Raw genomic sequence first — 70,683 nt, 5'->3', positions numbered from 1 at the left:
ATAGGCTTGCGGCACGTGGCACAAGCCTTGAAGCCTTGGGCGTGTGGCATGCCCCGCTGCCCAGGGCCGGTGCCGGGGTTGACCAAACACCTAACACAAAGAAGTTTAAGTATTTCTAAAGAACTGATAACTGCTAAGCTTAACACTAGCTACTAAAGAACTGATACTGTAAAGATAACACTAACTACTACGCTAAGGGACACTCTCAGACAAGAGAGAGTTGTTCCAACGCCGCCATGGACGGTAAGAAGGAACTGTGGGAGGGTCGGGCCCGCAGGGATATATATATGCTAGAGCGGGGCGCCGCTCTGGCGGGAGGGGGGACCCTGCCGGCCTGACGGGAGCCACTGAGGGAAAAAGTTTCCGACGTCCGTGCACGCAGCGTGCGCACACCTAATGTGTAATGGACGTGAACAATCACTCGAAGAAGGGACTTTCTTCCCGGACCAGAAAATAACCATTGGGGATGTTGAAATGCCTATCATTATCCTTGGGGACCCAGCCTAACCCTTAATGCCATGGCTCATGAAGCCGTACACAGGCAGCCTGGACAGTAGTCAGGACCTGTTCAACTATAGGCTGAGCAAGTGCCGAATGGTGGTGGAATGTGCATTTGGACATTTAAAAGCGCGCTGGCGCAGTTTACTGACTCGGATAGACCTCAGCGAAGCCAATATTCCAATTGTTATTGCTGCTTGCTGTGCGCTCCACAATATCTGTGAGAGTAAGGGGGAGACATTTATGGCGGGGTGGGAGGTTGAGGCAAATCGCCTGGCTGCTGATTACTCGCAGCCAGACACCAGGGCGGTTAGAAGAGTACAGGAGGGCGCGGTGCGCATCAGAGAAGCTTTGAAAACCAGTTTTGTGACTGGCCAGGCTACGGTGTGAAACTTCTGTCTGTTTCTCCTTGATGAACCCTCTGCCCCCCCACCCCCCGGTTCACTCTACTTCCCTGTAAACTAACCACCCTCCCCTCCCCCCCTCGAGCACCGCTTGCAGAGGCAATAAAGTCATTGTTACTTCACATTCATGCATTCTTTATTAATTCATCACACAACTAGGGGGATAACTGCCAAGGTAGCCCGGGAGGGGTGGGGGAGGAGGGAAGGAAAAGGACACACTACACTTTAAAACTTTAACACTTATTGAAGGCCAGCCTTCTGATGCTCGGGCAATCATCTGGGGTGGAGTGACTGGGTGGCCGGAGGCCCTCCCACCGCGTTCTTGGGCATCTGGGTGAGGAGGCTATGGAACTTGGGGAGGAGGGCTGTTGGTTACACAGGGGCTGTAGCAGCGGTCTCTGCTCCTGCTGCCTTTCCTGCAGCTCAACCATATGCTGGAGCATATCAGTTTGATGCTCCAGCAGCCGGAGCATCGACTCTTGCCTTTTGTCAGCAAGCTGACGCCACCTATCCTCTTCAGCCCGCCACTTGCTCTCTTCAGCCCGCGATTCAGCCCACCACCTCTCCTCTCGTTCATATTGTGCTTTTTTGCACTCTGACATTCACTGCCTCCACGCATTCTGCTGTGCTCTGTCAGCGTGGGAGGACATCTGGAGCTCCGAGAACATATCATCCCGAGTCCACCGTTTTCTCCTTCTAATCTTCACTAGCCTCTGTGAAGGAGAAACATTTGCAGCTGGTGGAGGAGAAGGGAGAGGTGGTTAAAAAAGACACATTTTAGAGAACAATGGGTACACTCTTTCACGTTAAATTTTGCTGTTCACATTACACAGCACATGTGCTTTCGTTACAAGGTCGCATTTTTCCTCTTATATTGAGGGCCTGCCAGTTTGGTGTGAGAGATCACTCACGCGGTGCCAGGCAACAGAATTCGGCTTGCAGGCAGCCATGGTAAGCCACAGTCTTTTGGCTTTTTTAACCTTCATAACATGTGGGAATGGTTTCAAACAGCAGCGCCCTCATTTCCCATACCAAGCACCCATTGGGTTGGCCATTTAAAATGGGTTTGCAATGTAAAAGGAGGGGCTGCGGTTTCCGGGTTAACATGCAGCACAAACCCAACTACCCCCCCCCACACACACACACACCCAATTCTCTGGGATGATCACTTCACCCCTCCCCCCCCACCGCGTGGCTAACAGCGGGGAACATTTCTGTTCAGCCGAGCAGGAACGGGCACCTCTGAATGTCCCCTTAATAAAATCACCCCATTTCAACCAGGTGACCGTGAATGATATCACTCTCCTGAGGATAACAAAGAGCGATAAGGAATGGATGTTGTCTGCATGCCAGCAAACACCGGGACCATATGCTGCCATGCTTTGTTATGCAATGATTCCAGACTACGTGCTACTGGCCTGGCGTGGTAAAGTGTCCTACCATGGTGGACGGGATAAGGCAGCCCTCCCCAGAAAGCTTTTGCAAAGGCTTTGGGAGTACATGAAGGAGAGCTTTCTGGAGATGTCCCTGGAGGATTTCCGCTCCATCCCATACACGTTAACAGACTTTTCCAGTAGCTGTACTGGCCGCGATTGCCAGGGCAAATTAATCATTAAACATGCTTGCTTTTAAACCATGTGTAATATTTACAAAGGTACACTCACCAGAGGTCCCTTGTGTGCCCTCAGGGTCTGGGAGCACGCCTTGGGTGAGTTCGGGGGTTACTGGTTCCAGGTCCAGGGTGATAAACATATCCTGGCTGTTGGGGAAACCGGTTTCTCCGCTTCCTTGCTGCTGTGAGCTATCTACATTATCTCCATCCTCATCTTCCTCGTACCCCGAACCCACTTCCCTGTGTGTTTCTCCAGTGAGGGAGTCATAGCACACGGTTGGGGGTAGTGGTGGCTGCACCCCCTAGCATGGCATGCAGCTCTGCGTAGAAGCGGCATGTTTACGGCTCTGCCCTGGACCTTCCGTTTGCCTCTCTGGCTTTGTGGTAGGCTTGCCTTAGCTCCTTAATTTTCACGCGGCACTGCTGTGAGTCCCTGTTATGGCCTCTGCCCTTCATGGCCTTTAAGACTTTTTCTAATATTTTGCCATTTCGTTTACTGCTACGGAGTTCAGCTAGCACTGATTAGTCTCGCCATATGGCGAGCAGATCCCGTACCTCCCGTTCGGTCCGTGCTGGAGCTCTTTTGTGATCCTGGGACTCCATCATAGTTACCTGTGCTGATGAGCTCTGCGTGGTCACCTGTGCTCTCCACGCTGGGCAAACAGGAAATGAAATTCAAAAGTTCGCGGGGCTTTTCCTGTCTACCTGGTCAGTGCATTTGAGTTGAGAGTGCTGTCCAGAGCGGTCACAATGAAGCACTGTGGGATAGCTCCCGGAGGCCAATAACGTCGAATTCCGTCCACACTACCCCAATTCCGACCCACAAAGGCCGATTTTAGCGCTAATCCCCTCGTCGGAGGTGGAGTAAAGAAATCAGTTTAAAGGGCCCTTTAAGTCGAAAAAAAGGGCTTCGTCGTGTGGACGTGTCCAGGCTTAATTCGATTTAACGCTGCTAAATTCGACCTAAACTCGTAGTGTACACCAGGCCTCAGCCATGAAGACTGAAGCAAAGAATTCATTTAGTTTCTCCGCAATTACTTTATCGTCTTTAAGTGCTCCTTTTGTATCTTGATCGTCCAGGGGCCCCACTGGTTGTTTAGCAGGCTTCCTGCTTCTGATGTACTTAAAAAACATTGTTATTACCTTTTGAGTTTTTGGCTAGCCGTTCTTCAAACTCCTCTTTGGCTTTTCTTATTACATTTTTACACTTAATTTGGCAGTGTTTAGGCTCCTTTCTATTTACCTCACTAGGATTTGACTTCCACTTTTTAAAAGATGCCTTTTTATCTCTCACTGCTTCTTTTACATGGTTGTTAAGCCACGGTGGCTCTTTTTTAGTTTTTATTGTGTTTTTTAATTTGGGGTATACATTTAAGTTGGGCCTCTATTATGGTGTCTTTGAAGAGTGTCCATGCAGCTTGCAGGGATTTCACTCTAGACACTGTACCTTTTAATTTCTGTTTAACTAGCCTCCTCATTTTTGCATAGTTCCCCTTTCTGAAATAAAATGCCACAGTATTGGGCTGTTGAGGTGTTCTTCCCACCACAGGAATGTTAAATGTTAATAGATTATGGTCACTATTTCCAAGCGGTCCTGTTATAGTTACCGCTTGGACCAGATCCTGCACTCCACTCAGGAGTGAATTGAGAATTGCCTCCCCCATTGTGTGTTCCTGTACCAGCTGCTCCAAGAAGCAGTCATTTAAAGTATCGAGAAATTTTGTCTCTGCATTTCGTCCTGAGGTGACATGTACCCAGTCAATATGGGGATAATTGAAATCCCCCACTATTATTGAGTTCTTTATTTTGATAGCCTCTCTAATCTCCCTTAGCATTTCATCGTCACTATCACTGTCCTGGTCAAGTGGTCGATAATAGATCCCTACTGTTATATTCTTATTAGAGCACGGAATTACTATCCATAGAGATTCTATGGAACATGTGGATTCATTTAAGATTTTTACTTCATTTGATTCTACATTTTCTTTCACATATAGTGCCACTCCCCCCGGCACGACCTGTTCTGTCCTTCTGATATATTTTGTACCCCGGAATGATTGTGTCCCATTGATTGTCCCCACCCCACCAGGTTTCTGTGATGCCTATTATATCAATATCCTCCTTTAACACGAGGCACTCTGGTTCACCCATCTTATTATTTAGACTTCTAGCATTTGTGTACAAGCACTTTAAAAGCTTGTCACTGTTTATGTCTGCTCTTTTCTGATGTGTCAGATTCTTTTTTATGTGAATGTATCTCGTCTGGTCAGGCCCATATTTTATCCTCTTCCATCCTCTCCTCCTGACTAAAACCTAGAGAATCTCTATCAATATGCTCTCCTTTAGGGGACGAGAAAGGAACCAACATCCCCTTGGTACAGGCCTGCCCTCAGATTGGAAATTACCTGGCCTCAACTCCAGAAGAGTTTGCCACCATGGATCTCAAGCAGATGGAAGAGTTTTCAAGGAGATTCTTCTGAGATGTTTCATGTGCACGTACCTGCACTCTACGCACTGCTTGTTCAGATGACAATCCCGAAATCAAGGTCTTCTTTCACTTATTGCTACCAGACTTTGTTTCACGGGGCTACAAGTACTACGGTGAGGAGCGTAGTCTAAGAACCTACATAGAATAGAATGTAGAATAGCCATGGGAGCAAATAGCAATGAAAGTGTAGCAGAATCAGCAATTCACTTCTGAGTTTGTGTGAGATCAGCAGCATTATAGCCCTACCAAGCTGAAACGCACAAAGACAATGTTGTAAAACAGATTTACGCTTCACAATTAGAAGGACCTTTTGCATTCTGAAGGCAACTCCCGCTGCTTGGGTCTTGGCTGGAGCCCCAATCGTTCACACAGTGGGATCTGTGACCATCACAAACAGGCCATTGAATTCCTTTTCCTACCAGACTCGGATACTGTCATTTGGTCAGTCATTGGAAGGACAGTTCGTTCACCTCTACCTAAAATGATATGGAGTTGGAAAGAGAAGTGTTTTCTGAAGCAGGAATAATTTTAGTGCTGTGTCTTTTGAGTATGACATCAGGCCAAATTCAGCCCTGGCACAAGCAGCTGCAGCTCCCATTAACTACAGTGCGTGCTGAACTCCTGCCAACACTTGGTGTAGACTTTAGCTGAAGCAAAGCAGCATGGGACCCTGGGATCCTGGCTGAGTCACTTAAACACTATGGGCTAAATTCATGTTAATGGGGCTCCTGAGTCCCAGTCCAGTACTCTCTCCATTAGGCCACACTGCCTCCCTGATGTTACAGGAGTGACACCTGCACTTACGGGGATGACTTTAAATACAGGGAGGGTCTCAGTTGAATGTTGCAGTTTATTAATTCAGGGCATCAGCTGCTTTTGGAAACAAGACCATCCAACTGCTTGGCCTTTAAGGAAGCCACTTAAGTTATCCACGTCTTGGTTTCTCCATCCTGAAATGGAACTGCTGCTGCTATTTGCCCTTCTTTGTACAGGGCTGTGTGATGCTCAGACGGATACACTGATGAAGTGCTCAGGATCGTTTAACAACGAGGGTTGCAAATCTTCCATTGCTCAGCAGAGTTCCGTTTGTGCTCTTCAGTAGCCAGAGAACGTCTGGAAAGGCCCATCTCTAACTGAACTGTGACATTGCTCAAGGGCAGAAATGGGAGCAGGTTGGAAGCTTACCTGGCAAAGGTGCCAGCACCTGGCATTTACAGCTCAGAAGGGAAATGTAGAGCCTTCCAGGGCTTCCTGCCCACAGCCGCCTCCCACACTGAACCAACACAGCTCATTGTATTGGCATTAGAAGCACTGCCAAACATGGGCCAGATACATCCCTGCTGCAAAAACAGTGAAGTCAATAGATTTACCCTGGGGTGAACCTACTGTAACCGCTCTGTCTTAGGCAAACACATTACGCCATGGCCACGGGGCAGCGTCTTGCTGCCACCCTGTTGGTATGGTTGTTGCTCACTGACAATGCACCTGGCAATGTCACTTCCTCAGTGCAGCGCCTTACTATATATTTGCACGGATTAGGGCTGTTTGCTTTGCTGCCGGCTGGAAAATGCCACCCTGGAAGGGTTAATAGATTTTACACTTGACTTTCCAGCAGCCATCCATGCCCATTTCCACATCCCAGCCAGCACACTTGGCTGAGTGGGAGGAAGTCACCTGATTTCATCTCATGGCAGAAGCTGAGTTGAGCCCAGGTGTCTTGGACACTCCCCTTCCCTCCCCCCCAGCCATCTGCTGCCTTCTGCAGAGGCACAGTCCCAGGGCCAGGCAGCCGGCAGAGCGATTCATTCCTTTGGCCCACAAACTCATCCCAGATCCTGGCTGCATCAAAGGGCTGGCAGGAAGCTGGATTGCGGAGAGCCAGTCGGAGCTGGGGAGACTCACTTCCACAAACTCCGCATCTCATTCTCGCTGTCCACAGCTTGGTTATCAGTAGCTGGAAAAGACATTATCCCATTAACTCTGCTTCCAGCTGAGGCAGTGTGCTCCTGCCTGCAAGTCTCACACATCAAGTGGCTGCTGTGTAGAATGGCAGATACGTTTATTGGTTCCATATTAAGTGCCCTGCAAGTTTATACCACCTCTTGCTCCTGTGTTATAGACCAAGATGCAGAATCAGGGACTGCTGAACTTCTGCTATTTGCTTTAGAGTGTAAAAAACAATCTCACACTCAAACCCACTCCACTTTGTGTCACCACCACAAGCGGTGCTGCACTTTACAGACTGCCTTTCCCCAGAGGACCTCAGTGATGCAAAGGGGAGCATTAGGCTAAGGCTACACTAGAGTTTACAGCTGCGCCATTGTAAGCTCTCTAGTGTAGCTGCTCTAAGCTGACAGGAGAGAGCTCTCCCATCAACTTAATTAATCCACGCCCAATGAGTGGCTGTAGCTATGTCGGTGGGAGAAGCTCTCTCACCACCATAGCACCGTCCACACTGGCGCATCGGTTAATGTAACTTACGTCGCTCAGGGGGGTGGCTTATTCACACCCTTGAGTGACAAATTATTCTGATCTAAGTGGTAGTGTAGACACAGCCTTAGCCCCATTTTAGAGGCACAGAGAGAGACTAAGGCCAACATTTTCCAGACTTGGGTTCTTAAAGGTGGGCACCTATCTAGAAGACACCAGACTCCCCAGAGGTGCTAAACAGTCCAGTTTCACTGGGTTCTGCAGGTGCTCTGAGATGGGTGCTGTTTATTTCATTTGACCATTCGGTGCCCAAACTGGCCTACAGTGACTGGCCTCAGTTCCCCAGCCTCTCTTACCACTTCTCCAGCCTCCCTCTCTACCCCAGCTTCTCCTCAGGCTCCCACCCTTTCCTGTCTCCCCCACATCCCCTCCAGGAGGTCCTACCTCTTCCTCCAACACCACACAGCTAGAACAGAGCTCCTGATTGCTCCTAAGCCCTCTGCATTCTCAATCCACCAGCCTCCTTGCTTGCCAGGCTCACGTTCCAGGGGTTATTTTTTCTCCTCTCTGTGCACAGATCCAGGCTGTTGTCAAATCTCCCCACTACATCTCATTAACACAACCCTGCCGCACTGATCTTTAATGAACAGTCACCTGAGTTATTTACCACCTAGACTAGGGTACCCCTCCTCCTTCTCCCATCCATCCAACTGCAGCCGTTGAAATCAGCTTCATTGCCTGCTGCTCGGACCATGCTGCTCTCCTTCACTGCCCCCTCATCACCTACTAAATCAGCTGCAACATCCCTGACCTCTAAGACACTGCACAATGCTGCCCAGCTTTCATATTGTTCTCACTGAGCAACACATGCTCCCTTCTCACTACTACTGCCCACCACCGAGCTCCTCTTTTTCATTCTCCCTCTCTGATCTTCATGATCTCTTCCAGGCTGTCCTCTATGGCCAGACTGTCCCCCCTTGCCCAGTGCTCCAGGCCTCCACACTTCCTCCTTTAAATCTTCCATCTCCCCCCCACACCATCCTCTGGGTCACTCAGGGCATTCTTATTCATCTTTCAACTTTTGGGTGGTAAGCTTCTTGGGGAAGGCTTCTCCATCTTTACACCCTGAACTGCACCAAAAATCAGCTTTTAATAATCAAGAGCTGGCAATACGACATAGCATGTCTGCCTTCTAGCTCTAACCATTGGAAAACACTGCACCAAGACAGAGTGCAGCTACTGTCCCCAAGCATCTCCCCCTTCCTGAAAGGAATAACCCTATCAATACATTTCAGTCCACTGGGATTTGAACACTCGGGACTGTATCTGTCTCAGTCATGATTGTATTTTTGCACATCACGTTTCTGTATCTATTTCACTTTGAAAAGTCAAACCAGAAGGCTTCATAAAAATCCCTTCCTATGTTTACCTCACTTTTACCATGAGCATTCACTAGCCAATTCTTGGGTGTTCCAAAGTCAGTTGCCATGATGGCTAGTCAGATTCACTCACAAGTTAAATCCAATGGCATCCCACGCAAAGGGCCAGTTGTAATTACAACTTCAGTAACTGGAGCCTTTTTACCTGCATTTTCAGATGCCCTCCAAGCCAGGAGCCAGAAACGTCTTTTACAGTAAGACCAGCCTGTTTTATTACCTCCATGAAGTCCTAACCCACCGCTGCAGTGGCCTGTTGGCCCTTCCATAGGGCAATTCAACCCAGTTTTAGCCACCAAGAGAGATTAAAACAAAGAAATGCCACAGAGCTGAAAACAGTACATTTTTTAAATGGAGAAACAGTGGTCAGGATGGGCCAGTGGTTAGGGATAGCATAGGAGACCCAGGCTCAATTCCCTACTCTGCCACAGACTTCTGTGTGACCTTGGGCAAGTCACTTAGCATCTCTGTGCTCAGTACCCATCTGTAGGATAGGGATAATAGCACTGCTCTACCTCACAGGGGTGCTGTGAGGATACTTACACTAAAGACTGGGAGGTCATCTGGCCCCCATCACTGTGGTACCAGAGCAAGTACTTTAGATCTCACTCAGTCCAACAGCAAGGTAAGGAGATGGGCAGAGTCATTCTCTCCAGCTCCTATCTTCTCCACTCAGGATGATAAAAAGGGACAGTTCATAGGGTCAAGGATAGCTATGCACCAATTTACACTACGCAAGTTTTATAGTGGTGCACAGAGTCACAAACATATTGCACAAACCTGGGGCAAACTTACAGAGAACCTAGTCTGTATGGCTCCCACAGCGCTTCTGTGCCCAGCTCCAAAGTGCCACCACAGCTTGCCAACCACAGCGCAAGAACCAGTGTGATACAGGGACACAAGGCTTGCAGTGAGGGAAATGGTCAGTTCTCGTTTCGTTACCAGCGAAGATGAGGCTTTAAATCCCAGCGGCTGCCTTGCCCCTCTGGAGGGTATATGTCAACCCTGTGACACAGATCCAAGAGACAAAATTATACACGATGGGCTCCAGATCAAGATTAGTGGTCACAAATAAGGGTATTAAAAAAGCCCCATGCTCTCAACATTCTATAATACTCAGAAGACAGAGGATAGAAGCCACACAAGTGGTTAGTCAGGTGACATTATTTAATAGATTGCTTTCAAGTATACAATGGTTTATTTTATTGATGGGTGGGGATAATTAAGGAAACGCACAAACTTATGATGATAGCAAAGAATAACTTAAAACTAGTGAACAGGGCATTTCTCAAAGGAAATTAATGCTTACAGCTGAGGAGTAGAAAATCATAGCTGGGTTTAAATCTAACACACACACGAGAGCAGCACATTTAGGAGTCTGCGTGAGATCATTCACTTTTTAAACTGGCAACTCAGACTGCAATAGCAGCAAGCCTCAGCTCCTCTTTTTCCACAGCTCACCAGGAAAAGTAGTTAACCATCTTTCCCTTCCCAAAGTAGATATCCTCCCTATTAAAGTTTGAGGGGAAATGAATGGGAAACTTTCCTACTTTCAGCACTGAAAACAGTTATTTAGGTGCCTAAACTTTATATGCAAACATATGAATTCTGGGCTCTTCAGCTTTCAGAAGAGAGGGACAAGGAAACAATGTAGGATTTCAACAAGAGAATATTAAAAGTAGGTCGAGTTCTCACCATAAGGCAATCTTGGTACAAACCTTCCCCCAGTTTATCTGAACGATAGGTTAGAACAGTAGGGACTATTCTACAACCAAACCACACAGTGGCACTGCTTCCTGAAGAGAACTGCGTAGGCAGAACTGTGCATGATACTGCTGTCAATACAAGTTGTGAAAAGAGAGATAATTAAGCATTTTAGAGAAGTAAACAGCCCCCAGCTTACCTCTGTGGCAACACCCAGGAGCAGCTCAAAACTGGCAGGATAGCTCAGCAATGTCCGGTTTAGATGGTGCTTTGCTCAGTATCATGAAGAGACCAACTCTGAAATCTGGAGGCCATCTGCTCCTGGGAAAATGCCTCTTTTAAAAGAGTTAGAAATTCTGCATCCTGACATTAGCTGCCTCAATTGTACTTATTTTAGTCTCCTGCATTTGTCAATGAAGAGAATTTGAATCCCGTTAACTAATATATACACACACTATAAAAAAAAAATTAAGATTTTAAGCAGATAAATTCAGACATTTAAAAGTATGCCTCTGGAATTATTTTGTCCATCTAGACTACTGAACTCTGAGGTAGGCTCCGGGAACTGAGTTAGTAGCCCTCTGGGCTAGCAGAAACATGATGGAGGTCCTAAGCATGATGAACACTGTTTACAAGTTAAACATTCCCAAAGCAGATCACTAACTCTCCCCAGCAAAATTATTTAAAAATCCATGTCTTTAGTCAAGAGCATTTGAAAATTCTGGTGATCAAACGATCCTTAATTAAAAAAAAAATATGGTAACAATAGTCATTTTACTCAAATAAATCACATCTTTAATTATCTTCAAAGAAGCCAAGGGCAACCATTGAACTCCATGTACTACTTGAATGCTGCAGTGTTCTCCACTGAAAGTAACTTAAAGTGACTGCTGTTTTAAAACTGTATGTCTGAAGGACAACAATGGAAGACAAGTCACAATTTAATGACAGATTTCATCCAGAGGGTGAGGTAACTTACACAAATTAAATTAACAGATTCACCCTTTAGCACACAGGAGGTTGTTACAGTTATTGAATACAGTCATGGAAAAAGTTCAAAAGTTGAATAGTCTTGAACTGCTTTCAAAAATTGTGATGGCTTTTAAAAAAGTTCCAATAAGCAACACTTGTATAAAATCAAGACGGACTGGCTTCTCTGTTAGGGGAACTGGGGCTGTTCCAGGCTCCTCGGACCACTGGTACAAAAAGGTGGCTGATTTTCATCTCCCACCAGTCCATTACAGGCTCTGATTTATTAAAATGTTTTTGGATTTATTGAAGACCGGAATGGGAGGCGAAGGGCTGCAGACTGTCAGTCGTAGTGGATGGCAGTGTAAAAGATTATCCAAACAACCTGAAGAGGGGACAAACAAGGAGAGAAAGTGAAGGTTAATCAAGCCCCTGTGGAAAGGTTTCAAACATTTATCGCCCTCCCCCTTATCACAAAAAAGAATGAATTTTTCAATAAGCCGTGCTAGTGCTGTGAGTGGTGCTAGAGCACAACCACAAACAGAATCCAAGGTGCAACTCCATGGGGTAAGTCATTTTTACCATCAGAAATCCATCACTGTTTTCAGTAAGGGGCCACTCTACTGGACAGGAAACTAAATTTCAACTTTGGGGCCACTGCGGACAGCTATAAGGAATGTGACATACCACAGACTGGTGCAGTCTGCCATCTGATTGGCTTGGAGTCCTATCATGCCCCACACTGAAGTGCCACCAAAGAATCTATGCCCGCTTCAAAACAGCCCCAAATGGGATCACAGGTTTTTGTTTTTTTGTTTGGGGGGGGGGGGAGGGGAGGGAGGGAATGCATAAAAGAAAAATATTTTAAAGGTGCAGTATTACTGACTCATAGCAGAGATCCTGAAAGATAAGAGCAGTGAATTCAAAATAACAAATGCCACGGCTCTAGATTACACCCTGATGGAGATGGGGAGCAGATTTTAAAAACAAAGTTGCACTGCCATCATCATAGAACCATAGGGTTAGAAGAGTCTAGTCAACCCCCCTGCCAAGATGCAGGATTTGTTGTGTCTACACCATCCAAGACAGATGGCTACCCAGCCTCCTTTTGAAAACCTCCAGTGAAAGAGCTTCCACAACCTCCCTAGGCCGTCTGTTCCATTGTCCCACTGTTCTTACAGTTAGGAAATGTTTCTTGAGATTTAATCTAACCCTGCAGTGGTTTGAACCCATTGCCTCTTGCCCTGCCCTCTGTTGCAAGAACAACTTTTCTCCATGTTTTTTATGGCAGCCTTTCAAGTATTTGAAGACTGCTACCATGTCCCCCCTTAATCTCCTTTTCCAAACTAAAGATACCCAGTTCCTACAGCCTTTGCTCATATGGCTTGCATTCCATCCCTTTGATCTTTGCTGCTCACCTCTGGATCCTTTCCAGTTTCTCTACATCCTTTCTATACGCTGGTGACCAAAACTGGACACAGTACTCCAGCCGAGGCCTAACCAGCACTGAGTAGAGCAGTATCATCACCTCCTGTGACTTGCAACCAAAAATCGCATTTGCTTTTTTTGCAACAGCATCACATTGCTGACTCATGTTGAGGTTATGATCCACCACAATCCCCAGATCCTTCTCAGCAGTGCTGCTGCCAAGCCAGTTATCCTTCTCTATTTGTGCATTTGGCTTTTCTTTCTTAAGTGTAACATCTTATATTTGTCTTTGTTGGATTCATTTTGTTGTCTACAGTCCAGTTTTCCAATTTATCAAGATCCCTCTGAATTTTAACTCGATCCTTCAAAGTGTTGGCAACCTCCCCTAGCTGTCTCATCTGTATGCTGGAGAGAGGGGGGGAACACTAAGAATTAACTGACCTTACAACTGCTAAAGTACAGCCTTTCCCCTTGCTGTGAAGTTTCTGCCCCTTAGCCCTCCCTTACCTAGGATTCCATGGCACGTTCCTACTCACTCACATCTCATCACTACTACTCCACAGGCAGTAACTGGAGCAACTGGAAAGGAAGCGAGGAGGAGGGGAGGGAATTACCAAAAACAGTGCAAACGATGTCATGAATCCTTCTTTCGTTAGCTCCCATGTGCCTCCATACTCCTCCTCGTCTATCTGCTGAAAGCTACTAAAATAGAGGTACAGGACGCCAGCATTGATCAGGCAGAATCTGGGGACAAAGATATTAGGAGCCATCATTTCCAAATTACAGGATAAAACCGTCTAATGATCTAATCAACATTACAGCCAAGGAGTAGGATGTTCTCCTCCTGTCCCCAGCTTGCTAGAGGCTCCAGTTCAAACTCTTCTGCCTTCTGGAAAGAAAGCATGTAAGAGCAGATTCTCTCCAGTGCAGGGAATGTTAACTCTACCCACTTTTTTCCCAGCCTGTCAAGTGCTGGATCTACAAGTGCATCTATAGTCTGGCTTCATATAGTTGTAGCAGGGAATGAGTTCTTAGCCAAACCTAAGATTACCGCCATCACACTCTGCCAGTAGAGCACAGATTTGTGGCCCTATAGGCAGGGATTAGTAGTTAAATGCTCAGGAGATCACCAGCACAAAAGCTAAAACCCAAGGACTTAAATACAGTATCAGTCTCTCGGTCTCAGCACCAGTTAACTAAATCCAAGTCTAACAGAGCTCATCTCACCCTAAAAGACCCAGGGCCCAATCTGCTGTTTCCCTGTGACCGCACTTTATTGCCTGCTAGGCTAGTGTGCAGGTGATCCTTACAATCAGGTGCAGCATGGAGACAGGCCTGGACAGGCCAGAGGGGGGATCTAATGTGGCCTGGGCAGATCTGTACCCTGGACATTCTGTGCTCCTGGCAAGTGCTAAGGGCCCCTGCAGCTAGGGTGTAACTTTGGGCAACCATCAGCCTGTCCCAGAGATCACACAAGCTCCAGTGCAGAGTTAAATCTGGCCTCAAGAGACTCAGGATTGGGACAACCCGGGAAGTGAAAACTTGCCTTCAAACAGTGCACTTCTTGCAAGGAGAGTTATGTGGGATGAGAGGAGGGTGGGAAAAGACTGGAGCTCTGTGCCAGATGGAAGGCAGGACTCCTGCCTTCCATGTTGCTCTTAAAAGAGAACATGCACAACATTTACCAGAGAACCTACAATAGTCGTAGTTGCATTAAATGTATCTGGCACATTAGGAAACTGTTAAACACAAGCTCTCCAGTGTGGAAGATTCCACTGTTTGCCAAATGTCAGCTTCAGTTACTTTGATAACCTTCCACACAGGAACTCATTTGCTCAAACAGCTGGGAGACACACTGAACTAGTAAGTGAACACAAGCAAGAACACAGTATTTCTCATCTGTTGTTACTGTCGTTTAGTTTTAACTATTTATAACAGGGCCTGAAAAACAAGCTCTCCAGTGGTTAATATAAAGCTTTCCCTGGGGCTCTTACTCCTCAATTGCTGCAGAATTTAAGGTTTCAGTAACACAAAAAGTGTCTCTAGCCCTACGAGTTGTGAAGATAATCTTCAAGATGCAAAATGATACAGCGTTTTCTTCCAGAGTCTGCAACCAGCCTCAATGTCTCTGCTGCTCAGAGCTTTCCCAGGCGGTTTCACAATGGTATTAACAAGACTAGTCAGGTTCAGTGCTACTATTATGAACCATGTGAGCAACAATGCAACTCTCCAGAATTGTATCAACGTCACACTGCTGCTGCTGGGAAAAATATGAGCACCAGCAGAAACAGGCACTGGAGAAGACACCCCCCGTGGTCAAAAACAGTCTGAAAGTGTAGAGAATCAGAGACTACCTTCTTTCCCCTTGCTTTCTTGCAGCAGCTAAGATGTCTGAGAGAAGGAAGGAGACAGAAAACTTCCCTTCCAGCACTTGGAGGGCTGTAAAGGTTTATGTTTTTAAAGACACCAACTAGCCACAGGCAGATAGAAATATGGAGTCCCCCATCGGAACTGAGGGACAGCACCCCGTATGAAATCCCAGTACTATTCCTCTTCAACACCTAGAGCACCGCTTCTGGTGCCCCTCCCATTTTCTGTATTTACTTCTGTCTAGCAGGCTTGGTCCTTTAACTCATAGGTGGCTGGTAAACTTTCCAAACCCTGTTATAACATTTTTAATTAATTAGTTTGCTCACTATAACACTGTGATGTCTTTACTAAGAAGGGAACAAGGATCCCATACATCTAGGCAGATTAGAGGTTTTATTATACATATGCATGGATATAAATTTAAAAAAAAAAAGTTAATTTTGGATGCCCCTTCCCCTTACAAGGATATTGAAGGTACAGATTTTGGTAAAATAGTATCTCTCATGAGAGGGACAAGAGAACAGCAGAAGACCCCCAAGAATGATGTTTTGCTTGTTACAGTTTACATTTTCTACTGTTTTGGAGATACCTTTTTGATTTCAGAAGGAACAAACATCCCTAGTGGGACTGTACAGAACACATTCTGCAACAAGGGTACTCAACTTGGAAGCTGCAAACAATTATCGGGGTCGTAACCGCCCTGCCTTTCCCATACGGATCCCAGTTACATGGGATGGGGGTCCAAGTATGGGGAAAAGGCATCATGGTATGGAAAATATTCAGAATCACTGCTCTAAAAGACAGAAATTGGACATTTCTCCAGTAAGTTCGAGATGTTTTTAAAGTAAAAAAAAAGAACTATTCAGAATGGGGGGGGTGGAGGGAAGAGTTACAGGTGCCAATTGGCTCATGAGGTCACATGATTTAGCCTTTTAACTATGATACAGTATTTAGAGGAAATATCAGACTTTAATGCATTTCCAGCACCCTGCTGCTTTAAAATAGACTAGAGATATTGTGACCTCCACATCTGAAAAAAAGAAAAATACATGTCAGATAAGAGGAAAGAAACCTTACATTGCTATTCCCACAAATCCCTTCAGTGGAACTACGCCCCAGATGACTCCCAAAATAACTGCAATGATCTGTCGGAACCAGTAGATCACGTCTAAAAACTCATCCTGAGGAGAGAAAAAAAACAGCAAAGTTTGATATCTCACATATAATATCTAGTTTAGATAAAACATTTATAAGAACCCCTCATGCAACTAACTTGGGGGAAAAAATCAAGGCTCTGAACACAGATTGCTTTTCAAAAGAAAAAATATTTTAAGAAACTATATATAAAGTATTTGAAAGTAGCTAATGGCAATAGATGGATCCCACCCCTCTTTCCTTTTCTAAGTTCTGGCTTCAGTTTACAGTTCTCCCACTGGTGGGACACACAGAGAACAGATCTTTAGTCCATTTGTTTTAGAATTAGATATTAAAAATGTTCATAGCTCCAACTTTTCAGCTATTTATATTCTTTACCAGTTTTAAAAGCCTACATCATTCTTGAGTTCTTTCCCATCACCCACAAACAAATGTTGCCAGAAAATCAGCACTCTCAAGCAACCACAAATGACAGAAACAGGTGTGTATGAATCATGGAGATAAAAAACCATCATCAGCAAGGAAAGATTTTGATTTTGAGTCTCCATGGGACTGTTAAAAAAAGGAGGGGGAGAATCAGTTATGAAAAAAGTTTTAAAATTCAATTCTATTCCAAAGAGACTAAAAATGGCACCTACTTAAACTGTATCCAATGTCTGTATTCAGAGTCATACCTGAATAGCTGAGTGACAGTAATGTATAACTTTCTATTCCTGTTCTCCTTGCAGAGATCATGAAGCTATGAACGCTTGTATTCTATTCTGCCACATACTTCAAATCAAAATTCAATTCTGCTCTCAAATACACCTTTGCAACTTCACTAAAGACAGGGAGCACTGGCATAACTTAGGACAGAATTTGGCCTACAGGATTTTTATTATGGGGTTGTAAAAGGTAGGTTGGGTTTCCACACTTCCCAGCATCTCAGCTTGTTTGAAGCCAATCAGGTAAAATAATGCATTAACATCCTCTCTCCATGCACTGATATTATACAGAAGTCAATTTCTCCAAAAAGCTCAATATTTCTTATTTGAATGATGCAATCTTCATCATCAATTCCCCTTCTATCATGTTCAGAGTCTATATTTTTTTTTAAAAGAAACATTTGCACACAGAAGAAAGATGCTCAAGTGACTCAACTGTGGCAGCATCCGCAGGAGCTCTAATGACTCCTTTGCAGTGTTGGCAGTGGCACCTCAGAGAAGTCCTTTTATTTGCACAATAACTGACAAACAGCACTGAAAACTCAAGCCATTGCCCTGCTGATTGCGTTGTTACAACAAAAAGGTCGGAGTCACAGCTCGCTTGTAGCAAGAAATGCAAAAATGTCACAATTTCAGCTAAAAATCACAGCCCACATTCTTCCAAATGTATTGTTATTTTTTTAATTGCTAAAATAAGTATCTGATTCAAATAGAAAAAATACTAATATTGATTTTTTTTTTAATACACAATTATACTAAGACTTATTTTAATAGGAATGTGTAACATGCCTCAATTACATGGTTTGACAGGTTTTCTGTCATTTCCAAATACAACTTTATAAAACCAGAAAATAACTGCTCTCGGAGTTACGAAAGCAGCCCTGCATTATTTACACTCTGCTCCCATTTGGAAAATCACAGCTCTGACTCTGCAAACACATATGCGGGAACTTAATTTACACATGCAAGTAGTTCCAGTGACTTCAGAGGAACAATTTATGTGCTTAAAGTCAGGTATATGCATCCATTTTGCAGAATCCAGGCCTTATGTGTTGTTTTAATGAAAGCTGAAAGAAAACCACAATGAATTATTGAGTAGCCATGACATTTATAATTGAAAAAAATTGCAGAAGAGTTAAGCCATGACAGCATGACAGACACTCAGGGCTTGTCTTCACTATGGAGCGCTGCTGCAATCGATGCAGCGGCATCAATTTAGCGGGTCTAGTGAAGACACGTTCAATTGACGGGAGAACGCTCTCCCATCAATTTCTGTACTCCGCCTCAACGAGAGGCGGAAGCAATGTCGGCGGGAAAGCATCTCCCGTCGACATAGCGTAGTGTGAACCCTGCGGTAAGTGGATCTAAGCTACGTCGACTTGAGTTATGCTACTAACAACACGAATTGCATAGCTTAGATCGACCGGCAGCAGTAGCGTTGACCTGTCCTCAGACTCACCAGTTACGCTGTGCTACTCCCCAAATAGCCCAGCTGGATGACCATCATCTTACAAGAGATAACTAACATTTGGATGTTTCCTTTGGCTTATTCCTAGTTTTGATTTTTGGATTGTGCAGGTAGAAATTTGATTTAACTCTAAAACCGAGTCAAAGAGCTGAATCCTGCTCTTAGTTACCTTTGTATAAATCCAGAGTCCACTGTGGTCAGTGCAGTTACTCAGGATTTATACTGGTGTAACAGAGTAGACTTTGGTCCTCTAAATACGTAAGTTGTAGAACTCACACTGAACATTTGTAACCAGTTACATTCTAAGATCTGTACAACAGGAGCAAATAACCCTTTTAAACCAGTAGTCTAAACAAATGATTTACATAAAAGGGGCAACTGCACTGAGAATATGGAGTTGTATTCACTTGGGACACTCACAAGGTGACAGTAAGACTAGCCTGATGTACAGAGCGCAAAGCAAAAGGAAGCTGGAGATCTACTTATATCACCGCCACAGTATCTGAGCACCTCACAGATAATAAGTTCATCCTCACAGCACTCCTATGAGGTAGGAAGGTATTACTCTCATTTACTACAGATAGGGAATTAAGGCAGAGAAAGATTAAATGATTTGTTTTACAAAAATTACAGGGGAACTGTCTATTTTTGCAGTAGAGGTGGTACATGTGACCAAATGAAACTCACCTAGACTAAGGTCTGGTCTACAGTTTAAAAATTTGCCAGTACAGTTATGCCAGTCAGGAGTGCAATTTTCCCCCACTTCAACTGATATAGCTATGTCCTAAGGTAGACACAATCATACCAGCAAAGAAGGCCTTCTGCCAGTACAGACTACCCTGTTCAGGTACCTGGTTTAAGCTATACTGACAAAGTAACTTTTGCTAGTACAAGCCGTCTCTCCACTAGGAGGGTTTGCCAATATACCACTACTGCCAGCAAGCATTTTTAAGCCTAGACAAATCTACAGCAAGCACTAGAGCAGAGGTGGGCAAACTATGGCCCGCGTGCCACATCCGGCCCACGGGACCGTCCTGCCCGGCCCCCGAGCTCCTGGTCCGGGAGACTAGCCTCTGGCCGCTCCCCCGCTGCTCCCCCTCCCTCGCAGCCTCAGCTCGCCCTGCCGCCAGTGCAATGCTCTGGGCGGCAGGGCTGTGAGCTCCTGGGGCAGCGCAGCTGCAGAGCCCAGTCTGACCCCGGTCTCTGTGCTGCGGCGTGGCGGCGGCGGCGTGGCCCGGCTCCAGCCGGGCGGCGTGGCTGTAGCGCTGCCAGCCACTGGTGCTCCGGGCAGCGCAGTAAGGGGGCAGGGAGCAGAGGGGGTTGGATAGAGGGCAGGGGAGTTCGGACGGTGGGCAGGGGTGTGGATAGGGGTCCAGGCGGTCGGGGGGGGGAACAGGGGGTTGAATGGGGGCAGTGAGGAAGGAGGGGGGTGGCTGGGGCAGCAGGGGGCAGTCAGGGGACAGGGAGAAAGGGCGGTTGAATGGGGCGGGGTCCCGGGGGGGCCGTCAGGAATGAGAGGAGGGGTTGGATGGGGTGGCAGAGGTCCGGAGGCGGTCGGGGGACAGGGAGCTGGGGTGTGTGGATGGGGCAGGGGTCCCGGGGGGGGGGAACAGATAGGAGGTGGGGGCTGGGCTACGACCCCCTCCCCTAACCGGCCCTCCATACAATTTACGAAACCTGATGCAGCCCTCAGGCCAAAAAGTTTGCCCACCCTTGCACTAGAGGCTACATTTATGCCAGAAGTTTTCTGAAATCTTCCCACTGTTCTTCTAGCACTGCTGTAGCATTATCAGCACCAGTAGGAGGGCCAGTGTAGACTAGCTACTGACATTTTTTACTAGCATTGCATGCTTCAGAAGTAGTCTAAACCACCATGCAATACTAATCACCTTTCACAATGACAGGCATATGTGGGAACGTGTTATCTTTTATTGAACCAACTTCTGTTGGTGAGAGAGACAAACTTTCAAGCCTCACAGAGTTCTTCTTCATGTCTGTGTGGCTCAAATGCTTGTCTCTCTTACCAACAGAAGTTGGTTCAATAAAAGATATTACCTCACCCACCTTCTCTCTCTAATATCGTAGGACTGACATAGCTACAACTACATCTCATTGCAATAGACGTGTACGGAGAGATTTTCTTTTAACAATTTCCTTCCTTCCTTCCCTTTTTATGCATGCAAAACATGAGATTGCTTGTTTGTGTGTGATGTTAGGTGCCCTATTCAGTAGGAATCCACTACCTGCTTCTATATCATTCCAAAATCTCAGCTTCCTTCCAGCTCACACCATTCATCAGACATGGCTCACTGATAGAGTCAGGACAGGTCTACACTTAAAATGCTGCAGAGGCAATGGTGCAGCTATGCCACTGAAGCGATTCAGTAAAGATGCTACTATGCCAATGGCAGACTTCTCCCATCAATAGTTAATTCACCTCTATGAGAGGCGGTAGCTATGTTGACATAAACCCTCCAGGCAACAGCATTGGTTAGGTTGGTATAACTGCATCGTTCAGGGCTGTGGACTTTTCACACCACTGAGCAACGTAGTTATACCAATATAAGCTCATAGCATAGACCTGGCCTAAATTAGCACAAATTAATGCACAGTATCCTAAAGAGCAGCGCAGGTTGGAAAATGCCTTTAGCTGTTTGCATGGGAAGTTTTATAGCTCCAATTATTAAAGAAAAGTTACGAAATCAGCACGTAGACTGTCTCCAACACAAAGCACTGCAATTTCACCCCAAGTCTCTGTGCCTTAGTCTCACAGGAAAGAAACGACTAGTCTGATTTCTGAAAAATACTCAAATAGGGTTTCTGAGGATGTGCCAAAAAAACTGCCTGAGAAAAACACTTTTAAAAGGTGTCGAGTATCAAAGGGGTAGCCGTCTTAGTCTGGATCTGTAAAAGCATCCGAAGAAGTGGGTATTCACCCACGAAAGCTAATGCTCCAATACGTCTGTTAGTCTATAAGGTGCCACAGGACTCTCTGCTACTTTTAAAAGGGCTTTCCCAGATCATGGGGCTACAAGTATCCTCAACCCTCCCACTGCCCATGGGTGACCTCATGAGGTGGGCAGCAGCAGCACCTCCCAACCCTCCCAGCACCCACAGGTGACCCCCAGCGGGCAGCAGTAGCCCCCCAAGCCTCATGGGTGACCCACAGCAAGTGGCAGCAGCCCCGCCCCAACCCTCCCAGCGCCCACGGGTGACCCCCAGCGGGCAGCAGCCACCCCCCCAACCCTCCCAGCGCCTACGGGTGACCCCAGCGGGCGGCAGCAGCAGCCCCCCAACCCTCCCAGCGCCCACAGGTGACCCCAGCAGGCAGCAGCAGCAGCCCCCCCAACCCTCATGGGTGACTCCCAGCGGGCAGCAGCAGCCCCCCCAACCCTCCCAGCGCCCACGGGTGACCCCAGCGGGCGGTGGCAGCAGCCCCCCAACCCTCCCAGCGCCCACGGGTGACCCCACCGGGCGGCAGCCACCCCCCCCAAACCTCATGGGTGACCCCCAGCAGGCAGCAGCCGCCCCCCCAACCCTCCCAGCGCCCACAGGTGACCCCAGCGGGCGGCAGCCGCCCCCCCCAAACCCCATGGGTGACCCCCAGCAGGCAGCAGCAGTCCCCCAACCCTCCCAGCGCCCACGGGTGACCCCAGTGGGCAGCAGCCGCCCCCCCCAAACCTCATGGGTGACCCCCAGCAGGCGGCAGCCGCCCCCCCAACCCTCCCAGCGCCCACGGGTGACCCCAGCGGGCGGCAGCCGCCCCCCCAAACCTCATGGGTGACCCCCAGCAGGCAGCAGCAGTCCCCCCAACCCTCCCAGCGCCCACGTGTGACCCCCAGCGGGCGGCAGCCGCCCCCCCAACCCTCCCAGCGCCCACGTGTGACCCCAGCGGGCGGCAGCCGCCCCCCCCAAACCTCATGGGTGACCCCCAGCAGGCAGCAGCAGTCCCCCAACCCTCCCAGCGCCCACGGGTGACCCCAGCGGGCGGCAGCCGCCCCCCCAAACCTCATGGGTGACCCCCAGCGGGCGGCAGCCGCCCCCCCAACCCTCCCAGCGCCCACGGGTGACCCCAGCGGGCGGCCCCAGCGGGCGGCAGCCGCCCCCCCCCAACCTCATGGGTGACCCCCAGCAGGCAGCAGCAGTCCCCCCAACCCTCCCAGCGCCCACGGGTGACCCCCAGCGGGCGGCAGCCGCCCCCCCAACCCTCCCAGCGCCCACGGGTGACCCCAGCGGGCGGCCCCAGCGGGCGGCAGCCGCCCCCCCCAAACCTCATGGGTGATCCCCAGCAGGCAGCAGCAGTCCCCCAACCCTCCCAGCGCCCACGGGTGACCCCGAGCGGGCGGCAGCAGCCCTCCCACCCCCCAACGCCCGTGGGGAGACGAGCACCACCCCCCGCCCAGCCGGGCCGGGCCAGGCCACCCCGCGCGGGCCCCGGCCGCACCTTGTCCTCCCAGGCGGAGTCGCTCCGCAGCGCCTTGCCCCACACCGAGCCGCGCAGCGCGCCGCCGCCGTTAGCCACCAGGTGCTGCTGCGGGTGAGACAACGGCGGCTCCTCCTTCCGCCGGGCGCCGCTCATCTTCCCCAGGCCCCACCACAGGCCGCCCCGCTACCCTCAGGCCCCGCGGTCACTGCAAGGGAAGCGGCGCACGTGACGGCCGGCTCTTGGGCTCAGCCAATCACACCTCTCCCTGCCGGGGAGGGGCGGGGCTGAAGCCGGACTGCCCTCTATCGCACGATGGGGACGGTCCATTTCCTTCCCTACGGCAGGAGGGAGGGGTCATTCTGAAAAGCGTTGCTGCTATTCCCTGGAGGGTGGGGCCTGAGAGCGGGAGACAGGAGCTGCAGAATGGGGCGGGGCTTTGGGAAGGATGGGGAAGCGCTTTTGGAAAGAGCTGTTGGGACCTCTGCCACAGGGACGAGGGGAGCTGCAGGGGGATAGGGGGCAGATGTCCCATTGCAGAGCCCAGAGTCCCTGTGGAGCTTCCCATGCTCTCTGGTCTCCTCTGGGAGCTGTACTCCATACAGGGGAGCCGTCCCCTCTGGGGTGGGGCATAGCCACAGGTTAACCCCCCACAGCAGCTTCTCAGATCTACTACACCTGCCAGCCTCTAGCGCTTCCCCTCCAAGGGCCTCAATGCATGTAAGAACAGCCATACTTGGTCAGACCAAAGGTCCATCTAGCCCGGTATCCTGTCTTCCGACAGTGGCCAATACCAGATGCCCCAGAGGGAATGAACAGAACAGTTAATCATCATGTGATCTATCCCGTCGCCCATTCCCAGCTTCTGGCAAACAGAGGCTAGGGACATGGGCGCCGACTCCATGGGTGCTCCGGGGCTGGAGCACCCACAGGGAAAAATTAACAGGTGCACCGCACCCACCGGCAGCCAATCTCCCCACTCCTCGCCTCCTTCTCTCCCCTCTCAGCACGCCGCATTCCCGCTTCTCCCCCTCCCTCCCAGCGCTTCCCACCACCTAACAGCTGTTTGGCGGTGCTTAGGACTTTCCGGGAGGGAGGGGAAGGAGCGGGTACGCGGCGCACTCAGGGGAGGAGGCGGAGAAGAGGCAGGGCAGGGGTGGGAACTTGGGGGTTGGGGGTGGAATGGCAGCAGGAAGGGGGCAGGGCTGGGTGGAAAAAGGCGGGGTGGGGCGGGGACTTTGGAGAAGGGGTGGAATGGGGGTGGGGTGAGGGCGGGGAAGAGGCGGGGCCGGGGTGGTCAAGCACCGGGGCAGAGGGGAAGCCAGCGCCTACGGCTCGGGACACCATCCCTGTCCACTTCACAGACACCAACCGTCCCTCCCAACAGAGACTCTTTGCAGCCCGCAGGACAGGCAGCACCAGTTGTTTGCCTGGGAGGTGGCGAGGAAGTATTTGTGAGAGATATGGCAATATCTTTCGGATATCGTTTTGAATTAATTTTAAATAGCTTTGGGATCCATGGCATTATAAATGCAAAATTTATGTATTATTGTGGGATTGCACGTAAATTCCCTAGGGGAGACACATGGCTAGTGTATACCCCGGGAAGTGTTCAGAGCTTCAAGGGACTGTTTTAAACAATGTGCTATGCAAGAGGGAACTTTTAGGACAAACAAAATTAAGTGGCTTTCCTAGGAAATATCTGGGGGGAGGAAAATGCAAATTATCACATCCAGACCCAACCTTTTAAAGCTACACCCTGAGAAGAGACCCACTGTCTGACTGATTACCTATTCGTGGTCTCTGAAGATCAAAGAAGGTCAAAATTGGGTTGCCAATTTTGGTTAGATGCATTCCTGGAGGTTTTGTCACATGACATAATCTTTAATTAAAGATTAATCTTTAATTCCTGGAGAGTCCAGAACAATCCTGAAGAGTTGGCAACCCTATCAAAGACCCAAGCTATATAAAGGAAAGGTTAACCTATGCAGGGGCAGCAGGTTTGTATAATTTTTGGTGGTGCCCAGAACGGGTCCAAGTTCCACCCCACACACACACACACACACCTGCCTAAGGCTCTCGGAGGGAGTTTGGGTGCGGGAGGGGGTTTGGGGTGCAGGCTCTGGGAGGAAGTTTGGGTGTAGGAGGGGTGCGGGCTCTGGGATGGAGTTTGGGTGCTGGGTGCAGGCTCTGGGCTGGGGCAGGGGATTGTGGTGCAGGAGGGGGTGTGGGAAGGGGTTTGAGGTGCTGGATGCGGGAGAGGGTTTGGGTGCTGGGTGTGGGCTCTGGGAGGGGATTTGGGTGCTCGGTGCAGGCTCTGGGCTGGGACAGAGGGTTGGGGTGCGGAGCGTGGGGCTGGACCAGGGATGAGGAATTTGGAGTGCAGCAAGCAGGCTACCCCAGGGCTGGGGGCCAGAGAGGACTCCCCCCCAGCCCTCTCCCCGCCAGCAGCAGTGAGCTCTGGGGGAGAGGGGGAGGGACCCCCCTCCCTAGCCCCCCCGGCATGACACTCACCCAAGCCCCCCCAGGCTGCTGCCCAGGAGGTCCAGCCAGGATAACACCCCCCTGGAGTCGACTCGGAGTCGTCTGCCTCGGGGGGTGGCTCCCATGTACCTCCTCACCTCCTCCCTCCGCAGGCGCAGCAGCCGCCTCAGCCTGCCCCCAGCACTACTCCCTCGTAGTCAGCCGCGGCAGCGGCCGGTAAGGGAGCGCAGCACGGAGCTGCAGGGGGCAGCCGCCCACTGCCCAGGGTAGGCAGGGATGCTCGGGGGAGGCGCGCGGGGGTGGCAGATGGGGCCGGGGGAGGTGTGCGGAGCGGCAGGCAGGGCCGGGGGAGAAACCCGGCCCAGAACATTGATGGAGCCGGGCCCCCGGGCCCTGACTTTGCTGGAGCCCAGGCACCGTGGGCCCATATAACTTGCTGCCCCTGAACCTATGCATATGTGTTCTTGTTCTGATAAAAATGCTGTTATGAAGTTGTAATCACAAAACCCCTGTGTGAGGTTTGAATGACTGATCACCTACCTGAGCTCTTGTTGGAGTTGGGGGTGATCCCCAGTAAGCTTATTAGCGTGTCTGTAATTTCTTTTATTGTTTTTAATATGTTTTCTCTGTAAGGCTTTCACCTTAAGAATAAATATGCTTGCTTAGACAGGGCTTATAACTGTGGCAATTCCACTGTTTATAACCTCTGGAGAGAAAGCAAAGTGCAGACGCTTGCCATTTAGGCAGTCTGACTTGCTGGGGTACTTGCCATCTAGGCCGGGAACTGTGCACCCTGGAAATGTCCCTGTCAGGAGGGAGAGAGATGTGGATCTCTGGCCAAGAGAGGTGAAGGCTGAGGCACCGGGAGTGTAGAGTGGATGTCCTTGCTGGACCACAAGGGGGAAATACAAGTGCAGTTGCCCTGAACCATGACAGTATTATTTATCCCTGTTTTACAGATAGAGAAGCTGAGGCACAGAGAAAAATGATTTGCCCAACGTTACACACAGCCACTGGCAGAACCAGTAACAGAAAACAGCAGTACTGACTCCCAGTCCTATATTCTAAACATTAGGCCACATTGTCTTCCCTCTACAGCCGCTATAGGACATTCAGGAGAATCCCCATAGTTGATTTACACTATTGGGTAATTTGGAGAAGCAGAATGTAGTTTCCTACAATTCAAGGGCAAGGCACCTGCGATAACACTCCAGTTTTGATATAAAGTACCCAGGGGTTCTTAAGAACCACAAGCAATCAGTTGCCCAGTATGATGTGCCTTCCAACAGATGACACCTCTGACAACAGCACTCCAGCAGCACCTATACAGGCTATCTGAGGAAACAGAGGACAAGTATGAAAAATACTGGACCAAGCTTATTCTGAGGTATTAAGAAGGATGGTCTAGTGATTTGAGCACTGAATTATGACTCAAGAGACCTGGCTTCAATTCCTAGCTCAACCATAGACTTCTTGTGTGACCTTGGGCAAGTTGCTGTAAAATGCGAGTAGCACTTCCCTATCTTACAGGGGTATTGCAAGGATAAAATCCCTTAATGATGGTGAGGCACTCAGGTACTAAGGTGGTGAGGATCACATGTGTGGAGAAATTTTTTTAGGGGACAACTCCCCACAATGTTTATTCGTATTACAAAATTTTGCATTTATATCACTGTGTATTGTCTGTTACATGACTGTTACTTGAAATGACACGCATTTAATCTGATCAAATGTTTCTTAGTAACTCCTTATTGAATACAGGACTTGAGGCACTCAAGAAGGAATGTCCTTTAAAATAGAAAATGTGGGGTTAGTCAAAAGGAGTTCTGTCTGTGTCCCAGTTAATTCAATCAGACACCCATGCAAACCATCTGAGGCCTGCAAGGCACATTCCAGCTCCAGAAATCATGCTGTTGGTTGTATCTGCAATTAAAACAATAATTTGAATATCAATTGGGTCCTAATAATTCAGCCATTATTATATTATATTCCTGCGTTATGAAAGCAGCAGCATTAAGCCTAGATCAGTTGTATTTCTCACGAGAAAGTGAGCTGAGAATCACTTTAACTGCATGCCAGTGGAATAATGCGGGAATAATAAACCATCCTTGGCTGACCTATATTATGGTTGATTCAACTGAAGATTCTCTTTAGGATGTACTCTGCATCCTCAGGCAGTCATAAACGAGGCTGATAGAAATTGTGGGGTGGAGATGGATAGCAGACTTACATATGAGCTGAAAGCTATGTCCACAGCCACGGACCAGACTTGCATGGTTTGGGTTTGTCATGACAAGGAAAAGTGCTTGAGTTTAGGTCAGGTTTAGCTCATACATGCATGCTATTCCTCACCTGAACTTGACCTCTTTTCCTAGTAGAAATGCAGGGTAACTGCGAGTGACAAAGTGTTACCCTGCATCTACACAAGGAAAATGGACAAGTTTAGTTCCAACTGAGCTAGCACATGGCAGCTAAACCCGGTCCAGACTCAACCACTTTTCCTAGTCAAGGCAAACCTTTTAACAGAGAGGTGTTTCTCTGATACCTGAATCCAAATGTCAAACCTTAAGGGCTGATTGGGGATGTGATCTGGCCCTGAAGTATCTAAGTATGCTTTTCAGCTCCAGCAAACCATAATTTGGTGACCAATGAGAGCAGCTGAGCTAGCTCAGAGGGTTTCACATGCATCGCATCTTTGCTGTTGTTAAGGCTTACTAGGTTTGGGGAGGAGAGGGGCCCCATTATACTTGCTTTTCGGCCCATAATGGAGTATGCAATATGTTTATAAACTGTATGGATGGAGAGAGAAATGTATATGGTTCTTCCATTGATCTGCTTATATGAGACTCGTCACCACACTGTCTGAACACCTCACAGCACTCCTGGGAGGCATGAAAGACACACAAAGTCTGTGTCAGGCCTAGGCATGGAATCCAGATCTCCTGAGTTCCAGTCTGGTACCTTGGCCATTAGCAGGCCTACCGGTCTAACTCAGCACAAAATGTCCTACTGGACTAAATGGTCTTGGGGTTAAATCAGAGGACTAGGAGTCAGGAGAGCCGAGTTTTATTCCCAATTCTGCCAACTGCTTACATTGTGACTTTGGGCAAGACGTATAGAGTCTCTGTACCTCTGTTTCCTGATCTGTTAAATGGAGATGATGACACATATCTGCCTGGTTGACTGCTGGGAGTTACTCTCCAACTGTGGGGAGAATCAGGCCCACGTGATCTGTGCATTACTACTATCGAGCAGAACCCATTTGTCCACTAGATGGCAGGAAATTTACATCTTTAGCTCCTTGTTCCGCTAACTGCTCTGCTGTCTCACCCTGGGAATTTCTTTCAGCTGGGATCAGACATGCAGTCATTAGAGTAAAAGATACCGTGGAGTCTGCAGTATTTGCTGAAACTATAGTTTACCCAGTGAGAAGGAAGCTGGCTATACCTCTGCCATACAGATCAATTAAATGGAGTAAGAACTGGCTAACTGACAGATCTCACAAAGGGGATGTCGACAGGGAATCATCATCAAATGGGGGTTTTCTAAGAGGGTTCTGCAGAGATCAGTACTAGGCCTGATGCTATTCAACATTTTCATTAGTGATCTGGATGTAAATATAAAGTCACTACTGGAAAAATTCATGGATGACACAAAGATTGGTGGAGTGGTAAATAACGAGGGGGACTGGGCAGTCATACAGAGTGATCTGGAGCGCTTGGTAAGTTGGGCCCATTCAAACAAAATGCATTTCAGTGCAACCAAAATGCAGAGTTTTCCATCTAGGAACCAGGGCTACAGGCCACATCTACTGAATGCGGGACTGTCTCCTGGAAAGCAGTGACTTGGAAAAAGATGGAGGAAGCAATAGTGGACTAGTAACAGAACATGAGATCCCAGTGCACTGTTGAGGCCAAAAGGGTTAACACAATCCATGGATGTATGAACAGGGGAGGAGTGAGTGGGAACAGGGAGGTGATTTTACCTCTGTATCCAGCGGTGGCAAGACAGATACTGCAATATTATGTACAGTTCTAGTGTCAAGTATCAGACGGGTAGCCATGTTAGTCTGAATCTGTAAAAAGCAACAGAGGGTCCTGTGGCACCTTTAAGACTAACAGAAGTATTGGGAGCATAAGCTTTCGTGGGTAAGAACCTCACTTCTTCAGATGCAAGTAATGGAAATCTCCAGAGGCAGATATAAATCAGTGTGGAGATAACGAGGTTAGTTCAATCAGGGAGGGTGAGGTGCTCTGCTAGCAGTAGAGGTGTGAACACCAAGGGAGGAGAAACTGCTTCTGTAGTTGGATAGCCATTCACAGTCTTTGTTTAATCCTGATCTGATGGTGTCAAATTTGCAAATGAACTGGAGCTCAGCAGTTTCTCTTTGGAGTCTGGTCCTGAAGTTTTTTTGCTGTAAGATGGCTACCTTAACATCTGCTATTGTGTGGCCAGGGAGGTTAAAGTGTTCTCCTACAGGTTTTTGTATATTGCCATTCCTGATATCTGACTTGTGTCTTTATCCTCTTGCGTAGTGACTGTCCAGTTTGGCCAATGTACATAGCAGAGGGGCATTGCTGGCACATGATGGCATATATAACATTGGTGGACGTGCAGGTGAATGAGCCGGTGATGTTGTAGCTGATCTGGTTAGGCCAGGAAGCGTTGTTTTCCAAGCTGTCAGGAACAGTATCCCTGATGATGACACAGCACAACTTATTGCTGAGCTCTGTGACTTTATCCTCACGCACAATTATTTCAAATTTGGTGACAATATATACCTCCAGACCGGTGGCACCGCTATGGGCACCCGCATGGCCCCACAATATGCCAACATCTTTATGGCTGACCTGGAACAACGCTTCCTCAGCTCTCGTCCACTCACGCCCCTTCTCTACCTACGCTACATTGATGACATCTTCATTATCTGGACCCATGGGAAGGAGACCCTGGAAGAATTCCACCATGATTTCAACAGCTTCCATCCCACCATCAACCTCAGCCTGGACCAATCTACACGGGAGGTCCACTTCCTGGACACCACAGTACAAATAAGCAATGGCCATGTTAACACCACCCTATACCGAAAACCCACCGACCGCTATGCCTACCTTCATGCCTCCAGCTTCCACCCCGGACACACCACACGATCCATCGTCTACAGCCAAGCACTGAGGTACAACCGCATCTGCTCCAACCCCTCAGACAGAGACCAACACCTACAAGATCTTCACCAAGCATTCTCAAAACTACGATACCCACACAAGGAAATAAAGGAACAAATCAACAGAGCCAGACGTGTACCCAGAAGCCTCCTGCTACAAGACAGGCCCAAAAAAGAAACCAACAGAACTCCACTGGCCATCACCTACAGCCCTCAGCTTAAACCTCTCCAACGCATCATCAGTGATCTACAACCCATCCTGGACAATGATCCCTCACTTTCACAGACCTTGGGAGGCAGGCCAGTCCTCGCCCACAGACAACCCGCCAACCTTAAGCATATTCTCACCAGCAACCACGCACCGCACCATAACAACTCTAACTCAGGAACCAACCCATGCAACAAACCTTGATGCCAACTCTGCCCACATATCTACACCAGCAGCACTATCACAGGACCTAACCAGATCAGCTACAACATCACCGGCTCATTCACCTGCACGTCCACCAATGTTATATATGCCATCATGTGCCAGCAATGCCCCTCTGCTATGTACATTGGCCAAACTGGACAGTCACTACGCAAGAGGATAAATGGACACAAGTCAGATATCAGGAATGGCAATATACAAAAACCTGTAGGAGAACACTTTAACCTCCCTGGCCACACAATAGCAGATGTTAAGGTAGCCATCTTACAGCAAAAAAACTTCAGGACCAGACTCCGGGTACGTCTTCACTTACATCCGGGTCCGGATGTAAGCAATCGGTTTTCTGAGTTCGATTTATCGCGTCTGGTTAAGACGCGATAAATCGATCCCGGATCGATCCCGGAAGTGCCCCGGATCGATCCCGGAAGTGCTCGCCTTCGACGCTGGTACTCCAGCTCGGCGAGCGGAGTACGCAGCATCGACGGGGGAGCCTTCCTGCCGCGTCTGGACCGCGGTAACTTCGGACTAAGGTACTTCGAATTCAGCTACGTTATTAACGTAGCTGAATTTGCGTACCTTAGTCCGAAGTGGGGGGGTTAGTGTAGACCTGGCCTCCAAAGAGAAACTGCTGAGCTCCAGTTCATTTGCAAATTTGACACCATCAGATCAGGATTAAACAAAGACTGTGAATGGCTATCCAACTACAGAAGCAGTTTCTCCTCCCTTGGTGTTCACACCTCTACTGCTAGCAGAGCACCTCACCCTCCCTGATTGAACTAACCTCGTTATCTCCACACTGATTTATACCTGCCTCTGGAGATTTCCATTACTTGCATCTGAAGAAGTGAGGTTCTTACCGACGAAAGCTTATGCTTCCAATACTTCTGTTAGTCTTAAAGGTGCCACAGGACCCTCTGTTGCTTTTTACAGTTCTAGTGTCGACGTTCTTAAAAGGATGTTGAAAAATTGGGGAGAGTGCAGAAAAGAGCCACAAAGGTGATTCGATGGCTGGAGAAAATGCCTTATAGTGAGAGACATCAAGAGCTCAGTCTGTTTATTTGATCACACTGAAGATTGAAAGGTGACTGGATTACAGTGTAGAAATACCTTGATGAGAAGAAAACACCGGGGTACTAAAGGGCTCTAATCTCTCAGAGAAAGGCATATGAAAAACCAGTGGCTGAAAGCTGAAGCCAGACAAACTCAAATGAGAAACTAGGCACATTTTTAACAGTGAGGCTGATTAATCACTGGAACAAACTGCCGAGGGAAGTGGCAGATTATACAGCACTTGATGTCTTCAAATCAAGATTGAATGACTTTCTGGAGGATGCTTAAGCCAAACACAAGTTATTGGGCTCAATACAGGGATAACTGGGTGAAATTTAATGGCCTGTGTTATAGAGAAGGTCAGATTAGATAATCTAACGGTCCCTCCTCACCTTAAACTCAGTGAATCTATAAAAACAACACTGCTTTCAGGTCCTATTAAAATGCCAAATATAAAAGAAATGGCAACGCTGATCTTCCTACAGGTTCAGGCAAATTAAAACCATCCCCCTGCATTCTGTGTGATGGCCTCTGTGTGCTGAAGGAGATGTAATAATACAAATTGGAACATGTCAGAAGCTCTTTGATGATTTAGGATTGGGGGGAAGGACAGAGTGTGCCAAGGCTGCATTGGCCACTTGCCAGGAGCCCAAACTGTACTTACATTTTACCATAAACAGGTGCACATAACTGAGATTTTTGCTTCCCTTTGTAGCGTCCTTGAGAGCTGAACAGAAAGAGCTTTGTGTTTGAATTCACCAGCCATAAGTATGTTATGCGTCGGGTGCTCAGCTGTGGAACAAGCTACCTGGGGGCGGGAGGGTGAGACTGAACCAAAAATGATCTGTCCTCAGTGCACACTGCTAAATATAGGAATTGCCATACTGGGTCAGATCCAAGGTCCATCTAGCCCAGTATCCTGCCTCTGACAGTGGCCAGTACCAGACGCTGCAGAGGAAGGTGCAAGAACTCCACTGGAGGCAAATGTGTGATAATCTGCCCCTACACAAGTCTGATCCTGGTCTCTAATAGTTAGATTTAAACGCACCTGTCCACAATGGCTTTCCCACCCGAGCAAAGACCAAGCACTTCCAACACTCCCCATACCTGACACACAGCAATCAAAGCCTCCCAGTCCATGCGAGAGGTGAAGAGCAGAACCCTCTGAGGCCCTCTGTGGAGAATGCTATGCAGATCTGAACCTTTGTATTTAACTCCTGGATACTCTGTTGAGAGGCCCTCTATAGATACTGAGGTCCTGAGCACCCGACCTCACCCAGCTGGGATGCTAAACGTCAATACTGCACCACTTGTTTGCTTTCTTGGTGGTTCTTTTTGTCCATCCACCACTTGTTCAGGTGGAGGGAGACAAGGACATAAAAGGCCAGGCCAAAGCAATGGCCAAATTGTGAACCCAGGGCCTGATTTGCCACAGCACAGTGCAGAATCGGCTCCAGCTTTTTTGCCACCCCAAGTGGCGAAGCGGAGGGCGGGGGGGGGGAGGGGGGAGAGATAAAGCCACAATCGGCGGCACTTCGGCGGCAGCCCCACCACGCCGCTTCATTCTTCGGTGGCAATTCGGCAGCCGGTCCTTCCCTCCAAGAGGGACTGAGGGACCCGCCACTGAATTGCCACCGAAAACCCGGACGTGCCGCCCCTTTCCATTGGCCGCCCCAAGCACCTACTTTCTTTGCTGGTGCCTGGAGCCAGCCCTGGTGCAGTGGAATCATGCCATTGACGTCAGAGGAGTTAGACCAGCATAGAACCCCTGGAACACAGGAGGCCTCAGGCCCCAGGGTATTCTTATGCTCACATCTTGCTCGTGTTCTTGTCCGTCTGTCTCACCATCAGAGAGGCCCTCCAAGCCACCTGCCCATCTTCCCTGCTCTTCTCTGAGCTAGCCATGGTTTAATAACTGATTGGACTGCTCAGGTCTTATGTGCATGGGTCTGTTTTGGGGGCACCCCCTGCCCTGCACGTTTGCACACACACAGCCCTCAGTTCACTAGCAGTACTGCAGCTCCACCAGAAGCAGCAGCAGCAGTAATAATCCCTAGCTCTTATATTGTGCTTTTCACCTGTAGTGTGGATGGGCCTGAGGTGGCTGCAAGAGCTTTACCCCGTGTCATCTAGGTCTGCTCTGAACAGGGTTTGGTGACATGGTGATACAAACACTGGCTACTACCTGGGGAGATGCACCAGCGCTAGTGTAACGCTGGGGGTTTGTTCCAGTGAGTGTAGTGCAGATGCACAAGTAGGGCACTGCCCATCAGTAGATCCCATAGCAGGTCAGTACCATTGTCCCCGTTTTAGAGATGGGGAAACTGAGGCACAGGGAGGCAAAATGACTTGCCCACAGTCACCCAGCAGGACAGTAGCAGAGCCAGCAATAGAACCCATTTCTCCTGAGTTCCAGTCCATTGCTCTATCCACTAGGCCACACTGCCTCTCCCTGACATTGGCCCATCACCCTCCTGACTCTGGCCTGTCATTACTGTATATTTTGCAACTGAAGTCAAAGCAGTCAGACTTGTAGCCTGGAGTCCAGGGTACCTTCTGTGCAGATCAGAGAGGAAAAGTGGCCCTGTGGGCCAGTCCTTAAATCCTTACTCCTGTAAAACTCCCCAGGAAGTCAATGGGTGTGTTGGAGTAATGGCTTTGGGCCAGGCCCTGTGTTTACTGCCAGTCTTTCAGGGTCTTTTCTGGCTGCCCTGGCTTCACGAGAAGCAACAGGATCTCTCAGAATGGCCAGTAGGTGTCAGCATCGATTTTCATTTTCCCTATGATGTTTTTAAAGCCAGAAGTGAATGTTATAGAACAACCACAGGACAGAGCTCAGATGTAACCAAGGCTCTGCAGTGGAGAGAGATAAAATCTGTATCGCAGAGTTGCTGGCCTGAGCCGAGGGATAATAATGACTAACCACCCTCTGGCTCTTCCTGCATCAATCCCCCACACTGCAGAACCACTGACATTCAAGGGCAACATTTCCTGGAACTCTTCAGGCTTTTCGGAGTGTTTCATTGATGCTTCTCCTGAGGGCCGTCCATCTGCGATGCCTGGCTCATCTTCCAGCCATGCCTCTTTCATGGGAAAGGATACTGTCGAGCAGAGCACTGAATGGTTTTCATTTGTCATCTGCTTTCCCTCTCCGCAGTTCCTTGTGCTTTGAATGAAGCCGAAAAGAATCTGTTTGCTTTTCTTTAGCAGCAGCTTCACCATATGGGGCATGAGCCAACCAAAGGCTGCCCCCTCGGGCGGCAGTCCCGTCAGACTTTGCACGGGACTCAGCATCAGGCCTTGTCATTGCTTGGCTAGGAAGCCTCCAAAGAAAACCCAGGGTTTGGCAGGAAGTGGTTGTAGTGAGTCAGTGAGCGGGGCTCTTCCCGGTGATTCAGTCAGCCCTGAATCACTGGCCCTGTGTGCTGGAGATGGTGTCTTTTGTCTGAGACATAAAACACAGGCCCCCATCGCTGCTCATTAAAGAGCCAATGGTTTAGGGTTTTGTTTTGTTTTTTACAAGAGTAAAAGTGCTGAGCGGGGTGTCCTATCCACATCCCTATTTATTTAGGTAACTGCATTTTGCTTCTCTAAAATTCCCCTGGCAGTGTCAACTGGATACAGTACTATACTATTCTCATGGATTTGTATTAAGGCAGCACCAAGAAGCCCCAGCTGCGAGAGGGTCCTGTTGCACTAGGCACTGCACAGACACATCATCAGAGACAGTCCCTACCCCAGAGAGTTTATAGTCTTACAGCTCCGATCCAACAGTGCGTGGGTGGCCTTGCTGCAGACAGGCAGAGTAGCATTGGTGTCAATTTCAAAATTGGTAGGGGGGGAAGAATCTAAAAACAAACCAAATCTCAATAGCATGTCCCCCCTGCTTCCTGCATTTTTCTACTAGCTCTAGTTCTGGCCCTATGAGGCACTGAGCATCCTCCACTTCCATCAGAGTCAAAGGGAATGGAGAGACCTGCAGCTGGCAGGATCAAAAACAACAGGCCTGATCCAGCAAAACCTCCTGGGTGCCATCTCAATGGCCGTACCCCTTGTTGTGGGAGTTTGCAGGATCGGGCCCCACATTCATCACTTTCAAAATGTAAACCAGTCTCTAGGGTTGAACGGTTGGGGTTGCAGCAGAGCAAGCCAGCCAACAGGAAGGGAATGTGGGTGACAAGCTGCTGCCATCTGGATCGGAGCCTGCTAACCACCAGCTTCACACACCCTGCCAGTTCCCCTGAGCTGTAAACAGGAGCGATGGAGCCTGCAATGCAATGGAAAAATGCATCAAAATCAGCTCCATTGGGGCAGGACTTCTTTAGCGCTCCCCAAGAGCTGCCTTGGAGGCCTGGGCACCACAGCGCTCCTCAGAGGGGACACGGGCCTGTAATAACATTGCGCATGGGCTGGAAATACATAGCACCAGGACCAAGTTGTCAGAGGCGGATTAAGGTTTCCTGGGGCCCTGGGCCAGAGCAAGTGCCCCCCATTCCTCCTGCAGCCCCATCCCCTTCCGCCTGCGGCCCTACCCACAGCCCCACCCCTTTCTGTCCCTTCCCCGGGAGCGGGGCCAGCCCCTGTTACACTGAGGGTCCCCCCCATTCCACCCACACACACACTGCAGCTCTCTAGTGGTCAGGTCACTAAAAGAGGTTTATGAGTAGGCCTGGAAGGATTAGGTTTTTATTGGTAAATGTTTCTAAACGTCAATTTCACAGTGTGCCCGATGAAAAGATATTTCCATCTATAATAATTGAAATTTACAGATAGGCAAAGTCAGAAAAATGAGAACCTTGAGAACCTATAAGAGTTTGATTTAAGGATGTTCAGTTTGTATATTTTGACATGTGATGTTGACAATTTGTGCTGGTAGTTGTTATAAAACTTTAACTTTTTAAATCTCAACGTCTACTCTCATTAAATAATTATTGTCTGACCCCCTTCCCACATAATTTCCTGCAACTGTGAAAATGTAAATGGATACACATTTTAAAAAGTGCTTAAACCCCATAATTTTGCACAACTGTGAAAAATGATATCGATAAAAATTGGGGGGAAATGCTTAAAAATAAACATCAATATCTATCAACATTATTTTAAAAATGAATTCTGCTAAGCCTGTTTATGAGTCTACTACTGCCATCAAGCTAACACACCTGGTCCATTAACTCGAGCACTAGAAGCTTTCGGATCCAGACATTTCAAACAGGGGCATCAATGCAGTTACAACAGGAATATATAGCTGAACCAGGTGTTTAGCACAGCTAGTAATGGAGAGACACCTGCACATAAATAAGGCGTATTTATGTACCTCTACGTACTTACGTGGCATTCTTCACTGTAGTGTCTCACACACATTCATGGATTTTATCTTCACATCTGTACAATGCAGGAAAACATTATCCCCTTTGTACAGATAGGGAAACCAAGGCACGGGTTAGTTTAAGTGATTTGCCCATGGTTTCACAGGAAGTGAGTGGCTGAGCCACAAATGGTACCTGGATCTTCTAAGCCCCAGTCCTGCGCCCTATCCACTAGGTCATCCATCCTCTGAGAGACCAGCATGAACATGGAGAGCTATATACTGCAAATAAAGACAGGCTGCTGACCTGCTAGGGAGCAGAAAACTTTCTTATCAGTAGAAAAGCCTTTTCTACACCAGGTTTCTTTGCTTCAGATTTCCTATTGTTAGCCTCAGTGGTTCAACTCCCCTGGACGTACCAGCAGTTTCAGCACTAATATAGACAGGGCATTGGCAACAGCCAGCATTTTAACCACTGTGTTATGTAATAATAAGAATACCTACCTCTTATACAGCGCTTTTCATCAATAGATCTCTGAGTGCTTTACAAAGCATCATTGCCATTTTACAGATGGGGAAACTGAGGCATGGAGCAATACAGAGACATGCTCAAGGTCACCCAGAAAGCCAGTGGCAGAACTAGGAAGAGCCCCCAGGTCGCTTGAGGCCCCAGGGTTAGATAGGGAGGTCACCCATCTGGTTTTAACATGGGCAGTCTTCTTTTTGGGTTGCTTGTCCGCATCCAATACTCAGACAAAACTGGATGTGGTGTTGTCCGGTATCGGATGGGGGACACCATTTTAAAGAGCACGCTGCTCTGCCACCCCCACTAGCGTGACTTTGCATGCACTGTGTGTGTGAGATCATGCCGCTGGGGAGGGGGTGTCACACTGGCTGGGGAGGGCCCATGCCCATGCCATTCCTGGAAGTACTGGAACATCTGGTATTCCGGGAATGCATAAGGTTGGAGGACTTGGTGCTTTAACTCCCGATAGACACCAGGAATCTTGTCTATGGGGAAGCTCACAGCTACTCCACTCCCAGCGTGTCCCAGCAGGAGTCGCTGCAGGTAACAGAGCAGGAGCATTAGCTGTGGGGCTAATATAAACCTGACCTTTTCTAAACAGCACCTTTACTGTGCAAGGAAACAGCTGGAAGAACCTGCACGCTAACTGTACACTGGAAATACCTCTCCGAGCAGCGGGTCCTTTTATTTTTGGACCTTTGTTTAAAAGTCCCGTACCAAAAAAACAACCTGACGTTCTCCTTGCAAGCCCCTTATAAAGGAAGCTGCATCTCCCCCAAGGAGTTGGGCTCTCACTGCAGAGCATTGCTCACCAGGCTGCAGGCCCTCTGCTGCTTTTTCCGTCAGCATTTCATCTATATAAGGCAGAATCATCTCTTTCCCTGGAGCCTTCTTTCCCCCACCCCTCTTGTTCTCATATCCCAAACTCCAGTGTCCCACAGCTGGGCTGCTGCCACACGCTCGCAGCATTCTTTTGCCTTGTATGGCCAAATCCTTGGGGGTGGGTGGGAACAATTTAGCTAAACTCCATTCTCCATTGGCTGCCTTTGCCATATGACCCAGCTCCTTCCAGCCAGGGAGATTAAAACAGCTAGTTAATTTCTTCTATTTGCAGGAGTCAGAAACGCCTTTGGGATCTCTGGGTTTTTAACTGTTTCTGACACAGGTAAGAGCTTTTTCCATTGATTCACTTTCCATGTGGTGTGGTTTCCTGGGGGCAGCTAAGGTGTGTCATGGATGAAATCAGAGGGTGCGGGAAGATTCCCAAAAAACTGAGCGCTTACATTTTCCAGTCTCAAGTGAAAAGCTTCCAGCAGTTTTAGGGATGAATGTGAGTTAGTGGACCAAGACCAGAGCTCTGTAGCATCAGAACCTCTCAGGGAAAGAAGTGGGATCCAGTCAAGAACACCCTCTTTGCCGAAATAGATTCTGAGCCCCTGTAATGGGTTGTGTGAGTACTTGTCCTCCACCACAGGAAGGGGTATTCTGGCAGAGGGTTCCTGGTGCTTTTAGCATTTCACTGCAGAAAAGGAAAGAAAGTTGAGTCAGATAAGAAGGCTGCCCACTGTGCTCTCAGAAGTTACATGGGAGAAAATGTGTCTGTGCCTTGGCTAATAGTTTATCAGTCTAGGGAGCAAATAGACGTGCATGGAAGGAAATAAACCCAACCTATGTCTGAGTTCTTAGACAGCTGGCATGGCCTGGGACGTGCACTACACCCTGGAACAGAGCCCTCAGCAGGGGATGGGAACTTGAGGAGTGCAGGCCCTTTGCTGGTTGTCTTCTCACAATGCCAGTTGCTGGTAGAGAGATTCACATTCCATGCAGTCCTGTCTGAGCCTGCATGAGAAGGGAAGGAAACCTCCAGATCTGTGTTCCCGCTGCTTAACCTCTTACCTTTCCTCAGGCAAGACGTTGAAGCAGAGTGTGTTTTTGGGGGCAGGTGTATGGTCTTGGGTGCTGCCGCGGCAGGGTGTTCACCTACCAACACCTGTTATGGCAGCAAAGAACCCTGGCAGGCATCCCCATGGAATGAGACCAGCCAGGCGAACCCACGCAGTGCTGTCACCCCTGGGATGTGACAGGAGGGAGACAGGGACAGTGACAGGCAGAGCTCTCCACTCTCACCGCAGGTCCCTTACCCTGCTGAGCATTTGGCTCCTCCAGACAGTCCCACTAACATCAGTGGCACTGCGTTTGGGAGTAACTACTTGCCAGAGTAAGTAAAGGCTGCGCAGCCTGGCCCCGGAGCCGTAACAGAGATGAGAAGAGCGCGTGGAGCATTGATGACAGAGCAGGACACAGCCGGGGTTACTGAACCGCTGACACGCAGCCTTGGCAGGAGTTGGCTGTGCTCTCTCTTGGGGTTTCCTACTGATCGTGGATTGCTCAGTTAGTCGGGGGGCTTCTTTCAGGAAGCGTCAATCTCATATAAGCAAAACGGGGCCTGGAATCAGAGCTGTCGTGAGCACACTGCAATGCACTGAAACAAGCTGGGCTTTTTCGTCTGCTTCCCTGCTCTGAGCTTGCTGTCAGGGCCTGCCTCTGGGTTTCTTGGGCAAGATTCATTTCTGTCTGGAATGTTGTTTTCTCCCATGTCCTTTTGCAGATGGCACAAGGCAAGATCCTGGCAAACATGCACACTGCCCTGCCCTCTCTTGGGTGATCCCCTACTGATCTTAGAGATCTCCTTAGTGATCTATTGAGCGACCTGATGCCAATGGAGGATTAGCCTCTGGGCCAACACCAGGGCCTGTGCCACCAGGGGCCAGTTGGGGGGCCCTGGAAAAATGGACGCCCCTGTACCCTGACCCCACTCCCCAGCTGGACTGCCGGGCGGGCGGAGCAGGGCAAGCCCCCGAGACCCGATTCCATTTCCCCAGCAGGAGCACGCTGGGGCGGGGGGGAGCCCGACGACAACTGCAAGAGCAAGGGGTGTGGAGGGGCCCCCACTTGCTCTGGCCCAGGGGCCCCACAAAACCCCAATCCACCCCTGCCTGAAGCAATAAATTATCTTGCGTAAGAAAAACTTAATTTACCTCCCTTTTGCTTTCTCAATCCTAAAGCCTGATCTACACCTAAAACTTCAGACAACCTAGCAATGCTGCTCCGGGCTCTGAAAAATGCCGCATGTGGAGCATTGAAGTTAGGTCGACCCAACCTCCTGTGTAGACACAGCTAGGTTGCTGGAAGGATTTTTCCATCAACTTAGCTATCACCTCTTGAGGAGGTGGATTTACTGCAGCAACGGGAAAACCCCTTCAACTCCACAACAAGTGTCTAGTGGCGTAGCTGCAGCTGTGCCGCTGGAGGGCTTATAGCGTCCACAGCGCCTGGGGTAACTTTTGTCCTGTTCGCACAATGCCCATCAGAACCCAAGATCTGGCTGCTTCCTAGTCCCAGGTACTTTCCTCCATTCAGCCTCTTGCTGAGTGTTTGTATTTGAGGAATATTAGAGGGGTGTTAAAATAGCATTGGGAAGGCTCTTTAACATGTAACCCTAGGAGGAAGAGGAGGCAGTGGCAGCATTCGCCAGTGTGTGGTGCCTGTATGAGACAGCTCCAGGCGTGAGCAGTCGCTGGTTACCAAAGATGGTTGTGTTTCCCTGGGCATTTAAATTCTTTACCCATTGCTGTTGGCATTTTCTGTCGCCAGTGGGAGGAGTTAAATATCTCGCTGTGCTCCCAAATCAGTGCTTAATTTGTGCCAGGGCTTCACAGTTCATAGGCCCGGCACCTCTAGAACTTGGGAGTTCAGAGCCCTGGCACCTCTGGGCCTGGCAGGTCACAGCCCGGCACCTCTAGAACTTGGCAGTTCAGAGCCCTGGCACCTCTGGGCCCGGCAGTTCAGAGCCCCGGCACCTCTGGGCCAGGCAGGTCACAGCCCGGCACCTCTAGAACTTGGCAGTTCAGAGCCCTGGCACCTCTGGGCCCGGCTGTTCAGAGCCCCGGCACCTCTGGGCCAGGCAGGTCACAGCCCGGCACCTCTAGAACTTGGCAGTTCAGAGCCCTGGCACCTCTGGGCCCGGCAGTTCAGAGCCCCAGCACCTCTGGGCCAGGTAGGTCACAGCCTGGCACCTCTAGAACTTGGCAGTTCAGAGTCCTGGCACCTCTGGGCCTGGCAGTTCAGAGCCCCGGCACCTCTGGGCCTGGCAGTTCAGAGCCCCGGCACCTCTGGGCCAGGCAGGTCACAGCCTGGCACATCTAGAACTTGGCAGTTCAGAGCTCCGGCACCTCTGGGCCTGGCAGTTCAGAGCCCCGGCACCTCTGGGCCAGGCAGGTCACAGCCTGGCACCTCTAGAACTTGGCAGTTCAGAGCTCCGGCACCTCTGGGCCCGGCAGTTCAGAGCCCCGGCACCTCTGGGCCAGGCAGGTCACAGCCTGGCACCTCTAGAACTTGGCAGTTCAGAGCCCCAGCACCTCTGGGCCCGGCAGTTCAGAGCCCCGGCACCTCTGGGCCAGGCAGGTCACAGCCTGGCACCTCTAGAACTTGGCAGTTCAGAGCTCCGGCACCTCTGGGCTTGCTGCATCAGTTATGAAAGTAAAAAAGTTGCTTGAGCCCCGGCACCTCTATAAATTAAGCACTGTCCCAAATCATCCTCCTCTCTGATTTGCCTGGGCCAGGTTCCCCTCCCTGGGCCTGGCCCAGAATTTCTTCTAGGAGGGAATAAAAATTCAGTTCAGGATCTTCTGCATGGCAAGGACAAGGTCACCAGAAGCCTTAAAACCCAGGATAAACCTTCGCTCTCCAGAGCTTTAAAAAGAACATATAAAAGGTGATTTCAGACTGTTCGGAGAGTGGCCAATAGCACCCACCCACCCCCCTGCTCCCAGGTGCTGCTCCCAGACCCTCACGCGGTGTGCATAGAAATCCAGCTCAGGTTCTTGGCTCCCAAAGGTCTTGCCCAGGAGTTGCTGGGGTGGCTTCTATCAGGTGACACTCCCTGCAGCAAGGACGATCGGGCCCTCTGAAGACACCATTTGTGTGGATCACGCTCTGGCAAGCTTTGTATTATTTTATCAGCAACCCCATTAATCTGGCCTGAGTTTCCTTCCCCCAGTGGTGCTGGCAGCCTGCACGCTGGGGTTAGCAGCGTTTTGTACCTTTAAATCGTCAAAGTGCTGCCTACACGTTAGTAATTCCTGTACCATTACCATTACTGAGCCAAGAGGGGAGCACACCCTGACCTGGGGCTACACAGCAAGCTGGGATTAGGTCTTTGGGGTCCAGCTGCTCAATCCTGCACTCATCCCATGCATCCATGCAGCCTGCTTTGAACACCTTCAGCTTCCTACCCAGCCTCCTCCTGATTCTCACTGCATAGTTAGCCTGGGCTCTTACCCTGGTGTTGCCCCAACCCCCTTCCCGTCCACACACAAAACCCTCTCACCCAAGTTTGATAGTGCTTTCAACCCAAGCTAGCTGGCCCGGCTGGGAGTAGGTTAGAGCCTGGGTGCTGCTTTCACTCAGGGCTGGTAACCTGCCGCTTTGCAGTGAGGATGCAGGCTAAATCATTGGAGGGCTGGGTGTGCTCCTACGCCTTCCCACAATTCCCTGTGTGCCCAGAGGACAGACAGGATCTCCCTCAGTTCACTGGGAAAGTGTCAGAGATTGGCTCAGCTCACTGCAGCACGAAGAAATGTGGGAGAGGCCCCCAGAAGCCCTAGCTGACACACACAGGGGAGCGCAGCACCAGTGAGGACACAGTCGCTCCAGCGTAGCTGCTCACACCCAGGCCAGGCTAGCCCTGGTGCCAATTGCCCAATGAAGACACACTCTCAGTGATGCCACATTGCTGTGGCTGATGTCACAGTCGTTTGCCACAGTGACGGCAGATTGTGGCATCAGTAGTTGGGGAAGGAGAGGAAACGGCTGGTTTAAAAAAAAAAAAAAAAGGCAGGGTATGGGGGGGGGGTCATCTTGGTGCCCAAATACCATCTTAGCTGGGTCCGTGAGAGGTGTCTGACTGGAGCAGTCAGCAAAGCATGATGGGAAAAGAAGCACATCTGAGGTGCCCCAGCAGGTCACGCCTGGTCCCCACTGCCAATAGCTGAAGCTTCAAAGGACAACTTGAATCCCCCACCGTGGGATTCAAGCATCCCCCACATGCTGCACTGTGCTTTGGGGATAGTGCTCCCCGCCCCCCTGCAACTCAGCGCCCCGCAGCATGACATCTGATGACCCCTCCGTTACATGAAGTTACTTGTCATAACGCTTGACAACCCTGTTAGAGTGGGTGGCTCAGACCTAGGGCAGCAATGGGGCTTGTTCACTACGTCCAGTCTGACAAAATACTGCTTTGTCCTGGTTTTGAACTTTCTGGCCACAAACTTCATTGATCTGAGAAGAGTTTGACTGGGTTTTAGTAAGAGCCCGGATTGTTTCCCCCAACGCTTAGCCGAAGGTGCCGCTTACACTGCAAGAACCTAATCTGGGATCGTCCAGGTCGTTTGGTTATTTATCCCCCATGAAGCCCAACTGAAAGTTAGCAGAAAACAAACCCCGCGTTTCACTGGCTTTAGATGCTGACTGTCCAGCCTAGCCAGGCGGAAAGGGGCTTTCAGCAGCACATGCCAGCAGGAAGAGAGGTTTGTCATTATCTACCTGCAGAGCACTGGAGGCAGGCCCCAATCTGCTGGAAGCCCATGGCCAACGTTTTCAAAAGGGAGCCCAGCCTGAGACTCCTTACAGAGGCCTGATTTTCCAGAAGAGCTGAGCAGCTGCCTTCAGAAAAGCAGGACCCTTTAAGGTGTTTTGCGTTGGGCACCCAACATCACTAGTCAGCTTGGAAATCTTGGCCTATATGCCCATATTTGGGGGCCATCTACACTCCAAGTCTCATGGTAGCAGGGCACAGCTGCCTTGCGGTGCTAGGGGTGCTCATGTTCTAACAACCCTTTTTGTTTGTAGCACAGATGAGTTGACACAGTGATAGGATCAGGGCAGCTTGGTTGGTATTACAGCTCAGTCCGGCTGGGGTCTTAGACTGCACCCCAAATCCACCCTCTCCCATAACTGTGTTGTCCCATCCACTCCACAAATAGAAACTCTCACCCCCACTCCCCCAGGCTGTGTCTACACTAGAAGTTTTGCCCTTTGAATTTCCCACCGTTGCAGCTCCAGAGGTGGTAGCAGTGGCTGGTGTCATAGTGTAGGCTAGGCACCGCTGTTATTGACAACCATGTTGTCTAGAGCTACTCTAAGCAGGGTTAGATGACTTGGCATTAAATCCACCAGTGGCAGCCACTAGGCCACCTACACTGGGGTGTTGCTCACACTGGTGGGGCTGAGCCAGCGCTGGCAGAAGTGGGAAAGGGTTGCAACATTTCTCTAGTGTAGACAAGGCTTGAGTGGGTCCAGGTCCAACCCCAGCTGCCTTCCTCTTCACATCATCAGAGCAGAGGGGAGGAAGCAACTGAATTACTGCTGGTGGCTTTCTTCTCCTCCCTCTCCTGCCTTTGTGGGTGTTTCTGACCCCAAAGAGACCTCCACCTTGGATCCCTAGAGGACCTGTACGCCTGATTGCAAATATCCAACCGCTTTCATGAAAGAGATGTTGAGCTACAATATAACCAGGGACGACAGAAAATGGGAGTACACATGATAGAGTCTACAGCCAGGCCTATTGAAACAATAGCTCTCAGAGGTGTGAACTCCCGCACTCCTTCATTCATCTCAATGACACGTTAACACTGCAGCCCACTTATTAACTTTACCTCTGAAACGCTAAGATTGTTCACCATTTAATTGCTGGTCCCCATAGGAGGAATGCTCAGCTAAGGGGCTTGGCAATTTAGACCAGATGTCGCCATCATATTTTGGCATCCTTGGTGCCTATTTCCCCCCCACACACATCCATCTGTCTGTCATTGTGTTTGTACAGCACCTAGCATCATGGGGCCTCCTTCTTGGCTGAGGCCTCTAAGTCTTACAGCAGTGCAATTAACTGTTAACGACCCCAGCAAAGCAATAAGGTTGCACATTTGGACTATGCCAATAAGCAGACACTGAGTATTCAGATGACTGAGCTCTTCGCTACTGCTCTTAGAAACTAATTTACAAGATCTGATTTTTAAGCTAGTCTCTTGGCTTTTGAGGCTCTAGCTCCTGGAGTTGGAATGCTCGGTGCTAGTAATATTAGGAGCAATGTCTCCACAGGTTGCTCCAGCACGGGGCCCTACTGTCGAGACAGAGATAACATACTGCAGAGGGAGTTTCAGAGTAGCAGCCGTGTTAGTCTGTATCCGCAAAAAGAACAGGAGTACTTGTGGCACCTTAGGGTATGTCTACACCCAGCCGCTAGTTCGGCGGCTGGGAATCGAAGTTCTGGGTTCGACTTATCGCGTCTTGTCTGGACGCGATAAGTCGAACCAGGAAGTGATCGCCGTCGACTGCGGTACTCCAGCTAGACGAGAGGAGTAACGCGGCGTCGACGGGGGAACCGCGGCGTCGACGGGGGAGCCTGCCTGCCGCGTGTGGACCGAGGTAAGTTCGAACTAAGGTACTTCGAACTTCAGCTACGTTATTCACGTAGCTGAAGTTGCGTACCTTAGTTCGAATTGGGGGGTAAGTGTAGACCAAGCCTTAGAGACTAACAAATTTATCTGAGCATAAGCTTTCGTGGGCTACAGCCCACTTCTTCGGATGCATAGAATGGAGAAGTGGGCTGTAGCCCACGAAAGCTTATGCTCAAATAAATGTGTTAGTCTCTAAGGTGCCACAAGTACTCCTGTTCTTTTTGCAGAGGGAGTGCAGCTCCCACAAAAGAGAAGAGAATGATGGCTAGATACAATGCTTTGGAAGTGCTGCTTATGGAGGAAGCATAGTCAAGCGGATTATGCATAGGGCTGGAGGCGACTGCATTCTAATCCCACTCAGCTGCTGACATATGGCTTGACCCAAATGCCACTGAAGTCAGTGGAAAATCGCCCTTTAACTTCATTGGGCTTTCGATCCTTCCTTACCATTTGGCCAACATGACTTGCCTATTTTCAAGCCTCAAACCGGGCACCCAAAATCAGTGGCCACTTTGGAATAGGTTAGCCTTCCCCTGTCCAGCATTCACACTGGGTGAGAAAGTACGCTATTGTAAATAATACACCACCAATTACAAGCCCTCGTTCAAAGTCTGGTATCCACATCACAGTTGTCCCAAATGATTAGCAAGTGCTGCTTGTACCCACTGGTCACAACACCTGGGATGAGGACTTTTGTTCAGGTCTGGCTAAGCGGATGGCATCTACTTCAGTTTTCCCCCATAGTGAATGGGAAGCTACAGGGTTTATGGCTACACCAGTTCAGTCAGTCCCCTTAACTCTGCAGTGCAGGGTGTTTGGAAATGACCTAGAAGTCCCTGCTCCCAGCCACAGTGCTGGGCACTAGGAAAAGAGTCCCAGAGAATATCGGTACAGACACAGTTAGGCGGTATGTGGATATGCCAAGAGGGGTTTGTCGAAAACCACGTTGCTGCATGGATGCGTTGACATAGTCCAAGAACAAGCCAGACAAATGGAGCTTCCCTGCCATCACGCCTCGTCTGCTTTAGGAAGTTGACCCGTTTATGGCACGTGGTGCTTATAACTGCTCACCCAGATGGCACCAGGTTTTCAGCATCGGTACTGATAAATGGTCTTCTGCCAATTTCCTGCATGCATGAATCTGTTTCCAGCACTGGTTCAGGAGAACCCATTATTAATTACCATTGCCAACTGTGGGCTCAGCTTCCTAGGGTAGCTGGGATGACAGCATCCCATTGACTGCAATGGTTTAGATGCTCCGAAGTGCAGTTGAGGCAAAGCTATTTGATCTTTCCCTGCTCAGCTACATCATTTATTAGGTGGGTCTGTTTGCAAAAACCCTCCAGGAATTCCATTAAAATAGCTCTATGGAGACTTATGGTGTTGTTTTAAATAGCTAAACTGTTGTGAGCAAGCCAAGCCAGGCCCTGATATTGAGCATTCTGCCAGGGAACATTTTGGTCTAAGGCCCCTGAGCAACAAAACTCCATGCAGTCAAAACCACGTTCCAGCTACATAACGAGAACCATCGAGCAGGGAAAACAATCCAAGTTGTTCTTTTGTCCCCAAAGCACCAAGGGTGCAGGGTAAATATTTGGATAATGTTAATTTGCAAGGTTAGAGCGCAACTGGTGTTTATTTTCCTAGCCTTTTGCTAATTTTTGCAGTGTATTTTTGGCTTTGTGCAGGCCTGGTCCAAAGCCCATCATAGGCAACAGAAGCCTTTCCACTGACTTCACTGGGCTGTGGATCAGGCCCCGGGTGATTTGTGCATCTCAGCTGAACTCTCCTGTTGGCAGACTGGAGTCTCTGCAGCCATCTGGACCCCCAGTTATTGTTACAGGGACCCAGCATGTGCTGGGTGCTCTCCAAGACATGCAGATCAACACTGTCCCTGCCACAAAGCGCCTGACAATCTAACTGGGGCCTGACTAGCAGGGGCATCAAGCAGTAGGGAGGGGGTGGGATGAGGAAGGAGGAGATCAGATGTGCACATCTTGGTGCTTCAGTTATGTTATCATCTCCTCGTGGGCCTCGGGGAAGGAGCGAGTGTTCTAGGAGGAATCTGAGTGGCCTGAGGTGGCAGCTGGGAGGACTTGGTTACTGTCCCTTATTCATTCTGCGCCATAGATTTGCATGGTGCTAACGGATGATCACAGTCAAGGAGTTTGCCACTCAAGGGAGCCCTATTCTGACACCTTTCCTCCTGCTGATTGACACCCGCTCGCCTACATAGTCCCTGGAGTGCAATGCATTGCTCATTGCATGTGAGGGCTGCAGAGTCAGGCCCCGTGTTGGGCACCACATCCCGAGGTGAGGACAAGCAGTGGGGAGGGCAGGATAAGGAAAGGGGGAGGGGTGACCTCCATTTGTGAGCCCCAGATTGTTAGTTGCAGGAACGCAGGATGGTCTGTAAATGCTACTGCGCTTCCTCCAGTTCGCCCTATGGAGAAGGGCTCTGGGTTCACTTCCTCCCCCACAGCTCTCGGCATTGTGGGTGAATACATGTCTACAGTAGGGGTGCACTCCTCAGTGCCCAGCCAGGGTCCCAGTCAGAGGGCAGAGAGCTTCTCCCTGGTAAGTCACTGTTAGGTGCTCCAAGTCTCCCTGCAGTCGGTGGTGTTGCACTGAGAAACATACCCCCATGTCGCAGCGGGCACAGGGCAGCCCCCAGGCTAGAGATGAGCCGGCACCCCTCGGAGGGCAGCTGTGTTACCGGATTGGCTCGTAAATGTGTCATTCCTCAGAAAGGAGCTAACTCGTCTGGGCTGTCCAAACACTAAGGTCTCCTGTAGCATTTTCTCAGCGGGCGAAGCCTAGGGCTGGGGCCCGGGGCAATAACAGGTGCTCTTCATGCAGCAGATAGAAGGAGGCGGTAGGAGGCAAGCTAAGCAGATAGGGGTTCAGGGAAGCAGCAGCAGGAGGAGATTGCTGCAGTCACAACAGCCCTGCCCCAATTCAATACTCGGGGGCTCCCTAGCCATGTCAGACGGTACTGGCATGTAATGGTGGTAAAACTGCGTTTGGGCTCGGAGGCCTGGTGCCCCACATCGGTGGAGCAGTCTCCTGCCAGCACAGCTCCAGTGAAAGGAGGCTGCTCCCCAAGGATGCGAGTGTGAGACAAGGTCCAGGCAGGGGAGCGCTTTCAGACAACATGGTGTGGTTCACAGCCCTGCACCCTGACTGCCCTCGCGCCCCCCACCAATGCAGCTTTGCTGGGAAAGGGAAGGGGAACAGGAGCCGCGAAAGAAGAAAGAAAGGGGGAAATATGCCGCAAACAGAGGAGGAGAAAGAAAATAGAATGAGAGAAGTAAAAACAGGAGCGAGGGACTAGGCGGCGGCAGCTGTGCCACGGCATGGCAGGAAAGGCGAGAGAAGGGTGCCCATGTCCCAGTCCATCACGTGGGGACAGGCTCTCCTGTTCTAGGGGCAGGCTGGCCAACGTTGGCTTGCAGACTCTGAGGAGATCCCGGCCCTGCGGGGTCTGGCCGTCCCAAAGGTCTTGTCAGGTTTGTCAGTAGCAATGACCCAGCTGCAAAGCGCGGACGGCCTTTCCCAGAACAGCTCACATGAGGTGGCCAAAATAGCCGGGGTGTGTTTTCTGGCACGTAGCACCGAGTGGCATCGTGGCATTGTGCAGCCTAATGCAACATGACATGGTGCCTTAACTGCTTTGTGTCCCATGCCACATAAGCCAGGAATGCAGGCGGGCGTGTTCCCCAGCCCGGCATAGGGGGCACGCACCAATCATAACAATACTCTGCACTTCCTGCCACGGAGCTCAAAGCACTTTGCGAACAGGTATGAATTCAGCCTCACACCTTCCTCCCACCCCCTGCACAGCAGGTGTGTGCTAAAGTCCCCACTTTACAGATCGAGAAACTGAGGCACAGAGCAGTGATGTGTTGCCCAAGGTCATTGCATGGAAGGCTATAAACAGCATGCAGATCTCCTGATTCCCAGTCCTGTGCTTTAACCACTAGGCCCTTCTGAACTTGATCAGCCAGCAGGCCTGAGGCACAGATCCATGCACCGGGGCTCGGAACCAGGAGGCCCCCCAGTTCTCATCCTGTCTCTCCTGCTGGTTGTTGAGTTATGCTAGGCAAGTTGCTTGGAAATGTGGGGCCAAACATCTGCATTAACTCTGGGTGCCCCACTTGAGACACCTTAAAGGAAGCAGTCTGGCTTTCAGAGAAGCACCCTAGTCTCCCGCTGAAGACAATGACAGCATCTCTGAAAATCAGGCCCTTGACAATTCAGTTTGGGCACCCAAAATGAGTGAATGCTTGGAAATATGGGCTCCCGCCTCTGCCTCAGTTTCCCCATCTGCAAAATGGGGGTAAAATGCACTTGCTGCAAAATAGGGGGATGATACCAACGTACTTCCCCAGAGAAGTTGGAAGGACTCAGCTGTGTGAAGCACAATATAAGTGCCCAGTATTATTGCAACTAACTGGTTAGTAACATTACCGGGTTACAGTTTCCCGCGATGAGGGTGAGGAAGTCATTGTGACCCATCAGTGCTAGCCTGTGGCAAACATAACAGTGGATTCATTCCTAGCTGGGGACTCTTACCTGCATGTAGTGAGAGGCTGTCACAGCCTTGAACTAAGTCTCTACCTCCAGCTGCTATGAGATTGACTGGAGCCCTCTTGCTGCGTTAAGCAGCTGAGCTTCGAACTGGCTATTGCTGTGGGCCTAGTGTTTGCTCCTGCTGTACAGGCCTAGCAGCTGCCCCAAGACCTTGTCTACACAAGAACACTGCACTGGTTGACATTAGTTTAAAAATCAAGCCAGTTAAATTGGTGCCAGGTCCTGGGTAGATGCTCATGTCCTGGTTTAAGAGTGGCTTAATGCAGTTTAGCTGAAGTCAATAAGGAAGAGACGTGCTAAGCTGATATAAGACACTCTTAAACTAGCACCAAACCCTTTTCAGTATAACTGAGTCCATTTAAAACCACCCCTGTAACCAAACCACTGCAAGTTCATGTGCAGACAAGACGTTAGAAACCTCCAGGGATCAGGGAGGTCCTGTGACTGCTGGGATCTTTGACCTTTCCCCACCCCAGCCCTTACCCTGTAGCAGAGTAATGAGGTTAAGCTCTTTGGAAAGTGCTGTGCAGGTTTCCCTTGAGGACGAGGACTGATAGGTTTATGGAGTGGTTGCTTTGTGAAAAGTGCTCGCCCACAGGTAATAGGGTGTTTGTGGCTTTTATCATTGCCTGTGTGAGTTCATTTGGCAGCTACAGTAACTCCCACTCCTGTTACAACGGCCACTATGGGGTACAGGTGTTCCCTGGCCAGGATTCCGGCACCCACCCACAGCTTTCTGTGGAGGTAATGCATAGGCCCCCTGAATGAGGGAATTTTCCCTGGAAGTGCAAGTGACACCTGTCCTACCTCCCATGTGCAGGAGCCTGGTGAAAAGGGGCAAAGATGACTTGAATCCCTCAGTTGGCAGGTGAGGTGCAGCCATGTGGGAATCAGTCAGTTAGGGTGGGCTGATGGCACCCTTAATTGAGCTCTCAGGCGGTAACTGAGCAGGTGAAATGGACCGGGTAGGTGGGGAGTCCATCCAGCGGCAAGATGTATTGTACCAGTAGCGCATACTAAGCAGGTGATGTGATTGGAAGTTAGCAGAACAACTAAATCCCTAAGCAGATGATCAGAGGAAAAGCCACAACCAGGCCAGAGGGAAAAAATATTCAACTATGTAGCAGGCTGTGGACAGTTCACCTATTGAAGATCTGGGGATAGGGGCCTGTTCACACCCAGCTGATACAGTAACTGGATAGAGGGTCAGGTGACCAGTGCAGGAATGATGGGCAGGCACGTGGCTAGGGGCAATCCCCAGCCAATGGGCAGCCAGGGCAGTTGCTAGGAGACCTGCTGGGGTTTAGAAAGCAGGCCTGGCATGATGATATCAGCAGCCCCCATGGCAAATGCTCAGCAGAGGGGCTTGCATGGGGGGGCCAGGCCTCTCTGCAATGCCACACCCTGCTTAGGAGCTGGGAGAAACAGAGGCTGCTCTCTGAGCTGAGCTCCCATGGCCTTGCCCTGGGAGGGGATGGGGGCAGCTTGGGGGAGCTTAGGGCCAGGTGCTCTGAGATCTGTAACTGTTAACCCTCTCCCTGCCCTGACAGAGCCCACCAATGCAAGAGAAGCTGCTGCTGTCCTGCACGGGGCTGCTGGATGTGCTCATTAGGCCATCCTGAGTGTAAATCAGAGCCCCCCCTCCCCCCCCCCAGATTACAGCTCAGTCCTTAGCTCCGCTCAGTGTGCTGGGACCCCCTAGCCCTAGGCCACAAGCTGCTGCTGCGGGAGTGAGCCCAGCTCTGCAAGCCGCTCTCTGGTGAAACAAAGAGGGCAGGGGGAGGGGAGTGGAATGCTAGGAATCTGCAAGGAGCAGATAACCAACTTCCTGCTTGTTCCTAACAGGGCCGGCACTGGGAAGGCAGCCCAGAGCCCATGTCTTGTTTGTGAGCCTTTCTTTGTGTGTTTAAAGTGTACAAGGCAAGCAGATCACTGCAGGGCTTTGTCATGGAGGGGAGGATGGCTGGGCTCTTTCCCTGATAAGGGGAATTTTTTGCACATCTATAACCCCTTCCATGCAAGGATCCTAAAGATGGGGACACTCTGCCTGACCTGAGGGGTTGCCCTTGGGCTCAGGGGATGGGGGTCAGTAACAGGCAGCTATGCAGCATGCCACCTGCTGGGCCCCCTCTGACCACAGAGCCCCCTCTCCCCAGTATCCTGAGAGATGCTTGTCTATTGCGCAGGGCTCTTCTGGTTAAGGACGGGCCAAATTCTGCTTTCAGGCACATACACTAGGGGGGTGGATTTACACCAGCAGCAAGAGGAACAAAATCTGGCTCCAAGTGCCCCCAGCGAGGAGTCCCTCCCTGGAGGGGCGCAGGGGGATTTGTCGCATAAGCACCACGACACTTGAGACTTGATCCAGGACCCTCACAGGCCCTAGGAAGCAGCTCCAGCAGGGGAGGCGGGTCCCCAGGGTGGAGCTGCTGGATGCACCTCTCTGCAGACTGGGCTAAAGAGAAAGGCCCCAGAGGACAGTTTGGAGCCTGAGACCAGTGGGTCCAGCTGGTGCCCCGGTGAGTGCACACAAGAAGCTGCTGCAGGGGCAGATCTAGGCCAAGAAGGCTGCTAGCTTGGTTCCTGGAGTATTTTTCTCTTCTCACATTTTTCATGTCTTACAGATATGGCGGGAGCGTGGGTGGGTCCGTGTAAGATCTGACGCTGGAAAAGGTCTAGAAAAAGGCCAGTGTAGATGCAGGCAGAGGAGCCTGTGCCTCAGCGGCTGTAGGGCCTAGACTCCTCAGGTTGCTTTCACCATTAACCCTGCTCAGAGCAAGCTCAGACCACCCTGGAGCCTACCGAAAGCTGCGCTGCCACCATGGCTAGGACTGGTGCTGGTGCAACCATGGGGAAACTTACTTCCAATTCGCTACCCTGTAGCAACTTCACATCAGGGCATGGCTGTTCCGTTCACGGCACACACAGAGAAAAAATCATAAATACTTTTGTCGGAAGGTTGCATCATAGCACGACTTCATTTCTTAGAATTTAGAATCCTAATGCACAAGAACCAAAAACAGAGTAAGACAAAGCAGAGAGCCACCACTCACCTCCATGCTGACTCTCCGCAGACTGCACCAGGAAACCCAGATCATCACATGGCTTCCCTCCGAGACCCTTAGGCTGCAAGCAGGACCAGAGGAAACCCCTTACAATTTAAAGTGATGTCTTGTCATCTTAACAATTTCCAATACACCACAATAATTAAACTTCCCCGCCGCATACAAGAACAGTGGATCTCACCCTCTTCCATACCATGCCCCCATGTAACCACAGAAAACAGCTTCAGCCCCACCCCATCCCAAAGCTATAAGGAGATGGATGGTCAGAGGCGGGGGGGACCCCGTATTGCAACACAAGGGGCATGATCTGCTGAAATTCACATAGGACTGTTTTACCTGCTGGGGTCAGTGTCAGAATTCAGGGTCTTCTTAAAGGGGGAAGAGGGGGGGGGGGGAAACAGGTGTTTGCTCTTGCATCCATGCACCAATTGCAGCAAAACTGAATCTAAGGGAGTAGTCACCCCTAGCCTTCCCTACAATCGTTATCGCTTTGCAAGGATCACAGGATGCTTTACCAGCTAATTAATTAAATCATCCCCCTCCTTGTGTGATGAAAGTTAGTAAAATATGATTATCCCCATTTTACAGATTGGGAAGCTGAGGGGGCAGGGAAGTTAAATGACTGGTCTGGTTGCATGGCCAGCAGACAAATCAGGAACAGAACCCACATGGCCTGTCTCCTTGCCCTGCCCCTGCTGCAATCACTCAGATAGATTGCTTCACTCCATTCCTGTTGAGTCTGTCTGTTCCCATGGTCAGTCAGTCTCCTTTCTGCTTTCCCTGTCTCACTCAGGAGGTAGATCACCAGCTGCCAAGATGTCCAGCAAGAGAGCCAAGGCCAAAACCACCAAGAAGCGCCCCCAACGTGCCACTTCCAATGTCTTTGCCATGTTTGACCAGTCGCAAATCCAGGAGTTCAAGGAGGCTTTCAACATGATTGACCAGAACCGCGATGGCTTCATCGACAAGGAGGATCTGCATGACATGCTGGCGTCTCTAGGTAACAAGCGCCAATCCAACAGGGTGCCGGCACTGGTCGGCTGATAGGCCACAGGGACTGTGCTTGGGGAACTGGGAGCAGCCCTTCCCTCCTATAGGTATTTGACAATTACTCTAGGTTGAAGGTCTCTGACCTCTTCAGATCTCTCTTCTGCCTCACCCTCCTATTTAAATAAACTATCCCCTCAGGGAAACTGGAAGCAGAGTTGAATAAAGGCCGGGGCTTGTCTATCCCAGGAACTCTTTGCACCTGTGAAGCATCACTGACTGCTCCACCAGTGCAAACCCCTAGTGTAGGTGAGTTACACTGGTGAAAAAAGTGACTTGCCGCAGTGGGCGTCACCTTTTACACTGTGGCAGTGTGTCTGCACAAGGAATCGGTACTGGTACAGCTATGTTGGTGCAAAATACTTCCCTGTAGATGTGTAACTGTCCCTGGGTTGGTGTGTCTTTGGGAATCAAACACAGGACTTCTGGGTCTGAAAGCAGGAGCCTTTACTCCTTGAGCTCACAGAGCAGAATCAAACTGCTATACACATGCTGGCCACTGGGGGTGACAGCTACCTGTTAGTTGTGGGTTATGTAGGTGAACCCTTTTGTTCTGCTGCTCCTCTTCCAGCACCATCACGCTCTCCAGGGAGAGACACACAAGAGTAGGGGCGGGAAAACACTCCAGCCCAATCCCTGTCACAGTCCTATCTATGCAGAGAAATGTGCTGAGTTCTGGATTGGCACCCCGCTATTGAAATCTATTTGAGGCCACCCCAGGGTGCTGTCCCCCATGGCCAGACAAAACTTTTTATCCACCCCTTTGGTAGTGCGTGTCCAGCACTCGTGATCTCTCCCTCCCTCTTCCACCAGCTGGGTTGGACGGGATGTCACTCAAAGCTCTGCTTCCTGCCTCACTCCAGCCACTTGGGATTCCACGGACCAGAGGCCCGACTGTTTATAGCACAGTTTAGGATCTGCCCTGACTATGTCGGCTCCCTGGTCATGGCCCAGAGGGGTCACTTGTGACTGAGGCCAGCTCAGGGGGGCGGCGGGGGAGGGGAGGTGTAATGAGCTCCTGAAGCAGGTAGCACTGGCGGGGTTGGGGGAAGGGAACATGACCTGGGAGACGCAGCAGTTCAGAACATTTCCTGGGAAGCCTAGAGGGGCGGGTCTCCAGGGGAGTCTGGGCTGCAAATCACCTGCCTTCCCTTGCAAGAACCCTGAGGCTGAGTGGCAGCACCTGGGGTGGGGGGGCAATATCCTGGGGCACAGCAGAGCCCCCATTGGCACAGAGGTGTGGTTTGGGTTTCCCATCCCTGCCCCAAAGAGGTGTGTGTAAATGCAGCCCCCTGGCCATGCTAATACCTTATGGGTCCTGACTCCCGCTTGTTGCAAGCACAGTTCAAGCTGCAGGGCAGACAGGGCTCTGGGCTGTAAGAGAGAAGCCAGGTAGGCTGAAATACAAGTATTCGGGCTGTGGTATAGCGCCAGGGCCCTAGAAATCTCATCACATGCTGCAGGGGTCTCTCCCCTCTCAGGACAAATAGAAAGTGGCTGATTATTAGTTACGTTTATACTGCAGTAGCGTCCAGAGGCCTCCAGGTTGGGCCCCACTGTGGTAGGTGCTGCACAGACAGCTCCCCAAAGAGCTTCCTTCCTATCCCCCTCCCACTGGATTTTGACCTTGAATGTCTTCCCCCTTCCATTGTCCTGTGTTAAGGCCCACCCCACCCCCTCCCAAATATGTGCTAAACCAGTGGCTCTCAAACTTTTGTACTGGTGACCCCTTTCACATAGCAAGCCTCTGAGTGCAACCCCCCTTATACTGGTACATTAAAAACACTTTTATATATTTTATATATTTAACACCTTATAAATGCTGGAAGCAAAGCAGGGTAGAGGCTGACAGCTTGCGACCCCCCCCCCCCCCCCATCTAATAACCTCGTGACTCCCTCAGGGATCCCAACCCCCAATTTGAGAACCCCTGTGCTAAACCATGCAGTCATCCCCATGGACCATCATTTCAAATCAATCTAACCACGAGGGGGTGGGGGGAGCGTAATAACTGGAGGTTTCTCCTTAAAGTGCCAGCAGTGAAATAATTAATGCTGATACTTCCCAGTTAGACCCATGTTCGCACCCCTTTGGTGTGGAAGGAGCAGGCCCCACCTCTCAGCTGTGTGTCTGTGGGCAGACTCAGGCCCGGTCTACACTTGAAAAGTTTTACTAGCATGGCTATGTTGGGCAGAGGTGGGTGGCGCACGCAGGTGTGTTTTTACCAGCACATTTGTGCCAGTAAAGCCCTAGCATGGGCGCAGTTATAGTGGTATGAGGCTCTTTATGCCGGCCAGGGCCGGCTCCAGCATTTCTGCCGCCCCAAGCAAAAAAAAAAAAAAAAGCCGCGATCGGCGGCGGCAGTTCAGCGGCAGGTCCTTCGCTCCTAGAGGGAGTGAGGGACCTGCCACCCCCGAATTGCCGCACGTGCCGCCCCTCTCCCTTGGCTGCCCCAAGCACCTGCTTGTTAAGCTGGTGCCTGGAGCCGGCCCTGATGCTGGCTTTGCTGAGCTGTAGGAAGCTATACTGGTCTAAGCACTTTTATAACAGTATAATTGCACCCACACTTGGGTTTGGGTTCCCCCCCCCCCTTTAACTATAATTAAAGTGACAAAACTTAATGTAGATAAGGCTGCAGGAAAACAGCAGTGCCATGTTCTGAAGGTCTTTGGAAGAGCTAAAACTCCCCCCCCCCCCCCCCCCAATTGCTTGCATTCAGCGAACAATAAAGGAAATGCCAATACTCCATGAGAAATCGCAATGGTGGGTATTTCCAGGACACCAGGTGGGGAGATCTGGGTTACTATTCCCAGCTCTGCCATCAAGTCGCTGTGTAATCTTGAGCAAGTCTCTTCCCTTTTGTACCTCAGTTTCCCCATCTGTAGAAAGGGGACAATGATTCCCCTGCCTCCTTAGTAAACTGCACTGAGATCAGTGGGTGAAAAGGTCTGTTTAAGCACTAAGTATTATTACTGTTTGTACCCAATTGCTCATTATTTCTCCGCTCTGCCCGAGCACTAAAGTTCCCAGCCACAAGAGCCTGAGCTGGAGAGGAAGGAGGGGTATGGGACTGTCTTCTTTGGAGACGCTGCTCTCCGGAGCCTTCGGAAAGGTGTACGTGTCTGAATGAGATTCCCAGCCGGCCCTGCCCTGGCTTGTTTAGCAGGTCAGCCAGCACAAAGAAGGCGCTCTGGGGATAGGAGCAGAGCCCAGGGCTCCAGCTCGTTTTGACTTGCAAGGTTTGCCAAGCTCCCCCACCCAAAGTTCTTTCTGCTTAGCTGCAGGCCAGGCAGTTTTCAACATCCTCACTCCTCTTTCCTTCCTGCCTCCGCAGTCCCCCTGAGATCTGTCAATTATTGACCTGGCTACCAAACCTGTTCTGAAGTCCTAGTGCAGCCAGGAGGCAGCGCTCCCCCCATTCGCCCCTAACTGCACACAAAAGCGAGGGGAAGAGGGGCTGGGCTCAGAATGGAAAACGTGTGTTTTGAAGCCGGGCACAAAGAGAGCTGTTTGCAGCTGCACCCACCAGAGGGCACTGACCTGTGCAGGCTGGCTGCTGCTAAGGGAAAAGCAGTCTGATGGAATGGGAAGAGCTGAATGAAGGAGTCCGGGTGAGGAACAGATTGTCAGACAAGGTTGCTCCTCTCTCTGGGCAGCAGTCGGGGGCAGATTGGGATTCTCGCCACTCTGCTGGTTAATCAAACTTCCTGGGGGGACATGTGTCAGGAATTTAGCTTCCCCCAAGGCTAAATTCTGAATTTGAATGCCAGCGCTCCAGCCCTCAGGCTGTCCGCAGTCATGCGGTCCATTTCCTGGAGTGGGCTGGCGGGACCCGTATGGTCCCGTATCTGGGGCGAACCCTCCTGGAAAGCAAGCAGAGTGCTGGCACTGCAGGGACATGCGTGCTGGCCCGGCACAGCTTTCTGATTGTGACAAATGGATGCCACAGGTGTGTGAACATGGCCGAAGCGAGCTCATTTAAAAGTGAAGATCAATATCACGAGCACTTCTTTGCATTACTCGGCTGGCCAGGATACTCAGCTAGACGGGCAGACAAGCGTCCGAACCCATAGAGTAACATTTTCAAAAGGATCTAAGGCCTGGATCCTCAAGGGTATTAGGGAGCTGGGTAGCTTTGAGGATCTGGGCCATTGACTTCCAGTGAGACCCAGGCTGCTAAGTGCCTCAGTCGCTTTGGAAGATGGGATTTCGGTGCTTTTGAAGACCTTACCTGCTGCTTTTATCATATAGTCCAGTCAGGACACATGGGGTTTAGAACAGAGGGGCGGAGAAGATACAGACTGGGGATCCTCCAGATGCACCCGAAATGCAGCCTGAGGGCCAAAGGGACCAGCTGCTTAAGGTCCCAGATTGTCTGAATACACAGAAAGATCCAGCGAGATCCTGGCCCCTCCACTCTGACATTTCTGACCATTGAACAGCTGGGCTGCGGGTCTCATTTCTGCCTCCCAAAGAGCAATTTTGGTGTCCCCGAGCCATGCGCTTGCCTTGGGTTTGTGTCTAATCTAGTGATTAGAACAGGGACCTGGGAATCAGGACGCCTGGGTTCTATTCCTGGCTCTGTCACTGACTTGCTGGGTGATCTTGGACTAGTCGCTTCTGTGCCTCAGTTTCCCCACCTGTAAAATGGGGACCAATCATGCCCATGTGTCATGAGGCTTTAGTCATGTTTCAAGCACTCAGAGCCCCTCAGGTGCGCAAGTATAGGAGTGCAGCGGCTCACCCTGCGCTGGTTCTGTATGGCAGGGAAGAACCCCACTGATGAGTACCTGGAGGGCATGATGAGCGAGGCACCGGGTCCCATCAACTTCACTATGTTCCTCACCATGTTTGGAGAGAAGCTGAATGGCACCGACCCAGAAGATGTCATCCGCAATGCCTTTGCCTGCTTCGACGAGGACGCGACAGGTATGGTAATGGGGGCCAGGCTGGCTGCGCTGTCAGCCACGCCAGCCAGGGATGCTGGGCTGAGCCAGCCAGTGGAGTGGGCAGCATTGCTGCCGCAGTGAGACAGAGCTCTGCTTCCCCAGTGCCTGGCTCCCAGGCAGGGGTGTGTGGAGCTAACCACCGGGGCTGCCTTTAACCCAGGGAGAAAGGCTCCTATGTACCATTGAGAATTTGGGCCTAAGCCAGTTATCTGGGGCCCATCCAATGCCCAGCCCAAAGGAGGAGCCTTTCACCCTAGTTCAAAAGCCTGGCAAGCTCACAGAGTGGAACCCAGCATCCTTGTCCTCCCTTGGTGTGTCTGCAGAGCAAAGGCATGATGTGGCCTTTGTTCAGTGCCACCTGGGAGGGGAATAATGGGGGATCCTGAGAGCTGCGATTGAGGGGCACTGTCCAGGCTGCAGGTACCACAGAACCACTAACTCAGAAAATGCTGTCTGCCGGGGGATACCCTTCCTGGAGGGGATGCTGATCCATTGAGCTCTTTCTGAGACCCACGCTCTCCCCTTTCCACCCCTCATGAATCCCCCAGCAGTGTGAATCCCGGGCGCGGGCACTATCCCACTCTCTGTGGCCTCCAGGGTCGCTTTTCACACTGCCCTGACTGGGAAGAGGCCATCCTGTTCCTAAGGGGCTCAGATTTGAATCTCCGGCCACCTGTTCGCAGCAGCTCTCGTCCCATTGGGGTGCCATTGTTACCGTTTGCAGCCCAGTGTCCTGGGTCCCTGTAATCGCTACACCGTGTAGCTAGGGCTGACCAAATCCTTGGACCAGACTCTTTAGAAACACCCCGTTCCTCACTGCTGGGTCATCCTGGGCTGTCCCAGGCCAGTGCTTCCCAGGAGCCAGTACAGAGTTCTGTTCCCCGGCTCGGGCACTCCAGCTACATTAACTCCACCTCCTTTATCTTTCCTCTTCCCTGCCATTCGTTGCTCCCTTGCAGGTTTTATTCACGAAGACCATTTGCGCGAGCTGCTCACCACCATGGGGGACAGGTTCACGGACGAGGAGGTGGACGAGATGTACCGAGAGGCCCCCATCGACAAGAAAGGCAACTTCAACTATGTGGAGTTCACCCGCATTCTCAAGCACGGAGCCAAAGACAAAGATGACTAGAGCCGAGAGGCGCCCGTCCCACCTTCTGTACACCTGCCATGCCCCTCCTCCCTGAGCACGCGTGCTGCCTGTGGCCCAGAGTCCCAGCAGGCCGACCCCATGGAAAATGCCTTAAAGCACATGACGTGAGGCCTTAACCCTGCTCTGCATTAGGGACAAGCTGGCCCCCACACAAATGCCCCTCCCAGGAGAAGATGAATCTTCACGCTCCCATCCCTCAGCCCTTCGAGCATGTCAACCGTTCCTAGCCTCCGTCGATCTTGTTTGCTGCAGGTCAGTCCAGGTGGCTCCCGTTCCCACAAAGATCTGACCTCCTGAATTCGAGTGCTGTATGGAGGAGGTGACCAGAGGAAAGCAGGATAGTTACCATGGGCTCAGCTCACCAGTGCTGTAGCATCTGGCAATGTGTGTATGATCCATGGCCACTCAGAGTGTAAACCCCTGAGGGGGCCTGTTGAGGTTGCTGCTTAGCCCCTGGCCATTGAATCTCTTCCCAGCGACACCACTCTGACTCTCTCCCTCTATTTCAGAACAGGCTCACACTGGAGCTAAAAGTTCTGTTCTTCTAACACACTGGGAATCCCTCCTTGCCCTGGCCCCGCCTGCCCCGCCCCATTCTGCACTCATAACAATTTGCACTTAGATAGCACCTTTCACCTGAGAATAGCAGAGCACACGGACCCCTGTGTATTTTCCCTGCCACGCCCCAGCCTGTCCGGCACAGATCCTTGCAGTGGGGTGGACCGGGAGGGGGAGGGGGAGGGGTCCCTCTAGCGGGTGGTGGTGGTGAGGAGGTGCTGCATGGTAGATGGAGCGTGCACACAAGGCATTCCTGGGGGTGGCTTTGCCAGGCACAGATTTTGCAATCACACCAGCCAAGGGTGGTCAAACCATTCTGCTGGGGACTAACATTTGTGTGTCTAATTAGCCACTCTCAATGAGGAACAATAAAATCCTGCTCTGCATTTTACCTTGATGACAATGTTTACCCATAATCCCCAGCTGCAGTGCCGTAACGAGGGCAAGGTGAGTGAGGCACTTGCCTCAGGCACGGAAGGTGAGGGGCGCAGAAAGTCTCTCCTTCGGTGGTAAGTCCTTCCCTCCGAGAGGGACTGAGGGACCCACTGCCGAATTGCCGCCGGTTGTTGGCAAGGGAGAGGGGCGGCACGTCCGGCTCTTCGGCAGAAATTCGGCGGCAGGTCCTTCCCTCCGAGAGGGACCCGCCGCCCAAGAGCCGGACGTGCCACCCCGTCTCTTGCCTCAGGTGCAAAAATCCCTAGTTACGGCTCTGCCCAGCGGTTAGCCTGCCGTTTCAGGGCTGACTTTCCCAGTGTTGCAGTCCATAAGACAAGAGCCCTTCCCCACATTAAGCCAGTCACCGCTCCTGTCACCAGTATGGGTCCGTCACCCACTGGAATGAACAAATGGCAGTTCCCAATGTGCGCGCTACACTTGGACTGAAGAGACAGCAGAACATGGGATTTGCCAGAATGGATATGAGCCTTGATCCATCCAATCCCAGGTCCTGCCTCCCATCTCGGCCAATATCCAGAGCTTGAGAGGCAGGTGGGACCTCCCCAGAACACACCTCACCAGCTGTGCCATGCTGGGTACGTAGAGTAGAAAACCTCCTGCATTCCACTAGACAGCCATTTTCCACCCTGACACACATGCTTTGATTATCCCCCTCTCCTTACACACATACCCTCAGATATGATCCAGCCTGATTCCCAGGGTATATTACGTAACATGCAGGGGATCATAAACCCATATAGACCATCTCCATTCATTTTCCAGCAGTTATTATCCAGTACAAATCCAGACCCTAAGAACAGTGACAAGGAAAGGAATATACAACTGCCCCCTCTTTTTCAAAAAAAAAAAAAATGTTTTCTATTTGAATAATTGTATTTTTGTGGCTTTAGAATCTGTGATTTAAGGGATTCAGAAAATTGAAATTACCTATAAAATATAAAGGATATAATACCAATGAGTGCATGTGCACAGTTACCTTATTTACCAGGTCGCCTTCGTGTTTTACTGCACGTGGTAGATTTCTGTCTTTGATTAACTTGTCCTAAGCAGTCATCTGTAGCATCAGCCAGGTTGGAAGAGCCCTCTCTGCTGGGTTATCCACTGTGTCCTCCCAGTGCTGTGCCCCAGTTGGCGGCCTCAATCCTGTGCTATCCCGGAGAGATGGGTCTGCCCATGAATTACTCCAGCAATGTCAACTTCACCTCCCCTCATGGCAGCGGGTTCTGTGGCAGAGTTGCTTCTGTACGCTAGTTGTGAACGTCTTCTGAACATTTACCCCACATTTTTGCTCCTGCAGCTTAAGCTTCTTGGTCCGCCCTTGTCAACTGATGAAGTTGGTCGCTCCCTTTACAACACACAGCACGTTGCAGAGGAGAGGCTGTTTTTAAACACAGGGAGCTGATTTGAAAAGCTGCCAGTTTGTCCGTTTAAATCAAGAGTCACCTAAGAGGGCTGAAAACTGGCTGTGAGACACAGACCCATCTCTACAGCGATGAGGGTTCCTAAGTGCTGCAGCTGCCACCCAGCCAATTAGATGTCTCCATCTTAATCGCCATTTCAGTGTCCACGGTTTCAGACCTGCTAGAATATTTGCAATAGCAAACGCATTGTTAATGTCTAACAATGGTCTGTAAGCTGGATGCTAAGGTGATAGGCACCAATGTCTCATCCTGGATGGATGCATGCATGCAGTGCTTAATTTGTAATGAAAGAGCAATTTTTTCACATTCATCACTCATGCAGCAAGCCCAGAGGTCCTGGGGCTATGAACTGCCAGGCCTAGAAGTGCCGCGGCTCAGCCCTGGCAAGTTCTGGCACAAAGTAAGCACTGGATGCATGCCAGATATATGAACGTAGATAGCCCTGACTGTTTGCCCTATAGGGAGAAGATGCATTCTGTCTCCTCTTGCATGACAGTTCCCCATAGTAACAGAGAATACACCCTAACTGTTCTTGCAAACAATAGGGAGGTTATTTTCTGGGGCATGATGAAGCACAGGGCTCAAAGGGAAGAATCTAACAACAGTGATGATAGAATCCACATGAAAAACTCTCACTAAACGCAGCTGCCTTGAGATGCCAGATCACAGCTTGTGGGCACTGAACTCTAGATTTGGCCTCCTCTGGACCTCTGCTGCAAATTGTGGGTGGGTATCCTGAAGGGATGGGAGCTGCAAGTGTTTAGCAGGCAAATGTTCTTTTGCACCTCTCACGTGAGCTCAAGCTGTAAGAAGACAAGAATCAGGTGACATCAGTAACTCCTGTTAAAATAACTACAGCTCTCTTCCTTTCAGCAATTAAGACCCCGGACCTGCAAGGACTTATGCACATGACGAGTCCCATTAACTTCCTGGGACAACTCACATGTTAATGCCCTTGCAAGATCGGGGCTTAAGTCCCCCTCCACAACTACACATCACCACTTTGGGGCCCCAGAGACTTGAAGTGTAGAGAAACCCCAGCTCTGTTTTAACAGCATCTCTGCAGCATGCTGAAGCCTTCAACATGTCCAAAGCTTTGGGTCCCACAAAATGAAGTCATATGGTTGCCAACCTAGGAGACGACAATGTTGTAAATTGGTCTCCTGGCCCAGCTGCAGTTGTGCAGACAGGGTCTAAGGGATGGACCTACAACTTTAAAAACAAAGTTCACCTTCCATTCCTGGGGAAGCTCCTGGGGGGGTCCTCCTTTTAACAAAGCACAGTTGTTCCACGGGAGATTAGCCAGAGACCCGCTGGAGGTTTCAGCGCTGCACCTGGGCAGACGCTGGAGTGCAGAAGGACATGTTACCCAGCCTGCAGTGCCATGAGATGCCGGCATTTGGATTAGCCCAAGCACAGAAGTACCTGCCCAGGACAATTCCCATGGGCATCAACTGAAAGGCACAGGCATTCCCTTGAACAAGTGCTCCTTCTTTTGACCTGCTCCTCAAAGGACCCTGCAGCACAATGTAGCTCCCTGGGACTGATTGCTGACTCATGGGGCCAGGTGTGGGGGAGGGGCAGAAAGGGTTTTCTTCTGAGAGGCCCTTCCCCACAGGTATCTCTGTGTGTGAGCATGTGCAGAAACTCAGGCCTTGTCTATAGTCAGAGTTGAACCATTTTAGCTCAATTCCTTTTTTACACTGCTTTAGTTAAACTAGCACAAAACCCTTCTTCCCCCAGAAGAACCCCCTTAATAACAAAGACTGTTCTTCTGGACTCTCTCCTCCAAGAGACAGACAGTTGCACAGCTGGTCAGAGTGGCCAGGAGTTGGTACACTCTAGAGAAGGGGCTGTCTCTTCCTATGGCTGTGCCTACACTACAGGTGCTACTGCAGCACAGCTGTGGCACTGCAGCTGCCTCTGTAGCAGGATAGCGTAGACGCTTCCTACAGCAAGGGAAGGGGGTTTTCCTTTGGTGGAGTGAATCCACCTCTCCAAGGTGGTAACTAGGTCAATGGGAGCTCCAAGTGTCCCCGTGTCTACACCAGGGGGTGGCCAACCTAACTATGATGTTCAGGGCACAAACTTTTTCACAGCCCTGAGCAACGCTGCTAGGTCAATCTGATTTTTAAGTGTAGACCAGGCCTCAGTGTTTGTACAGACAGGGCCGGCTCCAGGGTTTTGGCCGCCCCAAGCAGCCAAAAAAAAAAAAAAAAAAAAAAGCCGCGATTGCGATCTGCGGCGGCAATTCGGCGGGAGGTCCTTCGCTCCGAGCGGGAGTGAGGGACCATCCGCCGAATTGCCACCGAATACCTGGAGGTACCGCCCCTCTCCGGAGCGGCCGCCCCAAGCACCTGCTTGCCAGGCTGGTGCCTGGAGCCGGCCCTGTGTACAGCACCTGGCACAGTCTCAGTGTGGGGCCCCTGATGCTAATGCAGTACTAAGGATAATGAATAATAAATGCACTGTGGTTCCACCTCCAGAAGCAGTGTGGGGGCCTGTGCTGGGCCCTGCATCCTCCTGCTGTGGGACCCTAAACTGGACATTTTGGGGAGGCCACAAAGGGAAAATCAAGATCCTCTTTTTCCCTGATCAGCCCTACACCTGCTCCTCCTCCCCCTGGCATCTGTGACTCCCCACTCTGCTGTGCCCCATGGGGTGGCAGAAAGTAGGGGGCACAGTGAGAGAACAGGAGCTGCCCCAAGAGGGGGCCACTAGTGGCTAGAGGTAAAAACTGGCCGGGGAGAACTTTTATTTTTTATTCCCTCACTCTTTCCTCGGCAGACAAATCCCAGAGCAGCGCACTTCGCTCCCACCTCTTCTCTCGGTATAACTCGAGCAGAGGGTGGCCCCGAGAATCAGGGCAGGCAAGGACTCCACCCCTGAGAGCAGTGCATCTTGTTAGGCCCTGCCTACACTGCGGCTCTCACCAAGTCATGGGACCTGGTTGCAACAGTTAAATGAGGGAGTGTAGCTGTAGCTAGTGGGTTGCCAGAACCTAGGTTAAACCCCAGACAGCCCCACTCCCACGCAGGTTTCCATACTGTGTCCATCACCCTAACATGCGTGTGCCTGAATGGTTACAGCTCACTTTACTGGGTCATAGCTGGGTCCTGTGTAATCTACGCTTTTTAAACTGTTGTACCCATGTCCCCAACTCGGTTAAAGTTGTAGTGCAGATGGAGGCTAGCTATATGTCCTCCTATCTTCGCTGCTGCATCCAACAGCACCAATAAGCCCATTAGCTGGAGGTTTGTGCTAAAATTAACAGTGACAGGGAGTTAAAAATATTGACGTTTAAAAATCAGGTATCAGAGCTAAAGACACAGTCAACTGAAAATAACCTCACTTCTGCTGCTAACATTGTACCCACTGTTGCTACAAGTAACCCCTGAAAAACCCTTAGAATTGAAAGGGATTGGAAGGAAGAATATTTCTATTTTTTTTTGTCGGTTTGTTTATTTAGTGCATTTGACAGCACTTTGGCCTGGTAAAACACTAGAAAAGTTTTACCAGTATAACTATGTTTGTTGGGGGTGTGTGTGATTTTTTTACTGCTACAGTTATATTGATATAAGCCCTAGTGTGGACACAGTTATACCAGTATAGTCTTCAACTGAAATAAACTATACTAATATAAGCACTTCTATAATGGTGCAAAGGCATTCACACAAGGGTTTATTTTTAGTGCCTTAACTACACTGGTTTAGTTAAAGTGGCAAAAATTTTAGACAAGCCCTTTATGTATAGTCAGTTTCACTGTTCTGCTTGTAGGGTAAATTTCCTCAGGGGAGTGAAAAACACTTATTTAAACATTAAGAAAATGTGATTGTAAAGCCACAACAATTGGTCAGGACTGCAGGGCAGGCTTTGTACCTGAAATACTCTGAACTCATTTATTAAATTGGCTAGATTTCAAGTTGATGCTGTCCTTTTGACACCCTGTTGATATGAACGAGGTAATTAACACATCTCAGAGCTATTGTTTTTTAGATTGTTTAACATAGTCATTCTATTTCCATTCCAGGTTGCACTCAGAAAGCTAGAAATTTAGGCCCAAATTTTACAGTGTCCCCTGATTTTAGGTGCCTCCGTTTTTGTGTACTCTTGAAGCAGGTATGTGTCAACTTGATTTTACAGAGGGGGAACTGAGGCACAAAGAAGTTAAAGGATTTACACAAGGTCACAGAGAGTCAGTGCCAGAACTGGCAATGGAACACAAATTCCCAGCTCCCAGTTTCTAACCCCTACACCACACTGCCTCCCAGAAATAGCTAATTATAAAATAGCCTAATTTAACTACAGAAGCATCCCAAAGCAGGAAATCTCCTCCCATTCCCTAACTCCACCCAGACACTAGAGTGACAATATTCTCAACCAATGAAACACACGATAAAAGAGTTATATCCTCAGAACAAAGCAACAGAGGGTCCTGTGGCACCTTTAAGACTAACAGAAGTATTGGGAGCATAAGCTTTCGTGGGTAAGAACCTCACTTCTTCAGATGCAAGTCTGAAGAAGTGAGGTTCTTACCCACGAAAGCTTATGCTCCCAATACTTCTGTTAGTCTTAAAGGTGCCACAGGACCCTCTGTTGCTTTTTACAGATTCAGACTAACACGGCTACCCCTCTGATACATATCCTCAGAACAAACTCCCAGTGGCTGAAGATAGCATGAGGACTGGACACTGTTCCATAGTAACTTCAGAGATCACATTTATCCAGGCATAGCTGTCACATACGCCAAACCCAAAGCAAATATTTTACAGCCAATCCAAGGGCAGGTTGGTCCACCCAAAACATTATAATTTGAATTACAAAGCGCTCACATGGCTTTCTTTAGGCAAAAGGTTAATTTACCATCGCCACACAGAAAAAGATCTACAAGAACAAAGGGCTCTCACTAAACTGGGTGACTGGGCAACAAAGTGGCAGATGAAATTCAATGATGATAAGCACAAAGTAATGCACTTTGGAAAAAATAATCCCAACTATACATGCAAAATGATGGGGTCTAAATTAGCTGTTGCCACTCAAGAAAGGACTTGGAGTCATTGTGGATGGTTATCTGAAAACATCCACTCAATGTGCAGTGGCAGCCAAAAAAGCAAACAGAATGTTAGGAACCATTAGGAAAGGGATAGATCAGCGGTTCTCAAACTGTGGGTCGGGACCCCAAAGTGGGTCGTGACCCCGTTTTAATGGGGTCGCCAGGGCTGGTGTTAGACTTGCTGGGGCCCGGGGCTGAAACACAAGCCCCACCTCCTGGGGCCATGTAGTAATTTTTGTTGTCAGAAGGGGGTTGCGGTGCAATGAAGTTTGAGAACCCCTTGGATAGGTAATATAAAAGGGACAGAAAAGATCATAACACCACTATATAAATCTATGTTCTGCCCACACCTTGAATATTGTATACAGCTCTGGTCGCCCCATCTCAAAAAACATATATTATAATTGAAAAAGGTGCAGAGAAGGGCAACAAAAATGATGAGGGGTATGGAGCAGCTTCAGTATGAGGAGAGATTAAAAAGACTGGAACTGTTCAGTTTAGAAAAGAGACGACTAAGGGGGGATATGATGGAAGGCTATAAAACGATGACTGGTGTGAAGAAAGTGAATAAGGAAGTGTTATTTACTCCTTCTCATAACACAAGAACTAGGGGTCACCCGATGAAATTAATAAGCAGAAGGTTTAAAACAAACAAAAGGAAATATTTCTTCCCACAACGCACAGTCAACCTGTGGCACTCATTGTCATGTGATGTTATGGAGGCCAAAAGCATAACCGGGTTCAAAAAAGAATTAGCTAAGTTCATGGAGGATAGGTCCATCAATGGCTATTAGCCAAGATGGGCAGGGATGCAACACCCATGCTCTGAGTGTCCCTAAACCTATGACAGGCAGAAGCTGGGACTGGGCAACAGGGGATGGATCACTTGAAATTGCACTGTTCTTTTCATTCCCTCTGAAGCATCTGGCACTGGCCACTGTCGGAAGACAGGATACTGGGTTAGATGAACCACTGCTCTGGCCCAGTATGGTCATTCTTAAGTAGAAAGAGATCAAAAGAGCAGCCTAACCAGCCTCAGAACAACTTAAAAAAGATAATTTTTCTCAGCTTCTCTGAAGGCTTATACACAGGTGCAATATAGACTATATGTTACAACAATGCATCACCTTTGAGTGTCCCTGGGTGCTTGTAGCCCATAGGAATACAGTAGCACACATGAATTTAGTCCTTAGGCTTCCTCTTTAGAGCTCATCAACTCTTCAGGTGCTTGATTAAAACATAACATTCTGCAAAGCAGTTGTTTAAGCAGGTTCTTTCCCTCAGAAGGGAACCGGCTTTGAAAATGGTAGCGCATGTTTCCCTCTGGGAACTACAGAAAATTCACTGACACAGCTAGTCGGGGTGGCTAGCGAATGACCTGAAATGATGATGATGATGATAATAATAACATCTACTTCTTATTAGGCATTGTCTGTACTCAAAGGTTGCACCAAGTTAGCAATGAATTTAGTTTAGCCATAGCAAACCCCTTCTGTGACACACTTAACTCAGTTTACACCTGGTTTAAATCAATTTAACTTAATTCAAATTAAATTGATTGAACCCAGGTGTAAACTGATTTAACTCTGTCTATATTAGAAGTTTTAGCAGTATTAGAAGTTTGCACGATTTAAACTGCAATGATTTAGGTAGGGCTTGTCTACACTAGAAGGCTTTGCTGTTTTAACAATACTGGTATAGTAAAACAGAAGAACACCCCAACACTATGTCTGCACTACAAACGGGAGATGTACACACGCTAGCTCTGCTCAAGCTACTTCACTAAAAAAAGCAGTGTGACTGCAGTGACATAGGCGTCGACTTTG

At 49.9% G+C, this 70,683-nt stretch overlaps 2 protein-coding genes across 3 annotated transcripts; one reads left to right on the top strand and one right to left on the bottom strand.

Moving 5' to 3' along the window:
* Positions 1-11,498: 11,498 nt before the first annotated feature.
* Positions 11,499-23,281, bottom strand: RAB5IF (RAB5 interacting factor). The gene is made up of 4 exons (XM_065414622.1): positions 23,111-23,281; positions 16,417-16,520; positions 13,584-13,713; positions 11,499-11,926 (listed from the first exon to the last, which is right to left on the bottom strand). Exons 1-4 carry the CDS (start codon positions 23,243-23,245, stop codon positions 11,885-11,887), a joined length of 411 nt encoding a protein of 136 aa, XP_065270694.1. The 5' UTR covers positions 23,246-23,281; the 3' UTR covers positions 11,499-11,884.
* A 15,864-nt stretch (positions 23,282-39,145) lies between these two features.
* On the top strand, positions 39,146-63,341 carry MYL9 (myosin light chain 9). Of its 2 annotated transcripts, XR_010561792.1 has the most exons (5): positions 39,146-39,213; positions 55,016-55,222; positions 60,035-60,196; positions 61,176-62,870; positions 62,915-63,341. XR_010561792.1 is itself a non-coding variant. In XM_065414413.1 (4 exons), the coding sequence occupies exons 2-4, from the start codon at positions 55,039-55,041 to the stop codon at positions 61,346-61,348; spliced, it is 519 nt and encodes a 172-aa protein (XP_065270485.1). In that variant the 5' UTR covers positions 39,146-39,213; positions 55,016-55,038; the 3' UTR covers positions 61,349-63,341. The 2 variants fall into 2 exon arrangements, 1 of the variants encoding a protein (XP_065270485.1); XM_065414413.1 differs by having other exon boundaries at positions 61,176-63,341.
* Positions 63,342-70,683: the final 7,342 nt, after the last annotated feature.

Source organism: Emys orbicularis, chromosome 12 (assembly GCF_028017835.1).
Source record: "Emys orbicularis isolate rEmyOrb1 chromosome 12, rEmyOrb1.hap1, whole genome shotgun sequence".
Taxonomy (NCBI): domain Eukaryota; kingdom Metazoa; phylum Chordata; order Testudines; family Emydidae; genus Emys; species Emys orbicularis.
The sequence above is the reverse complement of the archived record's forward strand: the minus strand, read 5'-3'. Positions and strand labels throughout refer to the sequence as shown.

What these genes read in the sequence shown, in the direction of transcription:
- RAB5IF (XM_065414622.1), bottom strand. Translation starts at nt 23,245, where the DNA reads ATGAGCGGCGCCCGGCGGAAGGAGGAGCCGCCGTTGTCTCACCCGCAG. An exon ending in ACTCCGCCTGGGAGGACAAG is followed by an intron (nt 16,521 to 23,110) that starts GTGCGGCCGGGG and finishes TTCTCTCCTCAG; the next exon opens with GATGAGTTTTTAGACGTGAT. An exon ending in GGATTTGTGGGAATAGCAAT is followed by an intron (nt 13,714 to 16,416) that starts GTAAGGTTTCTT and finishes CTTTGTCCCCAG; the next exon opens with ATTCTGCCTGATCAATGCTG.
- MYL9 (XM_065414413.1), top strand. Translation starts at nt 55,039, where the DNA reads ATGTCCAGCAAGAGAGCCAAGGCCAAAACCACCAAGAAGCGCCCCCAA. An exon ending in TGACATGCTGGCGTCTCTAG is followed by an intron (nt 55,223 to 60,034) that starts GTAACAAGCGCC and finishes TCTGTATGGCAG; the next exon opens with GGAAGAACCCCACTGATGAG. An exon ending in CTTCGACGAGGACGCGACAG is followed by an intron (nt 60,197 to 61,175) that starts GTATGGTAATGG and finishes GCTCCCTTGCAG; the next exon opens with GTTTTATTCACGAAGACCAT.